Source organism: Rhinichthys klamathensis, unplaced genomic scaffold (assembly GCF_029890125.1).
Source record: "Rhinichthys klamathensis goyatoka isolate OS25496 unplaced genomic scaffold, OSU_Roscu_1.1 h1tg000123l_1, whole genome shotgun sequence".
In the NCBI taxonomy this organism is placed as follows: Eukaryota; Metazoa; Chordata; class Actinopteri; order Cypriniformes; family Leuciscidae; genus Rhinichthys; species Rhinichthys klamathensis.
In genome coordinates, this window is record NW_026606660.1 from 894,569 (window position 1) to 966,657 (window position 72,089).

Below are 72,089 nucleotides of genomic sequence, written 5' to 3' on the forward strand. Positions count from 1 at the left end.
ATGTAGGGCAAGGTTGGACAAGTAGTGCGGGAAATAATTATTTGATCTCCTGATTTGGGAAGTTCGCCCACTTACAAAGAAATGGTCTATAATTTTATTTTAACGGATAGAGACAGATTATCAACCAAAAAATTCAGAAAAAAAACACATTATATATAGGTTATAAATTAATTTGCATTTCAGTGAGTTAAATAAGTATTTGATCCCCAAGCAAAACATAATTTAGTACTTGGTGGAGAAACCCTTGTTGGCAAGCACAGAGGTACGACGTTTCTTGCAGTTGGTCACCAGGTTTGCACACATCTCAGGAGGGATTTTGGTCCACTCCTCTTTACAGTAACTCTAAGTCCTTAAAGGGATTCTTCACCTCTGGAAAGATGGATGTGTATTTAAAATGGGTCATTTATGTAGATGAAATGTGAAATTATTTTTGAATTTGGACCTTTCTAGACTGAGAAAAGCCAGAAAATGTATTTTTGGCTTATGTGGATGAAAGACAACAACTCCCAGAATGCACTTGCTTCGCTGCCCTAGGAGGCCACGCCTACCGGTAACAGAGCGCAGTAGTTAAACAACAAGTCTAGGCTACTAGTCTCCGTGATGAGACTGCCCGGGATTTCGAGATCGGCCAAAATGTCCGGGATTCGGCTTTTGCGTTCTACAGTCGTCATTCATCATGTTTACTGTGGCGAGCAGGACGAGTGAAGGCCGCGGGAGAACGCGCGAGACCGGTGGCGTGATTACCGATGCGCGACACCTGTGAGACGCACCAGTCTCGTATCTCTCACGGAGGAGCGGGAATTTTCTTAGCAATGTTAAAACGCACATCAACCGATTTAGCGTTCATGTAAACACTACATTCAGATTCACCAATCGGAATTAATTCAGTTAGATTGAAACAAAAGGTGTGCATGTAAACAATGAATGTCGACTGCAGAAGGCAAAAGCTGAATCCAGGACATTTTGTACGATCTCGACAGCCGGACATGTCCAGGAAAAAGAGGATGGTAACCCCTACCACTCAGCTTTCTCCTACTAAGTTACTCAGCTTTCTCCACAGAACAGGAGCCTGCTAGCTTAGCTTCCAAAAAAAGATGGCTGACACTATGTGTACATTCTGTGAGTGAGATCCATAGACTGTAAGTGAGATCCCACCCTCTATGGGCGGGTTGAGAACATGCGGGACAGCCCCTACTACTGGCTGTAGTCTTTAGCCTCTGGCCAAAAAATCCTCCCTATGACGCAAAATGACGATTTTTGCGTCATCGGAGGATTTTTTCCAGACAAAATATACATAAATCTCTCGTCTCAGGGGGATATGAGGGTGGAAACCACGGTAATTTGAAAATACTAAAGGTTTCCTACTAATGCAAAGCTTAATGCTAAATCCTGAAGTATCCCTTTAAGGTTTCTTGGCTGTCCGTTCATACTGACATAGCCATGACGTAACCATGGCGACAGACGTGGACAACTGCGTAGTGCGTAACGTTTAGCGGCACGCTGTTCTTGTTTCTTTCAAACATAGACCATGGCAAGCAGACTTTGGGACAAACAAGGAGAACTAAAATGAGGATCAATATCAGCGTGGCGTTTTTGAGATGCTGAGAGCTCCACGTCCGCGACTAACTTGGACTTGACAGAGCTTCACGAGTCACGACTTGACAGCTTTATTAGTAGGGGTGGGAAAAAAAATCGATATTGCAATATATTGTTGTGCTCTCTGTCGCAATAAATAATCGATACACTAACGCCCAATATCGATATTTTATTACAACACAAAATGATTAATTTACCCGTTGTCAGTGTCACTGTCACTACCCAATATCTACCATTCTGTTTGCGGGGGGCGCTGTTCGAGTAAATAGGGGTAAAGTGGCGCAAACAGCGGCCGGTGAAGCACACAAGTTAACTAACAACAACAGAGAGAAGCGAGAAGAATGGCGGAAAACAATAAAAAACGAATCAAAGACCCACCCGCTAGTTTCCACTCTAAAGTGTGGAGACACTTCGGGTTTTACGAGCAGAGAGAGCGCAACGGCCGCGCGCGCGCACTTTCACGTCTTCAAACAACACGAGCGCTGTCTTGCTCTCTCCCTCGCGCATATTAATCAAAATCAATTGACACGATAGTAAAAGGTCGGAAGACCGCAGTTTCACGTGGAGCATTTGGAGATTTTTAGAGATTAGAGACTCGCCTAAACTCAATGAACAACATCTCAACACTAAATTATATAGGCCTGTCTCATATAGACACCTGTCTCGAATACAAGCCGGTGCAGTTCGACGATTTGGGAAAATAAAAACCCGGGAAGTTTTACGGTATATTAATTCTCAATATGTACACATGCATTGTTAATCTTTCTTTTCAGTCACATATATCGTGATATATCGTTGATGAAATTTCTTCCAATATATTGAATATCGTAGATATCGCGAATCGTGATATTATCATATCGTGGACCACATATCGCCACAGAATTGAATCGTGAGGTACCTGTATCGTCCCACCCCTATTTATTAGACAGGTGAGCAAATGTACATAAAACAAATCAATGTTATATAACGTTAGCTCAACATGATGAAATGTTAGAATATGGTCAGTATGTTATTCTAATGTTGATCTAGCTTACTGCTAGTTTCGCATAGCAAACAAACTAACACGTAGTATAACATTATAACTTTCAACACACATTTAAATGCCGTTTAGTGTGATAGTGTAACGTTAGACCAAGTGAAGCAGCGCTGCGTTACCTCACAAGTTTAATTCGTCTAATAAACTGACCTGTGTGAGTAATCCAGCACTTGCGGGTAGTTCGGTAGAATTAAATGTCCTTATTCCTTTATATCCGCGGGACTCGCGTGTGATATCTGTCTCTTTAGCAATCGCGACCTGCTTCACACCACTGTAATGTTAAAAAACATGAATGTTTGCACTCATCCATAAACATTATTAGATCCATCAGCTTGACAGCAAGTCCCATCATTCAGCACATCACTGCGTCATCAACCTACGCCTTTGTTATTGTTGGAAACTGCGCCCTCTTGTGGTGAAAAAAATCTACATATTGTGCCTTTAATGTGCTTCTTCTTGAGCCACTACTTTGTTGCCAGGGCGGTGTGTTTTGGTTCATTGTCATGCTAGAAGACCCATCCTTCTTCTTGAGCCTCTACTTTGTTGCCTGGGCGGTGTGTTTTGGTTCATTGTCATGCTAGAAGACCCATCCACGACCCATCTTCAGTGTTCTGGCTGAGGGGAGAAGGTTTTCGTCCTTCGGCCCCTCTATACAGTGAACCCGTCCGGCACCCTTAGTAGAGAAACAGCCCCAGAGCGTAATGTTTCTGTAACCCTCTTCGCGTAAGTGTAACTGATAACTAATTTAATAAGCTATTAATTAGAGCTGGCTAATATCAGAAACTCTAGGTACGACTACAGAGCCTGAAGTAGTAAAAGGTCAGCAGAGAACAGACAACACAAACCAGGTAAAGCTGCAGAAATGTATTATACAAAATTAAAGACAGTTATTTACATTCCCTGCCTACCTAAGCCAGCGTCCTGAGTGCACCGGTGCACAATAAAACCCCAAAATAAACAACCTCAAACAAAAGAAAGAGTCCATGAAAGTTCTTGGTGTGTTTGTGTTTCTTGGAGTATGTATGTTCTTTTCACTACCCGGGTAGGTTTAGGTGTGTTCTTATCTGTCTTTTACATGAAGCCACAGGATGATGTTGGTTGCAAAGATGCCACGGCTGGCCACACCAGGCTCTTGGTCCATTCACTGACTTCTGCGGTTGGCTCGCCACTGACCCCAGGGTCAGATTCAGATGATCTATCCCTCTCTAAAAACCAATCGGAGGTATCTTTAGGAGCTCGCAGTCTCGTGCGGCTTAACTCTCTCTCTCACAGCTTTCAACCAGTCCCTGATGCTTTCTGGCAACGTCTCCACTGGAGGAAAGGTTTTTTTTTTTTTTTTTTTTTTTATTCCCTGGGTTGTACGCACCACCAGTGTTCGAATTATACCGTGAGCTTGGGGGGGTACAGCTATTTCGACTGGTGACGTCACTCTCCATTTGGGGGCTCAAATTTTTTATTTCTCCGATATGTGCATTTCAAGTCGTTTGAAGGCCAAAAAAAAAAAAAAGGATAAGAAATAGCTTTAAAACCATGTTAGCGGGCAGTAGATTATCTGTCAATACCTGTTTTCTCCATCACCCTTTCTTTTTCTCTCAGTCTCCTCATCTTGGCCTGTCTTTTCCCCTCCTAAGGCTGAGATTTTTTAATTTACTGAAGGCTACAAATTGTATTATATTAATTCTCAATATGTACAAATTCATTATTAATCTTGTGCCTAACATGGTGAAAACGGATTTGTGAATGTGTCTTGTCCCCTCACAATGACGGTAAACTAATTATTAGGCTGCATTACACGAGTCACGTTATAGGCCTATTTTCAGTTCAAAATGGCGAAATTAGACAAAAGTTTATTAGTTTGCCTGATTATTTTTGTCATTCGTTTAATATTTATGACCTAAAACGGTCAAATATGAAATGTTTAGTTTAGGTACTTACATCTTAACTTGACAGTAAACTGAAGCATTAAGTCGCTCTGCTAAAATTCGCGCTCAGCAGCTTCTGTGAACATAAAGCCGGCCTACTTTGATTTGATTGGTCATCTCAAATATTCTGACATTGACGAGCAGTGACAGACCAACGAGACTCAGATGAACACACACATACACACACACACACACTGTCCTCTGTTTGACGTGCGCTGCTCTGCGTCGCTGCGGATTGAAGATGAAGAGCGCGCTGAAATAACACGACTGAAGTGAACACGAATCTGTGTAGCCTACACAATTACTACTTATTTTCATTTTTCAGTACCCCCCAAACTATTATTTTCATCCCTTTTGGGAGGGTCCAAGTCTCATCTAGGGGGGTCGGACCCCCCCAATACCCCCCGTAATTCAAACTATGCGCACCACCCTCTGGCGGAGTAGAGGGTTGCACTCCAGTAACCTTGTATGGGTTACTTTTCCACCTCCGTGCTTGATGGTAGGGATGGTGTCCTTGGGGTCATAGTCAGCATTTCACTTCCTCCAAACCTTTTTTTTTTTTTTGGAGAATGACTTTTGGTCTCATCTGACCACAGCACTTTCTCCCAAGCCTTCTCTGAATCATTGGATGTTCATTGGCAAACTCCAGACGTGCCTGTACCTGTACCTGTACATTTGCCTTCTTGAGCAGGAGGACCTTCCGGGCGCTGCAGGATTTCAATCCATTGCGGCGTAGTGTGTTACCAATGGTTTGCTTGGTGACTGTGGTCCCAACCTTGCCTTGAGATCATTAACAAGCTCCTCCCATGTAGTTCTGGGCTGATCCCTCACCTTTCTCATGATCATCCGTACCCCATGAGGTGAGATCTTGCATGGAGCTACAGACCGAGGGCGATTGATGGTTATTTTGTATTTCTTCCATTTCCGAATAATCACACCAATAAGTCTCCTTCTCACAAAGCTTCTTGCTGATGGTCTTGTAGCCCATTCCAGCCTTGTGCACGTCTACGATCCTCCCTGATGTCCTTTGACAGCTCTTTGGTCTTGCTGTGGTGGAGAAGTTGGATTGGAAGATACAGATTCTGTGGACAGGTTTCTTTTATACACATAACGAGCTGATATTAGGAGTACTTTCTTAAAGTGACAGGACTAATCTGTGTTCCACATGGGCACATAACCAATCTGTGGGAGGCAGAATTATTGCTGGTTGGTAGGGGATCAAATACTTATTTCACTCGATCAAATGCTAATCAATTTACAACCTTGAAATAATGTTTTTCTGTTTTTTTTTTTTTGGTTTATATTTGGTTTTATTCATAAACTTCGAGTTGCAAAGCGACAGCCAAGAAACCTTAAAGGGATACTCCACTTTTTTTGGAAATAGGCTCATTTTACAACTCCCCCAGAGTTAAACTGTTGAGTTTTACCGTTTTTGAATCCATTCAGCCGATCTCCGGTTCTGGCGGTACCACCCGTGCTCTAAGACCGACGGAAAATGTAAAGTTGCGATATTCTAGGCTGATATGGCTAGGAACTATACTCTCATTCCTGCGTAATAATCAAGAAACGTCACTGCCGTACCATGAGAGCAGCAGGCGTAATGATATGACGCAGCGCCTGAAAATAGTTCCGTTGTGTTGACGGAAGGTGGCCTATTTTCAGGCGCTGCGTCATATCATTACGCCTGCTGCTCTCATGGTACGGCAGTGAAGTTTTTTGATTATTACGCAGGAATGAGAGTATAGTTCCTAGCCATATCAGCCTAGAATATCGCAACTTTACATTTTCCGTCGGTCTTAGTGCACGATGTAACTACAGAAGAGTCAAGTTTTAAATAGGAAAAATATCGAAATTCTTTGGTCATTTTTCTTTTAGAAATGCTAATGGTCTTGTCCACTTCAATGATGTATGCTAAGCTATGCTAAAAGTGGTACCGCCAGAACCGGAGATCGGCTGAATGGATTCAAAAACGGTAAAACTCAACAGTTTAACTCTGGGGGAGTTGTAAAATGAGCCTATTTCCAAAAAAAGTGGAGTATCCCTTTAAAGGTTTAGAGAGGATCTGTGAAGAGGAGTGGACCAAAATCCCTCCTGAGATGTGTGCAAACCTGGTGACCAACTGCAAGAAAAGTCGTACCTCTGTGCTTGCCAACAAGGGTTTCTCCACCAAGTACTTAATTATGTTTTGCTTGGGGATCAAATACTTATTTCACTCACTGAAATGCAAATTAATTTATAACCTATATATAATGTGTTTTTTTCTGAATTGTTTGGATGATATTCTGTCTCTATCCGTTAAAATAAACCTACCATAAAAAATATAAACCCTTAATTTCTTTGTAATTGGGCAAATTTACAAAATCAGGAGATCAAATAATTATTTTCCCCACTGTAATATACTTTTTTTAATTCTCCGGCCATGGCAAGTCTAGCGGTCACAGCGAAACCAAAAAAAACAAACAAAAAAAAACCTTTTATTGATTCTTTTTTTTACTGTATTTGATGTATTTGTTATTTTTATGATTTCAATTAAAAATATATATTAAAATTTGAGGTTATCCTGTTGGACAAGTAAGGCCACCCATTGAAATTAAAAAACAAAATGGTGAAATTTACAATTAAATTTTCCTGTCAACTAAGTTACCATGTAGAGACAGTTCTTGGGTAACAGGTGTCATGACCGTGTGACTGTGTCTCTGATGATAATGAATTTTTGCCGTAGGTTTTATTTATTTTTTTATCATAATTTAACATCAGTGAGACACAACAGTTGACAATGTTTCCAGTCAACTATGTTACTATGTTACAGGCTTGCCTTCTGCGTAAGAATCTCTTAATATCTATCATTAACATTTAACATAATACCAAAATAATCTTAATGGCAGATTTTAATGTTGGTGGATTATTTTGTTCTAAAAAAGGGCTGTTTGCCATAACAGGTACATTTATTTCAAAGTAGAGCACCGAATAATTAGTAGTGGCTAATTTTGGATGTATTTTTTTATTATTATTAAATGTTAATGTTAACAATAAAATGCTACATTTTTTAAAAGAAAAAAATGCCTATTATCTGCGATCGGTGAACGCTAGGAACTATTGTCGCCGGATGTGTTTCCACACGGACTTCATCATCCATTCTCCTAACTTCCTGTTGTGGATCCACGTGGGTTTTGTGCTGATGTTCATGCCAGCTAACAGTAGTTCTTCAGATTTACATGACTGTATGTGATATGTTTGAAATCTCTGTCTGAGCGCTTTCGAGATGCAGGTGTCTAGTGTGAATAACGTGAAGATATATAATCTGAGTCACGGGAAATCTCTTCCGGAGGTAAAACTCTTCTTCTGTTTGTGTTAGTCTTCTGAAGCGTGCTGGGTAAATAACTAACAGTGACAGTAAACATTGTAGTGTAAAACCTCATCATTTACCTCTAAATCAGACATCAAAAGTCTAACCTGTATAGCTTAGTAGTTTTACTCATTTTACCTGTCAATTACAGTTAGTTTTTTGACTCCTCTTCAACAAATGTGTTTCAGTAATTATGAACAAAATAAAAATTATTTTAAAATAAGATATATGTAAAATAATTATTTGTATGTACACAGCTAGTCTGAGCTTACTTTCCAGACCATTAATTAATTAGTATAAATACTAATGTTAATGCTTTGGACTTATATACTGCTACTGAATGTAATATTTTACATTATGTGTGTCAGTGTTGTCACTAACAGTTTTTTTTATGATGTGATGATGATGATGCTAATATACATGTTATTATGTTTAAATTCAATTAGTTTTTAACAATTATGAATGCACCTCATGGAATGTTTACTTGTAGAACTTGAACACATCTGTGCTTTTGTTTTTTTTATCATTTTAAATTTAATGTAAATCTCTCTCTCTCTCTCTCTCTCTCTCTATATATATATATATATATATATATGTATATGTATATGTGTGTGTGTACATAGATTATCGGTCAAAAGTTTGTTACTATTACAAAAAATATTACTATTTTTAATGTTTTTCAAAGAAGTCTCTTCTGCTCATCAAGGCTGAATTTATTTGAACAAAAATACAGAAAAACAGTAATATTGTGAAATATTATTACAATTTAAAATAATGTATTTTTATTTGTATATATTTTAAAATGTAATTTATTCCAGGGATCAAAGCTGAATTTTCAGCATCATTTCTCCAGTCTTCACTGTCACGTGATTTTTCAGAAATGTATTATCAATGTTGGAAACATTTGTGCTGCTTTATATTTATTATAACCTTTGATACTTTTTCCAGGATGAATAAAAAGTTAAAGAGAACTGCATTTATTCAAATTAAAAAAATATTTTCAAACAATGTACACTACCGTTAAAAGGTTTTGAGTCAGTAATTGTTTTCTTTCTTTTTTTGTTTGTAAGAAATGAATACTTTTATTCAGCAATGATGTGTAAAATTGATACAAAGTGATAGTAAAGATTTTATTGTTATAAAAGACTTCTATTTTGATTAAATTAACTTTTTATTAATCAATTATTCCTGAAAAAAAGCATCACAGGTTATAAAAAAAAGTAAGCAGCAAAAACTGTTTTCAACATTGATTATAATCAGAAATGTTTTTTGAGCATCAAATCATATATATATATATATATATATTTATATGTATGTGTATATATATATTTAATCATACAATCTTGAATGATTAATCAATTATCAAAAGAATCATTAGTTGCAGCCCTAATTGCACATGTGTATTTCAGTGGCTGTCTGATCGAAAGAAGAGAGTTTTACAGAATAAGGATGTTGGTGAGCTACTTCAACATTTTATGTTAAATAATGCTATTAATAATCTTTTTTTGTGTGTGTGAAATGTGTTCAAACTGGTTTAAATGTGATTATAATTTATGGCACCCTTTAATTTAGTGAAATGCGCATCATTTTTTTGTTGGCGTATATTTTTAAATCATATTCTGCACAAGTGCCTGTAATATAAATGATGTGGATTAGTAACTTTTATTTGTAATGTGAAACTTGTGTGTGTGTGTGTTCCCCTGTGATTCAGTAATACCTTGACAATATCACCTTTATCAATAATAATCAATTTACATATTTCTATGGCCTATATAGTATGCTCATTTTCTTTTAATTTCAGCTAAAAGCAGACTTCTTAAATCATAATTTGATGTATTAGTTATACCTCTGTCCCCTTCTTTAGCACAGCTTTCCACACTTTCTCCTGTAGAGTATTAAAACAAAGACGTGGTTATTAATGTGTTTCTCCGTGTCTGTAATAGACATCCAGAGGAGGATCGAGCTCATTCAGGATTTTGAGATGCCCACGGTCTGCACCTCCATCAAAGTGTCCCGAGATGGCCAGTTCGTTTTAGCTGCAGGTCTGTATCTTTACCACTTTTACCTGTGCTTTTGATTTTCTATGCTGAATGAAAGTGAACATTGAAATCTTTTTGAATGCTTTCAGGCACGTACAAACCTAGAGTCCGATGCTATGACACTTACCAGTTGTCTCTGAAGTTTGAGAGGTGCCTGGACTCTGATGGTAAGTGTTATAATAACTGTATAAGAGCTTCATGTTATATGTGCTAGTTGTAGTGGTCTAGGGTTTCGGGTGCTGCTGCTCTGTAATAAAAGCCCAATGGACTGAATATTTAATGAGAATGTCCACACAAAAAACAACCTGAGCTCTCATTAATGTGCCGCTGATTACGAATAACACAATAGATGATGGGTAAAGCTGTTGCTTGATGATGACATTGGTTTTATTCCCCTCACAGTGGTGGCGTTTGACATCTTATCAGACGACTACTCTAAGGTAAAACCCAAACGCCCTTTATATGCCTGTGTGTGTCTTTCTGTTTGTCTTGTCTTTGTCTGTTGTTATTTTATTATTGTATGCGACTTGTCCAGAGATCTGCAGAATCCTTTAGAAGTTAAAATCCCCCTGTAGCCAATCATTTTATCCTTTAAAACTCACATTTGATCCACAAAATGACACATTAAAACGTTTTTTTCCTTGAATTTGTTTTCTTGATGCCTTAAAGGTTCTCTAAGCGATGTCGGGTGACGTCACTTCTTGTTGACGTTTAAAGTATTGTCAAACAAAACGGAGGCTAGCTAGACCCTCCCTCCTCCTCATCCGCACACTAATCCCCCAAACCCCTCCCCCAAGTCCTTCTTGTCGGTGATTGGCTGGAACTGTTTGTCATGTTTCGTGGAGCGGGTTAGCCCAGTTTGTTTTTGTTGCTGTTTGTGGAGCCTGGGCTGTCTGCAGAGATCGCGTTTCTTTACAGTGTGTTCAGGGGACAGGCAGCCAGCGGATAGTGAGGAGATGTTTGCTGTATGTGACAAAAAATGTTTTGGCCTAAAAAACGCGTGACATCGCTTAGAGCACCTTTAAAATATCTTGAATGTAACTCGACACCCTTGTCTTATTTAGTATACGAGGTTCTATGAATATGTAAATGAGCCCCGCCTCCACTCACTCACTCAGCTCAGAGATCCACTGGTTGACGATCACACGTTGATCTGATTGGTTACAAGGTCGTTTGTGACGTCAGAAACACCAGCGATTTCAAACCGTGTTTTTGAGACTGTCTTTGGTTCACTGCAGTTTTAAGCAGAAAATACTCAGCAATGCTGTCGACTTATGAATTTACACACGGTTTGTCTTAAAGCATATTTAAAACACCACATAGACATATAAACAACATTGAAAAGCTTGATTTTCACCACAGGGGGACTTTAAATGGTTTTAAAGTCTATGAAAGGAACAGGGAAGAATCGACGAGTGCAACGCCCGTTTCATGCCGACTTTAAAATGGATTTTTAAAAGACCCTGTCATCATGATGTTGGAGAGTTTATGTTGTGATATGACAAACGTTGACTTAAATAGAAAAACAAAAGTGATGTGATTTCAGTCTGTTTTGTGTGTCCCAGCTGGTGTTTCTGCACATGGACCGCAGTGTGTCGTTCCACTCTCAGCACGGGCACTACTATAAGACCCGCATCCCCAAGTTTGGCCGAGACTTCTCCTACCACTACCCTTCCTGCGATCTCTACTTTGTTGGTGCCAGGTAAAAACAGAGACTGTTCACACCAAGAGCAAATATACTGTTGTCATTATACTGAATATATTCCTTTTATGGTTGTCTGGGATTTATGATTGGTCAAGCGTGGCATTCTGCAGGCTTGTATTTTTATAATCATCCTTAAACTGCTTTTTTATTTTATTATTCTTTTCTTTGTCTGCTGTTAGAAAGGGATCAGTGATTATTGGTAATACTCTTGCTAACATTTCTTTTGCTAACATTATTAATGTACAAACTAACATGAACTGTAACATGAGTAATACATTTCTTACTGTATTTATTACTCTTTGTTAATGTTAGTTAATTAAGTCCATCTGTTCATTGTTTGTTCATGTTACTAACTAAGTAACTAATTACTTAACTAATGTTAACACATCTTTTGATTTTAGGTAAATGCTGAAATTAACATTAACTAAGATTAATAAATGCTGAAGAAGTATTTTTCATTGTTAGATCATGTTATCTAAAATTATTTACAAATTAAGCCTTATTGTAAAGTGTTACCTATTTCTTTATTTATTAAGACCACTTTTATTAAGCAATTTGCTTTTGATTATATTGATCAAAAGTGACAGTAAAGACATTTACAATGTTACAAACGATTTCGATTTCAAATGAATGCTGTTCTTTTGATGCTGTATATTACTGTTTTATTGTATTTTTGATCAAATAAATGCAGACGAGACTTCTCTTAAAAACATCAAATATCTTACTGATCCCAAGCTTTTGACCAGTTGTGTAATATTTCATATCCATTTATTTGCGTATCTATGTCATAAGCGATCAGTAAAGCATAAGCTATGATGCTATCAGTACATAAATGCATTAAAGCAAGTGAAATATTTATAATCAGATGATGGATAAAAAATGTGGGCTGATTTTCTAGAACGACTGACGTCTGTCCATCTGACATGAACACAAGTGAACACTTTTTCAATTCTCTCTCGATGTCAATGGACCTTTTATCTTCGATTCGCTTTGATTTTTTTCATTGCAATTTTTGTTATTAAACGACCTTTAGAACCATTACAAATTATAGACATACACGGGACTGTGCAAATCCCCATTTGACTCTTAACGTTGTGTCCTCTCTTTTGTTTTTCTAATGCATGTGTAGCTCAGAGATCTACAGGCTGAATCTTGAACAGGGCAGATTCCTGAACTCCTTAAAGACAGACGCTGCGTAAGTATCTCTCCGCCAGAGGGCGCCGTTCTACAACCCTGAACACCAACACTTCAGGGTGCATTTTGAATCAATCGATTAAGGAACAGGGGTGTAACAATATATCCCAATAAAAAAATGCATCAATATGTATCGTGGATAGTGACTATACGTATTGTGTATAGTTCACCCAAAATGAAAACTTCTGTGTGAGAAAAAATAAAAGTTTTCAGAGTTTTAGTGTCACTACTACATTAAACTACTTTATATAATGTTGAGTATAACGTAAAATAATGCAATGGGAGAATATTTGTGGGTCCTGATGATGCCAAATGTCTGATGTTTCCAGTAAAAAGTGGCCTACGTTATTTTAAACACATCTAGTCAGTGACTGAATGCATATATGTTAGTTTAAAATAATTCTGTATTTTCTGCTTCAGAATCATGAATATTGTTATTCTGATGTCTCTATTGTCCTGTGCTTTGGGTTTCCAGCACCAAGTCCAAGCCTATTCATTTACATTTTGTAATATCAAATTTAGCATTTTAATCAACAGTACATTTTTTTGTTTACCTTTTATCATATGTCTTGGAGTATCACAATAATATCATATCGTTAGTTCAGTATCGTGATATGTATCAAATCTTGTCATGAGGGTATCGTTACACCCCTAATAAGAAATGTATATTTTTTAGTAATGATCACTATTTCTTAACGTTTTTAATGTGTAGTCTAGCTGTGGGACATACACATTTAAAGGAACACTCCGACTTTTTGGGACTTTAGCCTATTCACCTTATCCCCCAGAGTTAGATAAGTCCATACATACCTTTTTCATCTCCGTGCGTGCTATAAGTCTGTTTGACGCACCCACCGCTAGCCTAGCTTAGCACAAAGACTGGATCTAAATGGTTGCAGCTAGCATACTAATCCAAATAAGTGACAAAATAACGCAAACATTTTCCTATTTACATGTTGTGATTTGTATAGTCACAGAGTGTACAAAAAACAAAGTCACATGAGACACAGACATATTTTAACCGTATATATACTGGGAACTATATTCTCTGAAGGCGAAGCACTGTTACTTGGGCGGAGTGATAACCGCAGCACCTGAGACTCGCTCTCTGCTCCTCACCACGGCGCGTCTCAGGTGCTGCGGTTATCACTCCGCCCAAGTAGCAGTGCTTCGCCTTCAGAGAATATAGTTCCCAGTATTTATACGGTTAACCCTCTGGGGTCCAAGGTGTTTTTGAGGTCCTTGAGATGTTTTGACATACTCTGACATTTGTGCTTTTTTCAGTTGCTTATAAACATATTACTGGCACAGGTGAAATTACACTCTATTTAGCACACACAGGGCTACCATAATGTGTTATCAACATGTATGTACATTTTTGAGAGAATATTGTTTATGCGTAGTTATTGAAAAAACTAAAACTTAAAGTTTCTGAAATAAGGCCACAAAACACATACTAAATATCTGTCCACAAGACTTTTGACTAATGGATGTTGTCGCCTAGAGTTTTTTCTTCAAAATGATCTGAAAATCATCCTGTCTTATCATTCACATAAAACAATAGATTGGTTTAAATTTAAAAATGACACTTTTTGTTTGGAAAGGCAATATGCGCAGGGGTGTGACCTGCTGTGATTCACACCTGAGAAGACAATGGGCCCGCATAATGAGCGCATAATCGGGCTGCATACTAATGAGCCTTTCATTCAGGTGTGTCACTGAGCCACAAGAATGCAATGACAATATATATATATATATATATAGATGCCTATATAATACAAAATTGGTTCACAGTTCCAATTATTTATTTATTTTTCAAATTGTGCTTGCAAATTGTATAATATCAAATGTAAAAATTTCTAGTAATTGTGCAGTTAATTATCATACTGTTTTTACAGAAAGTTTGGGAATGTATCCCAAATGTGTCACTAATAAAACACAATACAAATAATTTAAAGAGGAGGCTTATATTGAGCTTTTAAGATTTACCTAAGATTTATTTATATGTAGCCTACATATATTTTTGCTATTTTAATAAAAAGGTTACAATTACAACAACAATTAAAATTTTAACTATATTTCAAATGTAATCTTTCTTTGTATTATATACTAAAGTATACATTTTATCATACATATTTCACAGTTGCGGATTAATTAGTTTGAATATAGCTTACAATCGAACAAACACTATAATAACATCTTAGCAAACAAGCTTATTTGATGTGGCAGTATTTTACAGTAAAAACGACATCTTGTCTTTCATATGTAACATATCGTTTTTATGATTAGGACATATAAATGTTAATTTGCAGTTTAATACGTTGCTTATACAAAAATATTTTATTTCAACATATTTCAGTAGATTTTTACTCATCTCAGTATTGGGATATAGTTAGGTAAAAGCTGTTCATTCATTCACACACAAAAACGCGATTCAAACAGTCTTTTTGTTTACAGACACTATTCCATATCTCGATTAGAACAAAGCACTTGAAAATAAAGAATGTACCTATTTCCTCGGCTGGATCCATTGCTCCTCCAAATGAAACTACCTGTAGCCTACTTCTGAGGTAATTTTTTCCAGGATTATTATTAAGATAGTACTATTATTCCTCACAGCGTCGTAAATCTGAGTCTCTTTCGGTGGGTTATTATCCAGCTGATGTGGGCGTGGATCGCCTCAGAGCATTTGTGTTTGAATAGAGCGCGCGCTCCGTGGGCGTGGTCAAATTAACTTTAATGAGCTGAGACGAGAACGACTATCATCTCTCTCTTTTCGTACAGATTACATAAAATGAGAACAATTTTTTTTTATATAAATTACTTCATTTAAAAGAAGATAATTCAGGCTTCATGCCTGTGTGCCTGTATACCTGTTTGACTGAGTATTTGCAGAGTTACAGATGATTTTTCGGACGCGTTTCAGAATGGACTTCACTGACAGAGAGAACGCAGAACCCGCATCATGTTTATTTTTCTTTATTAGGCGAAAAGCACAACACTTTGTTTTTATTATGAGGTTCCACAAAACAAATACAAACTTAACAGGATCGAATGATGTACAACACTTATATGTAAGATCAAAATTAACAGAGTAATTTGAGTCTCTTTTGCACTGATAAGGAAAAAAGTGAGCTGGTATCGCCGGCGAGACCGCCGACCCCAGAGAGTTAAAATATGTCTGTGTCTCATGTGACTTTGTTTTTTGTACACTCTGTGACTATACAAATCACAACATGTAAATAGGAAAATGTTTGCGTTATTTTGTCACTTATTTGGATTAGTATGCTAGCTGCAACCATTTACATCCAGTCTTTGTGCTAAGCTAGGCTAGCGGTGGGTGCGTCAAACAGACTTATAGCACGCACGGAGATGAAAAAGGTATGTATGGACTTATCTAACTCTGGGGGATAAGGTGAATAGGCTAAAGTCCCAAAAAGTCGGAGTGTTCCTTTAAAATGACACATATATTCTCTCAATTAAAGAGCGACTGCAACAATAACATATAAGAAAGGAATAGAAAATGCTGTTTATTATAGTTTGAGATGTTTTCACTGTCATGATAAACTTCTCGTATTTTCGCAGGGAAATCAACGTGTGCGACATCAACCCCGTTCATAACTTGTTTGCTGCGGGAACATTAGAGGTATGTGTTGATGCCAGTAGACCGACTGATGTTTGTGCTGCTGTGTATCAATGAGCGTGTGTGTTTGTGAAGGGCAGAGTGGACTGCTGGGATCCTCGTGTCCGGGGCCGAGTGGGCGTTCTGGACTGCGCTCTCAGCAGCATCACTGACGCCACTGAGTACGTTTCATTCATCTCAGTTATTCATGAACAGAAATAGTTCAGTGTTCAGCCAAGAATGAACCATTTGTCATTGTTTATTCTCCATCTCGTCTATCTATACTCGTGTGATTGTGTTATTCTGGCGACTCATAAGATGTGTTGTGCGATGAAAATGTCGGTGGCCACGACTGTTAAACAAGATTTTCTGTGAATAAGGTTCAGTCTGTTTATCATATGGCTTCAGAAGACCTGAGATATCACATTAAATATACTAAGTTTGGACAAATTACAGGGTTTATTTATGTTTCTGAAAGATGTCTCTCCTGCTCACCGAGGCTGCATTTATTTGATCAAAACAGAAAATCAGTAATATTTTGAAATACTATTGCAATTTAAAGAACTGATTTCTATATATGTAAAAATGTAATTTATTCCTGTGATCAAAGCTGAATTTTCAGCATCATTACTCCATTCTTCAGTGTCACATGATCCTTCAGAAATCTGTCTATTTATTTTGACGCCCATAGACGCCTGCTTTCAAACGCTCTCGAGTGTATCTGTAAGCGCTCGTGAAGAGCGTCATTGATGTATATTTACAACATGTTTTTGAAGCACTGATCATTGTAGCCAATCACAGACATATTTGATGAGCTCATGAACACAATGGCCAATCAGAGGTGTTTACGATTCCGCCCAACAGCGCTAAAACCGTGACATTTTTTAAATTTCTTTACTGAAGTCGGTACTTTTGACAACACTATAATAACCGTCTGATGTCCTGTGTTTGAAGGGTGGAAGGTCTGCCGTCCGTCAGCGCTCTGAAGTTCAACGGCTCTCTGGGAATGGCGGTGGGCACCAGCACCGGACAGGTCACTACCCTCACATTTAAAGTGTAAAGTCTTGGTAAAATAGAGACACCTCAGCTCAAAGGAGAGAGCAAACGTAAACTCAGATTCATGGCCAGCAGTGCTTGTTTTGACTTGGAGTTGTGATGCCTCCTCAGATTCTGGTCTATGATCTTCGTTCTTCACATCCTCTGCTAGTTAAAGATCATTACTATGGTCTTCCCATCAAATCCCTTCACTTCCACGAGCCGCTGGACCTGGTGCTGTCCGCCGACTCCAAAATCATCAAGATGTGGCACAAAGACAATGTAAGACCGGCTTCGCTGGTGTATTTCTTTATTCTAGACATTCAGCATGGATCCTTTATTGGAAAAACATCAAAAGCATAACTACTTTTTGTTTTTTTGTCTTGATTTCAGGGAAGAGTATTTTCCTCCATCGAACCGCAGGCCAACGTCAATGATGTGTGTCTCTACCCCGGCTCAGGTTAGTTCACACAAATAGAACTGAAGTTTAACCACAACAAGATACTAGTTAATTTCTATCTGACCCCATGAAACCTAAATTAGAATTGTGTGGCGTTTCGCCCTTGTGTGTGAGCTTTAAGGTCATTTATACACCGCTGGACATGCCAACATAAACTTTGTAGAAGAAATATATATTTAAAAGTTACAGTTTTTCTTTTACTGGAAAGCAGAGCAAAATGATTGATATCAACTTGCTCACAGGGGTGTGTACAAGCATTTCTTTTTTTGTCCAATCAGATGCTCTCTAGAACTAGAATGAGAACGTCTCTGTTTGTGTTAAACAAAAGATATTTAAAACCCCATGAAGAGTTTTTAATGTATCTCACCCCTTTTAAAAGGCAATCTGCCAGTCATTATCACTACAGGACCAAAAGAGGATCTTGTATTATCCTGAAGGATTTATTTAGCAGTAATGCCAACATGCCAGATTAATAAATAGATGTGAAGTACTGATTTGGGTTTTCAGTTTTAATAAATATTTTTTGAATGTTAGAAGAAAGACCGTGATACATAAAACTAGCACACCTACACTAATGTTCAAGAGTTTTTTTTTTTTAACTAAATTAATACTTTTATTCATCTAGGACGCATTAAATGATCAAAAGTTACAGTAAAGACATTAATAATGTTACAAATGATTTCGATTTCAAATAAATGCTGCAAACGCTAGATACCACGGTTTCCAGAAATAAATATGAAGCAGCAAAATGCTGCAAACGCTAGATACCACGGTTTCCAGAAATAAATATGAAGCAGCACAACTGTTTTTAACATTGATGATGATGATGATAATAATACATGTTTAATAATAAATAATGATACTGAAAATTCAGCTTTGATCACAGGGATAAATTAAATTTTTAAATATATTCAAATTATATTCATATTTTAAATTGTTATAATAGTATTCATCAATATTTTTTGTATTTTTGATCAAATAAATGCAGCCTTAGTGAGCAGAAGAGACTTCTTTCAAAAACTTTTTGTATTGCCATTTTATATATGACAAAATAATAATTATATATATACTCACCTAAAGGTTTATTAGGAACACCTGTTCAATTTCTCATTAATGCAATTATCTAATCAACCAATCACATGGCAGTTGCTTCAATGCATTTAGGGGTGTGGTCCTGGTCAAGACAATCTCCTGAACTCCAAACTGAATGTCAGAATGGGAAAGAAAGGTGATTTAAGCCATTTTGAGCGTGGCATGGTTGTTGGTGCCAGACGGGCCGGTCTGAGTATTTCACAATCTGCTCAGTTACTGGGATTTTCATGCACAACTATTTCTAGGGTTTACAAAGAATGGTGTGAAAAGGGAAAAACATCCGGTATGCGGCAGTCCTGTGGAAAAATGTTGCCTGGTCTGATGAGTCTCGATTTCTGTTGAGACATTCAGATGGTAGAGTCAGAATTTGGCGTAAACAGAATGAGAACATGGATCCATCATGCCTTGTTACCACTGTGCAGGCTGGTGGTGGTGGTGTAATGGTGTGGGGGATGTTTTCTTGGCACACTTTAGGCCCCTTAGTGCCACTTGAGCATCGTTTAAATGCCACGGCCTACCTGAGCATTGTTTCTGACCATGTCCATCCCTTTATGGCCAACATGTACCCATCCTCTGATGGCTACTTCCAGCAGGATAATGCACCATGTCACAAAGTTCGAATCATTTCAAATGGGCTCTATGCACGGCGGTATTTCCGGTGAAGGTCTAAGGATGCTGGATTACTTCCGCCTATTAGTGTTGTCACGGTACCAAAATTTCAGTATTCGGTACCAATACCAGTGAAAATCCACGGTTCTCGGTACCAATTTCGGTACCAAAGCTTAATTTAGATAACATTTACATATATTAAAGTGTATATCACAGTTACAAAGATGGAAACTGTAGTATTAAAAACACTTTACAATAAGATTCTATTTGTTAGATAACATTAGATAAAATGACCTAACAATAAACCATAGTTATATACTGTAGCAATTATTCTCCTTGGGGTTAATTTAAATATATACTAATACATTTTTTAACATTATTTAATGCACAATGAATGAAGTGAACAAACATGAACAATCAAGTGTTTGTATTAAATAACATTCACAAACATTAATTAATGTTGTAAAAATATATTGTTCACTCAATGTGTTGATGTTAACACATTAAGTAATGTTAATGAATGGTATCTTATTGTAGTGTTACCAAACTATACAGGAGATAAAACATGTTTTATTTGACTTAACTGTAGCCTACTTTTATTTAATCCAAAACTGCCAAAAATGTCACTCTTGCCTGTCTTCAAAACTTGAGAACCATGTAGCTGATTTCTAATGCAAGGGCTAGAAATCAATAAATGATTTGCTGATACTTCCTCGTCATCACGGGGAGCGCAGTTTGCACCGCTTTCTCCTTCTCTCCACAAGCGATCGCTCTCGCGTGTCTCCGCTATGCAACCATAAACAGTGACGCGCCTGGAAAAACAAGCTCGCACGTCGCTTCTATTATGAGCGCGCTTCCCGCGCGCCTACATTTGAAATTTGCACGCGCAAAAAAACGTGCTATGTGAACGTGTGAACGGCCCTTTATGGCAACGTGACATTAGCCTAATTCAACATATTTCCATATGTGGCTCTTTCCTCCTTTCTTGTCAACAAGTGGATTCAGAGCCAACGCATTAGCAGCGCCGCCGGTCGCCATGTCTCAGTGTTTTTATGAAGAGGACGCAACTCTGCACCTTTCGGACAGCGCATCAAGAACCGGATTAACCCGGTACTCGGTACCTAGAAAAGCTGGTACCGTAACCGTTAATTTTTTTTAGTACCGACTTGGTACCGAAGTATCGACTTTTTTGACAACACTACCGCCTATAGTAGAGTCCAATGCTATACCGAGAATTTATATTGGTTTTTATACTCTGTTGCTATACTAAAGAAACGTTAGTCACAAAAACAGACAAAACAGACACCCCTCATTTTGTTTATGCTTCTTTGTTATTATATTAAATAAACATAACTATATATAAAATTACATCTAAACGTATTAAAGTTTCGTTTCAAAGACGAGAGGACAGTAAATTGTGAAGACTCTGCCATAATCCCGTTTTCCTCGGTTTTCCTCCGCTTTAAATCTCCCCAACCGGAAACGCAAGAGCATCCTTGCGTCAAACGCGGAAGTTATGCGTGCATATAGCCCATTGGTTTCTTGAACATGACAATGAGTTCACTGTACTAAAATGGCCCCCACAGTCACCAGATCTCAACCCAATAGAGTATCTTTGGGATGTGGTGGAACGGGAGCTTCGTGCCCTGGATGTGCATCCCACAAATCTCCATCAACTGCAAGATGCTATCCTATCAATATGGGCCAACATTTCTAAAGAATGCTTTCAGCACCTTGTTGAATCAATGCCACCAGAGGTGGATAGAGTAATAAAATATTCTACTCAAGTAAAAGTACTACTACTTCAATTAAATTGTACTTAAGTACAAGTAAAAGTACTGGCCTAAAAATCTACTCAAGTAAAAGTAAAAAGTAGCTCATTTAAAATTTACTCAGAGTAAAAGTTACTGAGTAACTTTTTTAACAGCGGGGGTGGTCTGGGGGAATCCCCCGTGTAGGGTTGTAATGGTATGAGATTTTCACAGTATGATAATGTCTCAGAAAATATCACGGTTTACAGTATTAATCAATTAATAAATAAATAAACTGTATTATTAAATTATGGGTATTATTATTATTATTATTCTTTCAGTTAAATGACAGTTAAATTAAAGGGTCACTTCAGGATTTAGCATTAAGCTTTGTATCAGTAGAAAACCTGTAGTATTTTCGAATTACCGTGCTCATTTCTTCTACATAAATGACCCAGACCCATTTTAAATACACATTCATCTTCCCAGAGGTGAAGTGCCCCTTTAATGAAAACAGGATTTTTTTTTTGGTTGAACAAATGCTTTTATTATAACAAACTTGAAACCATTTGTTTGTTTTGTTTATTAAAATTTCAATAAAACATGTCTAATCAATTAAATTTGATCATTGATAATGAATTAGATTAACAACTTATTTTTAACATTAATAATTTAAGAAAATGTTTAAGAAAAATTGCCCTATGAAATGTATTTTATTCAGAAAATTAATGTTTCTTTTTATTATTTAATCCAAATATATTATCAAAAACGGTTGTAATCAAATGTAAATTTAAAATGGTGTCCTTTTATTTTTGGGGGAAGCGCTGCAAAGACAGATTTACTAAATTAAACCATGGACAAAAAATATATTCCTTTAAATAATGTTTAAATAAAATGTATTATTATTGATGTTATTATTATTATTTAGAGAAGTAGGCTACGTTCTATTGTATGCCTATAATAGTAATATATTTCTGTCCTAATTTCTCCTAGTAAAACCAAACTTTTATTTTGACGGGTTGTAGTGAAGACCAAAAGTGTAAAAAAGTGTTTCAAAGTGTATTTGACAATGGTTTATCTCAAATAAAATTATGAAAATGCTCATTAGGCGTTCTCTTAGCAGCTCTGGAAATGTTCATGTATTCATATCCTCAAATTGTTTGTGAGACTCTGAATGTCACGCGTACTTTAGTATGTAGTAGACAAAGCTGCGCAGCTCAGCAGAACAAATAGGGTTATATTTACATGCAGTATTTTTGTGCTAAGCTTAAATATTCACAGACCATGTCGCGATTGGATTTATTGCACAGTTCTACTTTCCATGTATTCATCCATCCGTTATTTTGCGTGTTTTACGTGACATCGATCTGCGTTATGTAAATTTCATTTTCATGACTGGATTCCGGGGTTCCCTCTGCATCACGTAAATCGGGACATACCTTTATCTGCAGGAGGGATGGTGTCCTATATCCTCCTTTTGCAGCCACTTTGCGTCCACATTTTTTGCAAATTGGATATCTATCCTCGAGGACAACCACGCTTTTTTTCTACAAAGTATTTTCAAACTGGCCATAATTCGCTTGGCGCTTCGGTTTCAGCTTCAGCTGGTTCTGCGTCACCTTTTTTGCGCGTTTGTTCTCCCGCCCTTCAATCAATGCAGTAGTTTCCGGAGTGTGTTTTTTTTCTTTTATTATTTTTTACTCAGTAACGGATATGATTTCAAATGTAGCGAAGTACAATACTTCAAAGAAAACATACTTAAGTAAAAGTAAAAGTACAGATTTTAAAAACTACTTAAAAAAGTAGAAGTACACAAAAAAACTACTCAATTACGTTACGCGAGTAAATTTAATTCGTTACTTTCCACCTCTGAATGCCACGTAGAATTAAGGCAGTTCTGAAGGCGAAAGGGGGTCAAACACAGTATTAGTATGGTGTTCCTAATAATCCTTTAGGTGAGTGTACATATACATATATGGCAAACTTTTTTTATATATGACTAAAATATAAAAGTACATGCATATAAAGTATAACACAATATACAATTAAACATCTTACAACAATACAATAACTCCTATCTAAAATCTATAATAATTGTAATAATAGTGATTTCTTTTTTACTGTTTTACGGTCCAATTAATTTGATCAAAAATATGGTGCGCATTAGAGACATGCTGACCAAAATCTTACTGATCTCGAACCTGAACGGTTGCTTTATTGTGAGTGGATTATATTTACACAGTTTGAATGATAAGGCCTGCATACACACATCTGATGGACACACACACGTCTGTAACCATCATCTGACACGTGCTGTTGAAGGTGACTCGCGTATATAGGGGTTTTGTGTGTTGTTTCTGTTTTCTAATTGCTTCTATATGACTCAATTTACAGGTATGCTTTTCACTGCCAATGAAGATCCCAAAATGAACACCTTTTACATTCCTGTAAGTACCAGATGGTGTGATATGAAGAATGACATGATAATGAGCAGATGCTTTGAGCACATTTTATTCTTTGTACTTTGATTAGTCACGGCACTTCCCGTGAACACCTTCTACCAATTACACCTTTTCATGTCTTTCTAAGTAAAAACAACCCTCCCTGTGGCTTTATAGTGTTTATAGTTTATAGCAGCGGCAGTTAAGGGCAACCGAAACCCTTCTGAGAAACTGCCTTCTGATCCAGACCTGCACATTATATAGCTCTGTGTGTTTGGCAATAAGAGAGCAGTTATTCTGTCTGTGTCAGGAATTCTGAGAGGGAGGACCCAGATGCAGAATAACCAACGGTTGTTATTTATTGACAACAAGTAACAGCACAAGATAGGTGAGGTGGGAATACATTACAGACCAAACAATAAGGCAAGGATACACAACTGGAGAACAGGTTGGTTGGGGATGAGACGGCAGAGATGGACACAAGGCAGCGGCTCAGGGAACACCAGACTAGCTAGACCAGGAGAGTCAACGCAACACACAAGACAAGATTTAATAGGCCAAGACAACAAGATATAAAAGCAAATTAAACCGAGTAAAGAGTAGAGAAAATCAAATAAATAAACTAAATACTGTAATAACAGGATCTGGCAAATAAATAAGTAAACAAACAAAAGAAGTCTAGAAATAAATAACTGGAAACTTGAAAAAAAGAAATAAAACAAGATTGCAACCTTACAGGGAACAAGAGAGAAAAGAAATAAAATATTAGTTAAGGCAAGGCAAGTTTATTTATATAGCACAAATCCTATATATATAGTTAAAGTTCCCCTTGTGGTGAGTTTATATGTCTATGTGGTGTTTTTTAATATGCTTTATGACAAAGCATGTGTAAATTCATAAGTTGACAGCATTGCTGAGTATTTTCTCTTAAAACTGCAGTGAACCAAAGACAGTCTCTAAGACACGGTTTGAAATCGCTGGTGTTTCTGACGTCACAAACTAACTGAGATCAATCAGATCGACGTGTGATCGTCAACCAGTGGATCTCTGAGCTGTGTGAGTGAGTGGAGGCGGGGCTAATTTGCATATTCATAGAACGGTGTATACTAAATGAGGCAAGGGTGTCGAGGTACATTCAAGATATTTTAAGGCGTGAAGAATTTTTTTCAAGGAAAAATTTGTAAATTTGTCATTTTGGTGATCAGAGTTGAGTTTTAAGGGATAAAATGATTGACTACAGGGGGCTTGAACAATCAAATCAAAAACAAGAGAGAAAACAAAAACGAAGCTTGGGAGAACTAGAGCAAAATTAATACTGGAACTTGACTAGAATAAAAATCAGGAACAAAGAAAAAACTGAAAAAATCTCAATTAAATGAGTACAAAACAACTGACAAACAAAACTAAATCTAGCATTGACTTACAAGATCTGTGAGAAACGCACGCACACAACAATTGCAAAGACAAGAGGGAAAGGAGTACAATATAAAGACAGCAGAGCACATGAGGATCAGGTGAACACAATCAAAAGCAAATGAGGACTAGAAAAGGACTAAACCAAGGGGTGTGGTGACGGGAAACAAGGAGGCGGGACTAGAAGAGCACATGACCAAGACACAAGGCAAACAAAGATACATTAAACCGAGACAAGACAGGAAAGACTGTCAGGGCAGGACCTGAGTTGAGTACACACAATACAGAAATAAGAACTACAAACTCGAGATCTCAATAAAATCATTTCAGTTTATAAGCCCTTCATAACCCTAACCCTACACTGACATTTCTGTCAAACAGAACATGGTTCAGAACTTCTAACAGTGAATCTTGTATCAATGTCTGGATCACATTTCACACTAAACTCAAAAGAAAACTATACAATTAAATAACATTTTGCATAAAGAAAATGAAGCCTGTTTATGTTATTTTCATCACATTTCCTCCAAACACACAATTAGGGTTGGTGTATAATCATATTTTTGGCGATATTGATATTTAACAACAATATTAATTTCATACCATTAATGGGGAATTGCAACGTAAACTCCTCAGAGTAAGCTACTACTTTTACACATGAAAACCTTTTTATTTTTTGCCTGATTCTGTTTTCTCCATTGTATTTTGTTTTTCGGGATTATGTTTCGGGATTTAATAAAAATTGTATCTCAAAAATGGTGTCTAAAAAATTAATTCATAAAACTTAAAAAAACAAAAATGAAATGAATCATTTAAAATGTAATCAAATAAAAATAAGTGTCTAATGATGTAAATGTTCCGTAAATTATGTAAATGTTCCGATCCAATCTGACTTGTAACGCTGCCCGAATCATATAAAATATTCTTCATTCAAGCAACTTCTTTTAATTTTGCTGTGAATTCTGACCAATTATTTACAACCGTTTTCGTTAGATTGATCCTTAATTGTTAAAGATCATCTTCATGATATCTCTAAACCGCCATGTTTTGGGAAGCGCTTTATGATCTACCTGAGAAGGATCCTTATTTGCCATTGACTCGCGGTTTCTCTGTTGTGTGTCGCTGTGTTTCAGGCTCTCGGTCCGGCTCCACGCTGGTGCTCCTTCCTGGATAACCTCACCGAGGAGCTTGAGGAGAACCCGGAGAGCACCATCTATGACGACTACAAGTTTGTCACCCGCAAAGACCTGGAGAACCTGGGTAAGTGGCAGAATCTGTCCTAAGATCACCAATAAGATACTTGCATTAAAGCGTCATGAAACCCTAAAACACATTTTTTTGGGATGTTAACAAATATGTGCAGGTTGCACATCAATGAAAACCACAATAACACTCAATATGTTTATTATTAAGGGAAAAGTGATATTTTTTTAGCTATTTTGTTCTCCCGCTTTAAAAAGCGAAGTTGAACCAAAGTGAGGTATGTACGGTAATTTGGAGTGGTGATTGGCAGCTGTGGCTGGAGAGAGTATGTTTCTACGTCATCAGTTTCTCCATGCTATACATGAGAATAAAGACATATTTCACATACTCTTCTACTCCAAACATGAACCAGCACCGTATGCGCACATATTTTAACAAATGAAATGTATGTGCAAATAAGGACACTGATACAGCAGTACGTCTGATCATGAACCCGATGACACGATGTATTCTGATACACAAAGCATTAAAGTAGACCAAAAATTTAAAGAAGAATGGGCAAAAAAGTAACTATGCCTTTATTCTTTATTTCCCCAGCTCTGTTTTTCTAGTGTTTTGCACTATTTAATGGAAGTGAGTATGATGAAATCTTTGCATTCTGGTTAGAATGCGTCAGAGACATATTTGCTGCTGTGGGTCTGGATCTATTCATGTGTTTTGTGATTCACTGATGTGTGTTTCGTCAGTAGTGTAATCGCTGAGCATCAGCCTCTTTGCTGATATCAGTGAATTTTATCTATAGAATAGCTCATCCCTGCTCAATACAGACAAAGCTCAGCTGAATTCTTGAAATGCTTTGTGTCTCTTCTTTGAACCTTGTCATTTTAAATCAATGAAAACAATGAAAATGCCATATAAGCAGGACAAATGTTGTTGGTTCAGGGTGCTCAAACTTCAAGAGTGTGTCTGAGTGTTTAGGTGGTGATCATGGAGGTTATACTGCATGGAAACTATCATGCTTACAGACTGCAGTGCCTTCAAAATGTATTCACACACTTTTTCCCTCCTCTTCTGTCACCTGATGACTTTGGGTTCCTTGCCACTGTCGCCTTTGGCTTTGCTGAGTTGGGGTTTAAAAGATACTTAATATTCAGTAATATTATCAATTTTACTGCACTGACATTATCAAATGAGAACAAAATTTGAACCGAATTGAGATAACGTTAACTTTGCTACGTTTACACTTGTTGAACTGAATTTAATCAATGAGCTGAATAATGTCACTTGTCTTCTGTAGAGCTGCTTTACAGATGAAATGGAATTTGTTTCATAATTGATGAACTTTAACATTAACACATTGATAAGTTTTCGAAAATTAACAGATTTTCGAAACAATCTGTATTGTTCAAAGCACTAGGCCTATGTAACTTGTCTGAATGTCATTGCATTAAAGTATTAAACCAATTTTGCTCACGTTTTTCTCATAACTAATAAATAATTTTTACTAAATGACTTTAACTGATGTCAAGGTGATGTTTAGTGGACGTAAGTCAGTTCTGCTGAACTTTACACAGAAAGCAGAGGAACCACAACTGGAGTTCATCACATTAACTATTAATGTTCCACTAACCACAAACAAACGCAAAGTGGCACAATAATAGTCTTCTTTGATTCCAGTTCACATTGATACACGGAAGCGACAAAAAATGCTGTATAATGAATTTTTAAGGCCAGACAGGTCAATTTGTAAAGAAACACTACACGCCTGCGCACATATATATTCAAACACACACACCTATAAACTGAACACGTAATATGCCGTCAGCGTTTTCAAAGATTCGCGTTTTTGAAGTTTACGCGGAGATGATAACTTTTTCAAAATTTCAAACCTTTAATCTCCTATTATCACTGTAAAGCTGCTTTGAAACAATCTATATTGTTAAAAGCGCTATATAAATAAAGGTGACTTGCCTTCATTTTTAACTTATAAGTTTATATTACTTTGATATTAGTACTTTAAATCTGTGCTTTAAACGTGTCCATACCAAGAAAACAAATTGTCGATTGGGACCAACTAAATTGGTTATGTTATTTGTGCAAAATTTTCACCATAGTGTTCTTTGTAATTGGATGAGTTCCTGTAATTTAGCTTGTTTTCCCCCACTAAGGTCTGACGCATCTGATTGGTTCGGCTCTTCTCCGGGCCTACATGCACGGCTTCTTCATGGACATCAGGCTCTACCACAAGGTGCAGATTTGTGTCAGGGCATTTGTGCATGTTCTCTAAAAGACATCTTTTAAATGGTTAAATGATGATACATGTTTGATTGCTGTGCTTTTCTGTAGGTAAAGACCATGGCGAACCCGTTCGCCTATGAAGAGTACCGTAAGGACCGAATCCGACAGAAGATCGATGAGTCGAGAGCTCAGAGAGTCCAGCTCAAGGTAACGCTGTCTGCATGTTTGACTGTGTGCTTCTCTCAGCTACGAGTAAACGTGGCAGATGAAGAATGACAGAAGGATTGGCTTAAAGAAAGCTTGTTACAGAAAAGTTAACGCTTTATTTTAGTGTCCTTGTTACAGTGTAATTGTACATTTAAGTACTAAGTAATATTAATTAACTACATGTACTTACTATAGGGTTAGGGTAGGATTAGGGTTTGGTTGAGGGTTAGTTGCATGTAATTATGCATAATTTACTTTTATTAATATGGTAAGTACATATTAACAAGGACAATGTAAAATAAAGTGTTACCAGAAAATCACTGAATACAGTTTTCAGAAATGTTTTAGTTAGCTGTGGTAATGAAATCCCTTTAATTTTTTTGGCTACTTTTTGTTTATTCATCCAAAATTAGCCAAATTCTGTGACATACTTATGACTGGATTCCTCATCGCTGAAATTATAGAGCTGTAGGTTGAGTGAATGTAATCTTTCTAATTCCTCAGAGTCTGTTATGGTCAATGCTTTGACTGTTTCTCTCTCTCTTATCTCTAAGCAGAAGCTGCCTAAGGTCAATAAGGAACTGGCCTTGAAACTCATGGAGGAAAGTGAGCTTCCAAGCAAGAAGAGGAAGAAAAAAGCCAATGTGGGCAATGTTTCTTTCACACTGATTTACTATAGAAATATTTCAGACATTGGAGTGATCTTTTAAATCTTTTTAAAACATTTGCTATCATCTTTTTGTCTTTCCCAGGCCGTAGACAATCTCCTGATGGACGACCGTTTCAAGGTGATGTTTGAGAACCCGGATTACCAGGTGGATGAGCGGAGCGAGGAGTTCCGTCTGCTGAACCCCATCGTGTCTAAAGTGGGAGAAAAGCGGAGGAAGAAACTCAGCCAGCTTGTTCAGCAAGAGGAGCAGGTACACAACATCTTCACTTTAATCCAGCACTTTCTACAGCTCTGCTCCAAAACCTAATGACTATTTTAATGTGTCCCAAAATCTGTTTGAAGAGATAGGCGTCATAATAACATATAAGATCATTTTGGCCAAATTCTTAGGCAGTATCGCATGCATCCAGCTTAGAGAAGACAATTACAGTGGGGAAAAAATACATGTTTAAATAAAAGATGACAATTAGAAACTAGTGCTGTCAATTGACAAATTTTCTTATTAATCGCGTATTTTTCTGTAATTAATCGCGATTAACTGCACCTAACATTAACGTTTTAAATATATTATTGTAAAAATTTCACATTGAATCTCCAAATTAATGTAGAAACAACATAAGGACAGTATATTTTAAATACTTGTTTAATGGCATCTTTTGGTATCAATGGTATCGCCGATACCAACACTGCTACGTCTCTATGAATATTTTTTTCTCAATTTTAGCCATTCAGCATTACAGTATAATTAAAAGCTATCAATTTAAAAAATAAAAAATGTAGGCTTTACAAAATACAACAACTTTTAATTTGTGAACTTCAAACATTCTTCACATAAACCCATTATAATAAATGTCACATTTATCTGCCCTTCAATATATCATGGCTCAGATTTTTCTGTTTTCACACACAAATCTTCTCATGCTTAAAGGAGGTTAGTTTAAAAGAGGTAACTCTGGACTGGATGACAGGCCTCATCCTTTCTAGCTCCACGAAGGAAAGGTACAATTAGTGGGTGTCTCCCCAAGGTGCCCACCCCTAGAGGCGTGTGGAAGGCAGCTATGGCCGCCACATAGACCTTAAGCGTGGACGGGGAGAGCCCGTCAGAGAAGCGACTCTGGAGGAACTCCAGTACTGAAGCCACCGGGCAGTTAACTGGGTCCAACTGAAGTTATTTGCACCATAAAGTGAATACATTCCATTAAAAATGCATACAGTTTCCTCGTGGAGGGGGCTCTAGAGTTTAAAATGGTCTCAACAACCTCAGTTGAGAGACCAGCATTTACGAGTTGGTCCCCCTCAGCGGCCAGACCCACAGCTTCCATAACTCCGGCCGAGGGTGAAATATTGTGCCCTCGGTCTGAGAAAGAAGGTCCCTCCTGATCGGGATTTGCCATGGAGGGCCTGCTAGAAGAACCATGATGTCCGAAAACCATACTCGGGCCGGCCAGTACGGGGCTACTAGGAGTAAGCTGATCCCGTACCGCCGGACCCTCTCTAGAACCCCTGGGAGCAGAACGATCGGGGGAAAAGTGTACAGACGTAGCCTCGGCCACGTCTGCACCATGGCATCCAGTCCCAGGGGAGCTGGATGCGATAGGGAGAACCAGAGTGGACAGTGAGTGGCAAACAGATCCACTTCGGCCTGTCCAAACTCTTTCCATATTAGCTCCACCGACTCTGGGTAAGGTCTCCAATCCCCGGGCCTCAGCCCCTGCCTCGACAGGATGTCCGCTCCCACATTGTTGTTTCCAGGGATAAACATCGCTCTGACTAAGAGAAGTTTGCCCTGGGACCACAGGAGGACCTGGTGCGCCAGTCTGCATAGAGGGCGTGATCTCAGGCCCCCCTGTCGATTTATATAGGAGACCACTGACGTATTGTCTGTCTGTACAAGAACATGATGGCCTCTGAGGTCCGGAAGGAAGTGTCTGAGAGCCAGAATCACCGCCAACATCTCTAGGCAGTTGATGTGCCAAGAGAGATGAGGGTCCTTCCAGAGACCCCTGGTGTAGCGGCCTTCCATAACCGCACCCCAGCCTGTGAGGGAAGCATCCGTGGTCACAATTCTTCTCTGACACGGTGCCCCCAACACAGGACCCAGGGACAGGAACCAAGGTTTCTTCCACATTATCAAGGAACGAAGGCATCTGCGCATTACCTTGATAGTGCGAAAGGGGTTCCCCCTCGGGGAAAACCCTTTGGTCCTGAGCCACCACTGTAAGGCCCTCATGTGCAGCAGGCCAAAAGAAATTACATTGGACGCTGCCGCCAGGAGACCCAGCACTCTACGAAAGTGTTTGACAGTGGTGGTGTGGCCCAGCCTGAAACTCGTTACTGTGGTCAAGATGGTATTTATACGAGCAGGAGACAACTGTGCCTGCATCGTAACTGAGTCCCAAACTACCCGCAGGAAAATAGTTCTCTGCAGAGGAGTTAATGAACTCTTCTTGACGTTGAGTCTCAGTCCCAAGCACCTTAGATGGTGCAGAACAACATCTCGATGTTGAACTGCCATGACCTTCGACTCTGCTAGAATTAGCCAGTTGTTGATGTAATTGAGGATGCGAATGCCTTGAAGTCTGAGAGGAGCAAGAGCAGCATCCATACATTTCGTGAAGGTGCGAGGTGATAGTGCTAGGCCGAATGGAAGAACTCTGGGTGCTTCTCAATTCTTATTTTTGCATCCTCGTTTCCTTTCCTCGCTTCCTTTCCTCACGTCTCAGCTCCACCCCCTGCAGGATACGAGGGAAGGCTGCAAGGAAAGAAAAGGAGGACAGAGGAATCGAATGAAATACTTGACCACTCGAGCGTCACTTCACTGCGTCATCAGCAGCGCTCAAAGGATCTGCCCTTAAGTTGTTGAAGTTTGGTTATTTAAGAAATTAGTAATAAATAATAATAAAGCAAGATACCCTGTTGAAATATGTTAGATGTGTGGTTTATATAAACTGCAAAGGTCAAGTATAAATTGAAATGATTGTGACCGACGTGAAGGGGGAGGAGAATGTGTACGTGCGTCACGTTTAGTCGATAAAACACTTCCGCAAAGCATGCAACTGTCCATCCCCGCTCATAGCTCCTCTGGATGCCTCCTCACTCCTCGACCCTCGCCTCCTCGTGGTGCAATTAGAGAATTGAGATGTCCTTCAAGATGGCTGAGCTCCAGTGGCCTGCAGTCAGCATAAACCAGCTCTCAGTCTGTGTCCCAGCCCAGCAGTTTGCATTCAGCACATTCCCGTTACCAGTCTGTAGACTAGCTCAGTGGCCTGCAGTCAGCATAAACCAGCTCTCAGTCTGTGTCCCAGCCCAGCAGTTTGCATTCAGCACATTCCCGTTACCAGTCTGTAGACCAGCTCAGTGGCCTGCACTCAGCACAAACTCATTATCAGTTACCAGTCTAAAGTTAAAAAAAAAAAAAAAGATGGCTGAGCTCGATCGGTCTCTGGGTCATAGGATGGAGGATCGAGGAGAGATATTGAGAAGCACCCTCTGTATTGGTAAGCCTTTCCCCCGAAAGCAAACCTTAGAAACTTCCTGTGTTGAGGAAGGATGGAGAGATATGGAAGTAAGCATCCCTTAGATCTATCGTGACATGACTCCATCTATCCTGATTTGACTCACAGGTTCAAAATGTTGACCATACCTATCATCGTATCTCCTCAGAGATCGGTTCAATACCCTGAGATCTAATATGGGACGTAAACCCCCATCTATCTTGGGAACTATGAAGTACCGGCTGTAGAACCCGGTTTCTCGCTCTTGAGGAGGAACATGCTCTATGGCCTCCTTCGCTAAGAGGGAATGGACTTCCTGTTCCATGACCTGACCCTGCTCGGAGCAAACCGATGCGTCTCGAGGCGCCTTCGGCGGTGGGAAGCAAACATGGATTTCCTGAGGGCTCCGTAAAGGAGCGAGTTGTTGATACTCGATCACGGGGGGGAACGCCCTGAGAGGCCTGTGCAACACATCAGGACCTCTTCGTCGAAGCCTTCCTCGCCTGGATGACAGTCCTCAGATCTGTCCTCGGCTGAGAAGACTTCAGCTGAGAGTGTTGCCTCTGGCTCCAGGCCTTTTCCGGGGGAGCACGAGAAGCAACACTCTCCCTCTGCTGTTGCAGGTGTGAGGAGCTGGCGACTGCCTGGTTGGACTACCCCCTGGCAGCAGACCCACGAGACTTGGGACGACGGCGGGGGATGAGTTGTTTTAATGCGGCTGATTGTCGTTTCGTCTCCTGAACCCTCTCGATGACAGTGGTGACTGCGTCGCCGAAGAGGCCAGACGACGAAATCGCCTTGTCCCCGACACCCGACAAATTCAGCCACAAATGCCTCTCCGTTGCTACCAAAGCTGCCATAGAACGGCCGATTGCACGGGCCGTCTCCTTGGTAGCACGGAGAGACAAGTCAACCGCTCAACGCATTTCCTGAATATCGTCGAGGGCGACCTCCCCGCTGTCGTCCACCACTTTTAACAGGTCGGCCTGGTATGCCTGCAGGAGCCCCATTGTGTACAGGCATGCACCAGCCCGACCTGCTGCCATATATGCTTTCCCAACCAAGGCCGATGTTGTACGGCAGGGCTTGGAGGGAAGCGCCGGAGCTCTCAGGGACGATGCAGCCTCGGGCGAGAGATGAGATGCAAATGTCTCTTCAACCCGTGGCATCATCCCATAGCCCATCTCTCGACCCCATAATAGATGAATAAACGTGTACATTGAGGCTGGAAAGTCGAGAGGAGAAGGGCTTATCCCACGATCTCGACACCTCGGTGGCTGTTACCGGGCTTGCAGGAAGCGCTCATCGAGTTTGCTTTTTACTGTCGCTTCCTGCTTTTCTGGTGGCCAATTGATATTTAACTTGGCCACAGCCCTAGTCACAACCTCCAGCAGCTCCTCAGATGCAGGAGAATGGAGTGGTAGATCCTCACATTTCCCTGCATCGATGCTCAAAACATCCGCCGCCTCAGAGGCAGACAGTTCGAGCATCTGGTCTTCTTCACGGGCGGAAGAAGCCGCAGTGCGGGTTCCCGAACCGTGAGCGGGACCTTGGGAACTGGTCGCTGAATGTTGGGAAAGGGCCGAAGCCGTCTCAACATCCCCAACCAGATCCCTTTGCGATCACCAAGAATGCAGGCGCCGCGCTGCCTCGACAGACGCGGGACTCGATCCCTGGGGATCGCGTGCCTGGCCTGCTTTATCGAACAGGCACAGGCGGGAACGGAGCATTCTCATGGGCATGATATCACAATTAGCACAGACAGTGGCCTGGAGCACTGCCTGTGCATGCTCCATTCCCAGACAAACAACACAGAGTGAGTTTGTGTCACCCTCGCTCAAAAAGCGTGGACAAGGGGATGCACACTGTCTGAATTGCTTCTCTGCCATATTCTAAATATATATATAGGGTAACGTACAAACAACACCAAATAAGACAGTCACATAGAACGCTTGCTGAAGAACAGAAAGCTGACGCTGTTATGTTCCGGTGTCTTTTTATAGCTTCCGCTTCACCGTCACATGCGACGTCACGGGTGATGTCATCACGCAACACCAATCAAGATTGGACTAGTTCCATACAGGGTTCAGACACGTCACGCTGAAGGCGTTCCCCAAAGTGTCGATTCTCGACGCAGCGCGAGTTCCCTCGAAAGGGAACACTGACGTTTCTTATTTTTCAAGTAAAACATGCATATTTGTATCAGGCTGAACTAAACTTTCCTCATTGGGACTGTTTCATAGACACAAAAAGGCTTATGACCTCTGATTGATCACTGATTTATGCACTTAAAGGGATAGTTCACTCAAAAATTAAAATTGTGTCAACATTTACTATTACCCTCAAGTTGATCCAAACCTGTATGAGTTTCTTTCTTCTGCTGAACACAAAAGAAAATATGTTGAAGAATGTCGGTAACCAAACAGTTGAAGCTAGCCGTTGACTTCCATTGTAGGAAAAAACAATACCATGGAAGTTAATGGGAACTATCAACTGTTTGGCTACTGACATTTATCGTTATCATCATGGAGAAAAGGTCGTCAACCAAACTTCATCATAATTTTGTTAACCAAATAAACAATTTCAATTAACAGAAATGTTTTTAATGTATTAATTTTTGTATTAGTTAGTCATAATAACCCTGAAAAACACAACAGCGTTTCTAAAGCTAAAAATTAAAAAGGAAACACAAAATATTAAAAATAATTCAAATTATGAATAAAAACTACAGTAGTATCTCAGTGATACTAAAATAACACTGGTGTTGACGAAAATGCAGGTCACAAGGAACAGAGCTAACATCTTCTGATTTGTGGGAGATAATAATCATAAATTAATCTCAAACTCGTGGTCCCACGAGCAGGATGGCGAGGAGGAGGAGGTGGAAGGCCGTGGCTCAGAGGAAGAGGAGAGCTCTGATGATGACGATAAGAGCTGGGTGGAGGAGGTGAGGGTTCAGCGGCGTCTCTTACGGGCCGAGGAGCGAGAGCGCAGCTTCGTCCAGAGGAAAGAGAGGAGGCAACAGGACCGAGACACCAACTTACAGAGTTCAGATCCAGTCGGGAACCTCCAGGGGGAGCATCAGAACCAGAGCCAGCCTCGGTTCTACCAGATCAAAGCAGGAGAGGAGTTTCGCAGCTTCAGCGACGTTTCCCACAAGCAGAAGATGCAGAAGTAAGTTACCTGTTCTCATAGATGCATTTTAAAACCATTTTTAGCACCACATTTTGGAGAATTAAGTCCACCTTGAGCTTAAAGAAGACCTATTATGCTTTTTTCACATGTTCATCTTTCTTTAGTAGGGCTGGGTATTGACACAAATTTCACAATTCGATTCAATATCGATTCACAAGCTTGCAATTCGATTCCGATTTCGATTCGATGCAATATTGATTATTTTGGATATCAGGTACAATACATGGCAAATTTTCTCAACGAAAACAAATCTCTTAACTAATGCTGTAAACTATGGGAGTCAGTTGTACCCTACTAGGCTTCATTAGCCTACTAAAATATTGTTAATTATATACTGATTTGTATACAAACACTTAAATTACACTTTTATTTATTTTTATAATAATAAAGTTATATGAAATACAAACATTTAAATGGTGGCTGTCATAAAAACTTGCCAGATTTATTCAAACATGCTTTAAATATTGAAGAACAAAAAATTATAATAAATATGGTGCATTTATTTAGCTAAATGCTCCTCAGTTAAATTTTCTAGCTGACTAACGAGTTTATGGTCACTGGATATGGTTTTTCTGAGGTAAATGTGACGTTACATGACATTGTTTACAAGTTGTTTTACTGACGTCTTTCCACGGTTGAAACACTGGTTGAGCGATTCCATGTGACATGATACGGATTTCGATAAGTTGTACTCTATCTTTTAACACACTTTCAGATGCTCGTTCATGTTTATTTCGCGCTGTAACTGGTATTAATAAGGTGGAAGAGAAGATCATGTGCGCTCCGCGCTGCTGCTTCTCTTGAGCTGAGCGATCTCACGCCACAGCGCCAAAACAACAGGTTACTGACTAACCCTGGTTCTCTGATAACCTGAAGTGAGGTATCTCACTATGGGAACGCCTCTGGGCGTGACCGATCGCGGTAGCACCAATTACACCACGTCTGCCAACTATGGCAGACCAATCGCTGCAGCGATCAGGGAGTCCCGGCTCCCTGTATATAAACGCAGCTGCCTGCCGTTTCCTCATTCTCCGCATGTCTCTTCTCCGTGCGAGTAGGCAAGGAGGGCAATGTTGTGAGATACCTCACTTCATGTTATCAGAGAACCGGGGTTACGTCAGTAACCTGTCGTTCTTTTTCTAACATTCGTTCGGTATCTCACTATGGGATATAGACAACTCCCGTATTGCCGATATGCTGACGAATTAGACTGAAGAAGTGGGGATATAAATATACTGAATCATTGTCACAGACGGTAAAAACAGGATAATATGGGGAAAGGCGCCCCCTTTATCTTAACCATCTCATACCCCCTGACTACTCACTCCCAGAACTGAGTGGGCCAGAGAGGGCTCCGTAACATCCAGTCTATAAAAACGGATAAATGTGTGTGGAGAGGACCAGCTGGCCGCCGCACAAATTTCTTGAATAGAAATCGCCTTAAATAGAGCCCAGGATGTAGACATTCCCCTAGTAGAATGCGCTCTTATTCCTACTGGGGACTCCATATTCATGCTTTTGTAACATAACAAAATAGCCTCTACCACCCAGTGGGAAAGGCGTTGACGGGAGATAGGTTTTCCCTTGTAAGAGTCAGCCCATGAGACAAATAGCTGGTTGCTCTTACACACTGTGTGGGTTCTCTGTACATAATTATACAGCGTGCAAACCGGACATAAACAGTGTAACCTTTCCTCTTCTGGAGAAGAAAAAGGAGATGGATGAAGAGCTGGCAAGTCCACTGCTCTTACTGTATCCGCGTGATCATAGACTTTGCGCACGAACGCCGGGTTAGTTCTAAAATTAGCTCTCTGACCACCCGGAGCGAACTTCATACATGAAGGGTGAACTAATAAAGCCTGTAGTTCACTTACCCTTTTTGCTGTTGTAAGAGCAAGTAACAGAGCCGTCTTTAAAGCGAGCAGCTTTAAGGCAATGCTCTCAATTGGCTCGAACGGGGCTTTTGAGAGCGCGTTCAGGACCACAGACAAATCCCATGGTGGGACCAGCGGCTTTGATACTGGGTGTAGCCTATGTGCACCTCTCATAAAACAACAGACTAGAGGGTGTTGGCCAATGGTACCCGAATCAATACCCACATGACATGCCGATATAGCGGGCAGATACACCTTAACCATGGAAAAAGCTCTGCCTTTAATAATAATCACTTAATAATCAATAATTTATTGCCATGTCAACTAAGTTGATAGGAATTTGTCTTGGTACAACTCTCAGACATAAATAACCAAAAAACAGACATCATAGTACACCAACAATGAACCCAACAATCCCCAGCAACCATAGGACTTTAGCATAGCATTTATCCAGGAAGTCTTGAAGAAAACACAGCACATCCGAAACAGAGCACAAGAATGGAACAATGTTCTTATCTGCGCACCATTCCTCAAAAACTCTCCATTTAAGGTTATATAAAGAACGAGTCGAGGATGCCCTCGCGTTCTGAATCGTCTCAATAACTTTAGGAGGTAGTCCGGCTGCACTCAGATTCAACCTCTCATGGGCCAGGCCCAGAGAGCTAACTTCTGAGGGGAGGTATGGAATGTTTCCCACCCGTGCCTGTGAGAGGAGATCCCTGCGCACTGGTAACGGCCAAGGCTGGTCGAAGAGCAGTTGCGCAATCTCCGCAACCCAGTCTCCCCGGCCAGTACGGCGCGATCAGAATCATCACATGTCTGCGCTCCCGAACCCTCCGTAATGTCGGCTCGATCAAGCTCAACGGAGGAAACGCATACAGTAACACGTCTGGCCACTCGTGGGCTAGAGCATCCAAACCCAATGGTGCGTCGTCGCCGACCAGAGGAAAGAACAGGGGATATTGTGTGTCTTCGCGCGATGCGTAGAGATCTACGGCAGCCTGGCCGAATCTCTGCCACACCATGAGGATCACCTGGGGGTGGAGTCTCCACTCCCCATACAGAGGATTCCCTCTGGACAATAGATCCGCTCCCCTGTTCATTATCCCCGGGACATGCGTCGCGCGTAATGACAGGAATGTCCTGCTGCTCCACATAACCAGTTTCTTCGCTACCATGTGAAGCGTCTGAGAACGTACTCCTCCCTGCCGATTTATGTAGGCTATCACCGTTGTATTGTCTGTCCTGACCAATACGCGATGATCTTTTAGAAAATGCAGGAAATGCCTCAGAGCTAGAAACACTGTCAGAAGCTCTAGAAAATGTATGTGCTTCTCTCTCTGTGGGGGAGACCAAACTCCTCTCACTGTCCTGCCCTCGAGCACAGCCTGGGAGAGATGCATCTGTCGTCACCACTTTTCTCAGTACGATCGCACCCAGAAGGCATCCTGTCCTGAGAAAAGACGGGACACTCTAATGACAGAGAGCACTCGTGCATTCTGGTTAGACACGCACTCTGCGGCTGAGGCGGCTCTTGGGGCGAATGCCCTTTGATGCTGTCCAGTTCTGAAAATCCCTCATTCGCAACAGTCCCAGGGGAACCACGGACACAGTTGAGGCCATCAGTCCTAGTAGCCGAAGACACATTCTGAAAGAGATTGATTTCCCTCGTTGAAAAAGGGAGAGGCAGCTGTGAAAAGTTTTGATGCGAACCTCTGATAGGAAAGCTCGAAACATCACAGAATTCAAGTGAGACCCAAGTATACTATTTCCCGAGACGGAGATAGACAACTCTTCGTTTGGTTAATCTTAAAACCTAATCTCTCCAGATGCGTCACTAGTGTGTGTGTATCGCTCTCTGCCTGCCGTCGGCATGGCGCGCAGATATGCAGATCGTCCAGATATGAAATCCTGACCCCTAATCTCCTCAACGGAGTCAGGGCTCCTTCTACACACTTGCTGAATACCCGAGGGGCTAAAGCTAGGCCAAATGGTATTCTCGTATACTCGTATGCTGTGCCCTGATAGGCGAACCTCAGATATTTTCTGTGCGCAGGAAAAATATCTATGTGAAAATAGGCGTCCTGGAGATCCCGTCCTGGAGGTGAACCAGTCTCCTTGCCGAATATTTTGACACAATGTTCTGATAGACAGCATTTTGAATTTCTTGGTATCTGTTGAGGACCCATAAATCCAGAATGGGACGGAGACCTCCCCCTCTCTTGGGAATCACAAAATAACAGGAGTAGAAACCCTTGTGGCTCTCTTCCGTTGGAATCACTCTTATCACTCCCTTTCTCATTAAAGAGGCTATTTCTTCCTCTAAAACCAGAGCTGCTTTCCCTTTGGCCACTGAAATTATCACTCCGTTGAACAGAGGTTTTACAGCGAACTGAATCCTGTATCCCCTCTCTATGGTGGTTAATACCCAGGGATGAACTCCGCATGCGCGCCAGTTCACTGTCTGAGCAGCGAGTGGGCCCTTCCCGTCTTCGCTCACTAGAGGTGCTGCAGCACACTATAGCGGCAAAGGGGGGGAAGACCGCTCCAGTGACGGAGTTATATTGGTCTTTATTTGTGATTGTTTTACTCTTTTGTGATCTTTTTTTCACATTCTGCGCCCTCGGTCTTTGACCTGGATGCGTCAGAGGGAACTTTATTTTTGAAAAGTTGCTTGTGAACGTTAGACCTTCTTCCCTCATAACAGACCTCGAAGGTGGAAGGGGAGACGATCTCTTGGGGGGCACTAGAAGAACGGTGGCCACATTCCCGCACACATTGGACTCTGAACTGTCCACACAAACACATTTCACCTCTGAATTCCTTTTCCCCGCGGGAGGGAGAGAGGAATCGTTCTGAAGGGATGGGACAGAGAAACCCTGGGTGCTGTCTCCCAACCCTTCCTGATGCCGAACTGACGTATCAGGTTGACCGCCTCTTCTTATTCCCCTGGGGGGCGGGCGTTCGGCGTTTCGCTGCTGCGGCTGCGAAAGACTGTTGAGGTCTAACGAAACCGGGCTTAGGCTGTAGGGCCGCGTTGCCTGGCTGTTGTGGTGGAGCAGAGCGGGAAGGCTGATAATCTGAATGCTCTCCTCTGCCTGACGGTCTGAAATTCGGCCGGTTCAGGTGATAAGGCAGAGCCGCCGGCTTTCTGGGGAGACAGACCTGGAAAGCTTCTCCCTCCTTCTTCCCTGTCACACTGCTGCCGCATCGCTGTTACCGTTGCGCCGAACATGGCTTTTGGATCTATAGGGGCATCCAGAAACTCTGCTTTCTCTTTTTCAGAGAGCCCTGACAGACCCAGCCACAGCGATCTCTCACCCACCACTGCTAAGCCCATACGCCGTCCGCAACTTGGAACTGCTCCACGGGATGTGCGCAGGTTCAAATCTGCGATGATACATATCTCCTCCCAGAGCACTGGGTTGGGAGATCCGGAGTCCAGTTGACGACCCATCTCAACTGGAGGGACATCTCAACAGGAGTGACGTCGCGTTCAAAGCACGGACGGACAGTGCAATTGATTTTTAGATCTTCTGAAAAACAGAGGCGGCGAAGCGCTCTGTTTTCCCTGGCAGCGCCCGGGTGCAAGTGATTTGCAACCGACGTTTCCACCGGGGGAGGATCTGCCATCCCTAGATCGTCCATTCCCTGAACATCAAGCCTTGAGAAGCCCTTGACGGGCACTCGATCTGAAAAAGGCTTGTCCCAAAACTTTTTCATCTCCGTCACACAGGCCGGGATGGCCGGAATGAACTGCCTTGCTGGCGGGAGACGTGACGGAAGTCTCTTTCCATCGTACAGGTCTCTTTCAGCCCCTTGACCTGCCGGTTGGGATGGCCAATCGATCGACAATCTAGCCGTGGCCCTGCGACAGACCTCGATTAGATCTGAATCCGTCTGTACAGGGGAGGGTGAACTCTCATCCTGTGCACTCGGCGGCCTGGACTGGTTCGGGGGAAGAATGGCATCTTCATCGTCGTCGTCCTTGAGAATGTTCGACAATACCTCATCATCGTCATCTTCCTCCACAAGCACACGGATGTGGAGGACGACCTTTTCCTCCGGGGCTCTCCGGTTCTATCGCGGTGTCCATGATGGAGCTTGCACTCTCTTCGTACGGTGAGTTCTCACCCATTGTGACAACTGGTACGGAGCTGTGCTGCGATTAGAGAGCTATCATTTTCCTTATCCTTTTGGTGCGTGGTAAGCGCCCAGAAAAACTTGGAAAATGATTAGAGAAACTTAAAAGCAAGAAAACTCGTCTTGACATGTTAGTTATCGTACTCTTAAGTGACGAAGTCACTCAACGACCTAAGGAAAATATTGCGTTTTGGACATAACCTATCTTCTCCGTCTGAAAACTGTTAAGCAAATAGTTCCCAAAGTCTGCTGAGGACAGCTTCCAAAATCTTCCACGGGGAAGAGAGCGAGAATGACGAAACAGCAGGTAGCTGCGTTTATATACAGGGTGCCGGAACTCCCTGATCGCTGCAGCGATTGGTCTGCCATAGTTGGCAGACGTGGTCTAATTGGTACTTCTGCGATCGGTCATGCCCAGAGGCGTTCCCATAGTGAGATACCGAATGAATGTTAGAAAGAGAACGGAATGTTTTTGAATTTCGTAAGAAAATGGACGTAATTAGAAATCTGAGACTTTGTTTCATATCAATAGTAACAAAGCACAAAGATTATTGCGATTTATTGGATGGGATGAGCGCTACAATGTTCCATTCATTCATCAACTGAAAACAGGATAGCCTAATCGATTCTTGTGATTTAAGAATCGATATCGGTTCGTAAAAATGAGAATCGATTGAAATCGAGAAATCAATATTTTTTTACCCAACCCTATTCTTTAGTGTGTAATGTTGTTGTTTGAGCATGAAAAATCTCTGCATAGTATCAAAGCACGAAGTCCCTTCAGCGGAAGTTATTCTCTATATCAGTGTCAGTGTTTCTGAACTCCTGTTCCGGGAACGAACACGTCACAATATTCCTCATTTAAATAATTCATACGCAGAATAAAGGGCGGGGCCTGGTTGAGTTAGTTAGTAGTGTGTTAGTTAGTCACACTTGAAGCACTTGACCAATCACAACACACTGATCCAGCCGACCAATCAGAGCACACTGTGCTTTTAAGAAGGAGGGGCTTCATAGAGACAGGAACTAAACGGAGCGTAACTGACGACTGGGAAGACTTTAAAAAAGGGCATAATAGGTTGTCTTTAAAGATGGATTGCTTAAAGGGAAGGGAAAGGAAAGTGTTGTCAAAAATATCGGTTTGATGCATATCGATTCTGAATATTTGAAACGCTTTTATTTATTAGGGGTGTAACAATATGCTAATGTCACGATTTGGTTCGATTCACAATTCTTCTAACAAAGCCAAAATAGGTTTAATAATAAAAAAGGACCATTTTAACTCTAAGACATAGGATAAATGTGTACATGCTGTAATAAAACTATTAAAACAACTATACTAGCACTCCTGTCCTACCCTCGTCTGACACTCAGTGGGTGGTTTATTGACAGGTAACACATGTTGACTCAGGGCCACATATAAATGAGCGTGCCAAATATAGAGAGCATGTCCTTCTGAACCTCCTAATGGCTTTTATAGTGCTAGACAATTGTCTGATGCTCCCAGACTTGGTTTTACATGATTAACCATTTGCACTTAACCTAGAACAGTTTTGACATACTAAAGTCAACATGAGATAAAAATCAAAATTCTATCTATTTACATTATACATATTCATAGTCTTATTGTGAATGATTCTTAAATGCACATTATTATAAAGAAAATAACTAGATGACGTAACCTAGGCCACTTAGGCTCATGCTAACGTTATTACTTTCACACTTTCTTCAGTTATTGAAAAACTGTTTATTTAATTACCTTGAACACATGAAAATCATTAAAACCTTTGGTTCAAAATATATTTGGATATTGTACCAAAAATCAACATTAAAAATATACATTAAAATAAAAAATATAAACATTAAATTAGGGCTGTCACAATTCCTTGATTCAATTTGAGTACTCGATTTAAAACAATCCTCATTTGCAATTAACCCATGTCGAGTAACCAGAAAAACACCGGAAGTGGCTCAGTACACTTCCTGAATGTAGTCGAACAAAACTTAAGTCAACAGAAGCATTTAGAACTAATAAACACTAGTAAATACTTAAAGCGCATGAAACTGTCAAGTAGTGTTACAATAACACTCACACATACACACACTCGCACTTAGGTCTTTGCTCAATTTTATTACTACCAAAAATATCCGATCACTCTTTTAATCGTCTAAAAAATTGACTGATTACTCGATTACCAAAAATGATCGTTAGTGACTGACAGCCCTACATTAAATATAAGATATAAGATCAAATTGGTGCAGAATCAACTTTGGTGAGTTTTTGTGCCGTTGTCTTTTGCTCATCGCTGTTAGATGAAAGTTGAACACTGTTTTCCGCCACACAGGACATCTCTGGAGGAGCGATTGCAGCGGGAGGAGAGATCAGGGATGCTAAACCTCAGAGACGCAGCAGTTGGAAGCAAACAGCTCACTTTCACTCTCAAGAAGGTGAGCATGAAGATGGCAACCCATCCCAGCTGCCACCTGTGCAGACTAACGCTTTATAACACTTGTTTGAACTCTACTGATGTGTCATCCAGATCAGATGAGTTGCAGAGCACTGAGTGTGTGTTAATATGGGTGAATTTTCTTTAATGAACAGTTGTGATGTTGTAATCCTAGAAATTTCTGAACGAGTAAATACAGATGACAGATTTATTCAAACAATTACATAAGCCATTACTTAAAGGTTTGCTGAAAACCTTTTCATTTAACCCGGACCTAGTCATGTGTTTGTTTCTCGCTCTTCCTACCTCTTTGGTTAAATGAAGATGAAGATGAAGGTGTTGTAAAATTGTGTCAGACACATTCCCAGCTCAGATTTCTGCTGACTCACACCGTAGACTGAAGAATGGCTTCAGTATGCCCTGAAAATATCACCATTGTTTTCTGTCCTTTGACCGCTCGCACGCCCATTTAATTCCCATACTGCTCCTGTCGGTCGTACACATCATTCAGTCAAGTCCTTTTGCTGCTTTGTTGGATGTTCATGGAAATATTTTAGTAACCAGATAGTCTGAGGTCATCTGATCCTTCCAAAATCTAAACACACATGAATGTTCTTTGCATTAACCCTCTGGGGACCAGAGTGTTTTTGGGGCCCTTGGGATGTTTTGACATGCACTGACATTTGTGCTTTTTTCAGTTATTTATAAACATGTTAATGGCAAAGGTGTAAATTCACTCTATATAGCACAAACTTGGCTACCATGAGATCTGAGCAACATGTATGTACATGTTTGTATTTTTAATAGAATAATGTTTATGCGTAGTTATTGAAAAAAATAAAAATGAAAGTTGCTGAAATAAGACCACAAAACACATATTGATTATTTCTTCACAAAACTTTTGAAAATTGTATCACATAGCCTAGAATATTTGCTCCAAAACTATGTCAGAATCATCCTGACTACTCATTCAGATAAGTCAATAAAGTCTTTTACATTTTTAATGACGTGTTTTGTTTGAGAAAGCTTTATGCAGGAGGCTTGATCTCTCATTAATATGTGTGGCATTCCACACCTGAGAAAGACAAAGACCCTCCCCATAATGGCCCTATTAGGTGCTATCAGGCCATATCATTACAGGAGCCTTGCACAAAGAATGAGGAGATTTAAAAAAGAATGGCTTTTAGATTGTTTGGATTTATATAAGGAAAATACAGGGTGCATACATCTGGACACTTCTATCACACACCCTTCACCATATAGACATGGTTTTATTTCAGTTCAAAGTTAGAGTTGGAAACATCTTGAAAAGAACATTGTCTTTCTCCATAAATGTCTTAGTTTGATCATACATATTTCAAAGTTGAGGATTCATTATTTTGATATAGCTTGAACAAACACTATAACATCCTAGTTGATTAGTTTATTGACAAAACATACTATATATTTAACATATGAGCAGAAACTCCAAAAAAAAACTTATTTGATGTCTATTTTAGAGTAAAAACTTTATCCAAAACGAGTCAACGAAATGTTGTCTGTTATTTAGTCTGTAACAGTGCGTATCTGTGCGTTCATTCATTCATTCATACACACACAAACATGATTCACATTTAACAGTATGCTATTTTTCCGTTTACAGACACTACGTTATTCTATATCGCGATTAGAACAAAGCACTTGCAAAAAACACTTACTTCTCAGCTGAATCTGTTCATCCTCGAAGTGAAAATAAACCCAGTGGTAAATGTCCCAGGATTGTTCCTCATATAGCCGCGCAAGACGACAGTAGATTAATCTGACTAAAAAATAATGTGTGTTTTCAGAGTTTATGGGCGTTAACGCGTCTCAATGTGTTGCTTCACATATTTGCGTTTGAATAGCGCGTGCTCTCCGTGGGCGTGTCACATTGCCAGAGATAATCAGCTGAGAGAACGATAATGAGACGGGCTGACACGTCTCTCTTTTTATATAGATGACATAAACGGAGAATAATAATTTTAGTTTTGAATCGGATCATTTAAAAGTACAAACTCAAATGATTTAAAAGATATATTGCTTATGGCTGGGTGAATAGTATTAGCTGAGTTGTGTTGAAGATTAGAGACGTGCTCCAGAAAAAAAGTTCACGGTGACCGAGAGGCAGAACGCACACCCTGTTTATTTTCTTTATTTTACAAAAGCACAATATTTTATTTCGATTGTATGTGGGCACATAAAAAAGTAGACATTTAACAGATTATTTTCTCATATTTCTTAACTCTATATGAACAGAAATGATGGCAGTACTTTAAGTCTATTTTTCTGCTATGTGAAAAAAAACGAGCAAAACGCGCCGGCGCGTTTCTGGTCCCCAGAGGGTTAAAGGAATGGTTTAGGGATGCACGATGTATCGGCCATCATATCGGTATAGGCCGATATATGTTCAAATAAGGAAATTTGGCCGATATATTAAAGCCGATAAATAATGGATTACTTACTTCAGCTGAGACACTTCAGATGTGCACTGTTCATCATGATGGTTTTGAATTGCTTGAAATATGATTGGAATCACTTAAAAAAAAGGAAAATACAATTAAGTGCAACATGTGCAGTGCAAGTCTGTTATATATAGGCTACATAAAATTATAATGAGAACATCATTATAATTGTGTGCTTGGGATATGGCTCTCAAATATTATATAAAGATTTGAATTTATCGGCCAATATATTGGTTATCGGCTTTCAGATAGCCTCTCTTTAGCCTCTCCCTATGGTGGATCCCTATTCTACTCTACAGATAAAGCTTTGTGGAAATTAGGGTTCACGTACCAACCCCGAAGTGATCAAATAAAATAAAATTCTGTATCAAAGTTTATAGGCTAGACAAGTAGTTTGTTTAGGCACATATATTCAAACGCACATAACTATAGGATAAATTCTTAATGCGCATGTGAACGGCGTCAGCGTTTATCACAGGTTCGCGTTTAAAGTCTGCTTAGAGAGAACGGTGTCATCTTAGCGGCCCCTAATTTAAAAACAAATGATCATTTCGACGGAAGTGAATCAATCAGAACTAACTTTAGCTGGAAAATAACATTATTCAAGAACCGCTATAAAACCAAACCAATCTCTGTTACCTTAAATTATATGTTTATCTCTGTAAAGCTGCTTTGAAACTATCTACATTGTTAAAAGCGCTATATAAATGAGGATGACTTGACTAGATATAAGGAATTATCGGTTATTGGTATCGGCCAAATTTTCATATCGGTGCATCCCTAGAATGAATAAATTGATTATTTTTTAACTGTTTACTCACATGCTAATAGATTTTCCAATTTAACCAAAAATATCTTCACACAGATCTTTTCCATAGAACGACAACAAACTGTCAAGCACCATTAAAAATAAAGTAGTCTATTTGACTCATGCACTATAATCCAGCTCTTCTAAAGTCATGTAATCGTTTCTGTAATTGTTCAGTGATTATCTACACTTTCTGCTCTAGCTCTCAAATTAATATTGCAGTTATCGTTCAAAGTTTGAGAAATTAAAGAAATTAATACTTTTATTCATAAAGGATGCATTAAATTGATCGAAAGTGACAGTAAAAATATTACTTGCCTTTCTACCCAGACCTCTCTATTCTTCAGATAATCTTGAGAAAAAAATTATCATGGTTTCTGCAAAAACTGTTCTACGTTGATAATAATTATAAATGTTTCTTGAGCATCAAATCAGCATATTAGACTGATTTCTGAAGGTTAATGTGACACTGAAGACTGGAGTAATGATGCTGAAAATTCAGCTTTGATTACAGGAATAAATTACAGTTTATAATAGGGGTGCAACGGATCAAAAAACTCACGGTTCGGATTGTTTCTCGGATCAGAGTCACAGATCGGATCATTTTTCGGATCAGCAAAAAAGACAAGACAAATAAACATAAGTTTTGTCTTTTTGTTTATTAACACTTATTATTAAATAAAAATATATAAAATCAACTTAAAGTGCACGAGGCATAATATCTTATTTTTAGAGATATTAGGGGGGTTGACTTACCGAAACAGGCCAATCAGGATGCTCTCTGTCTTACATGCGCACACACGCAAGGTCTCTCGCTCTCTCCCTCTCTGCCGTTCGCGCGCTAGCGCGCAGTATGTTTTGTCTCGCATGCACGCTCTAGATTCCGGGAGATTTGAACTAATTTGCGGACATCAGGGAGCCGCTATCAATATGCAGGATTTTTAAAAGTTAATTTTTTTAGGCCAATTCAGCGCAACTCCGGACGTATGGCCACCCTACACACACCGTCACGGTTTTATCCACTAACCTCTTTCCTTCATCATTATATTTGACAGGGAAGCCAAAATGCTCCCATACAGGGGATTTAAATGACGCGGGGCGTTCTAGCTCCTCCGTTCCTCCGCTCGCCATGACCACGCTGGGGAGATGTGTGTGGACTGAACATGCATACAAATTTTTTTTTTTCATAAATCAATCCGCAGATCACGTGTGTGCCGAACCGAAGATATTGATCCGAACGGATCACGTATCGATGATCCGTTGCACCACTAGTTTATAATGTATTTTAGAAAACAGTAATGTTAAAATGTAATAATACTCCACAATACCTGTTTTACTGTATTTTTGATCAAGTAAATACAGCCTTGGTAAGCACGCAGAAGAGACTTCTCAGAAACTTCATCAAATCTTTCAATCTTTTGCATGATAGCCTATAAAACTATAAAAACTGTTCTTGACCGTCTACAACCAAAGGAGAGATAAAACACTAGACTGTTGCGATATTAGATTTGTTTGGACCTCTATGACAAGTTTAAGCAGTAGTTGTTTTTCTATCCATAAAAAAAAAAAAAAAAAAATCTTGAACAGATAACTAAATACTAAACACTAAATACAACTTACAAAATTAGAAAAGAGTCAGAATATTCTGATTGACAGCAGTTCTTATTTAAAGACTGTATTTCACTATAAATGCCATGCTGGGACATTTCTTTGAACTGTCTCTTTCCATGAACTGTCAGAACAAACCAATGAATGACTAAAGTAAGCTGATGAATCACTAAACTGAATCAAGCTTCCCGGTGCCTCTTAGGAGCACGAAAAAATATCTTATTACAGCCCGAGTTTTGTCAAGCTAACCTGATCTTTTTCTGAAAAGGTTGCCTGTTAGTTGAAAAGAGACTATATTTATAATAGCTGAGGTATTGTGCTACTGAACAGTTGGAGATACGTTTATTGTGTCGCTGCTTTTAGTTCATCACAAGTCAACCCAACACTGCTAAGATTCATCAGAGTAGTAACCTTTTGGAACCAATTATAAAAAATCCCTTTGACGAGTTGTGGACCATTTTGGGTTCGCCACTAACTCCATCTTATACTTGCACAGACGGAGAAGCAGCGATTTCAACAGCAGGCTGAACGTGACCATCATGAGGAGAGGAGGAAGATCAGACGGGCGGCTGGACACTTACATTCTCAAAGGGGAGGAAGAGGAAGAGGCGGTTCGAGAGGAAGAGGCGGTGGGAGAGGAAGAGGCGGCGGGAGAGGAAGAGGAAGGAGACCCTTTTAAACTCAGGACTGATCGTGGTCACTAGGCGTTGACACAGGACTTTAATACGGCCTTAAAATGTGTCTGATCAGACATCTGCAGGAATCACTTTTGTCTTCAAGTACAGATGCCGTCACTGATTCACATTAAGAGACTGTATATCCGTGTGTGTGAATCCGATCTCTTTTTTTTTCACGTCTCTCAGTACAGTAAACAGAACCTTGTGTTTATTGAAGAACTATAAAACATTTTTATCAACATCTGCTCTGTCCTTGTGGTAGATTTTTCCCTAAACCTAACTACATACTCTAATATTTATACTCTAGCGCAGGGGTCTCTAACCTTTTTTCATTTGAGAGCTACTTTTTAAAAATGAAAGTAGCCGAGAGCTACTCATGTAATACAATACTTAAATCTCTGAAATAATGTCTCATAACTCTCATATTAACAACTATCTAAACTGTTTTAGACCTAAAAGGGTTTTTGTATGCCTATGTCACCCTTAAATGTCAGAGAAAAGAACAGAATCAGAGATAATTTGCATATTATATTGTAAAAACACATAATTATAGATATGAAATGGCATGATAATTTAATTTCATTATTAGTGACCAAAATGATCACGGTTATCACAGAATCCTGTTCAAAAAGTGCTAATACTACACAATGAAATCAATTCACTAAGTTGTATGTCGAAAACCAGCAAATAACAAATAAATCAGCATCAATATGCACTTTTTGTTTACATAAACATTAAAAATGATGGCTAGATTTTAAAGGAGTGTCTTGCAACATGTTATCTAGCCTACTGTACAAGTATGTACAAGTTCAAATAAAGTTTTGACTAAAAATGTTTGATAAAAATATAAACCTCACATATTTCAGCCTTTAAATCATTTTTATAAAAAGAATAAATTACTGACGTTTACAATGCACATTAGCTTTTATTATTAAGAGTAAAATTCGATCTGATTTTCCCGTGGCGTCTGTCGTTGCTATGCAACCATGCACTGCGCTCTTACCATGCTCTGCGATCCTATACCCTAGCGGGTCTGCACATCGAGGTCGGCTAAGTCTAATCCTATACCCTAGACTGTCTACACATCGACGTCGGCTAAGTCTAATCCTATACCCTAGCACGTCTATACATCGAGGTCGGCTAAGTCTAATCCTATACCCTAGCAGGTCTACACATCGAGGTCGGCTAAGTCTAATCCTATACCCTAGCAGGTCTACACATCGAGGTCGGCTACGTCTAATCCTATACCCTAGACTGTCTACACATCGACGTCGGCTAAGTCTAATCCTATACCCTAGCGCGTCTATACATCGACGTCGGCTAAGTCTAATCCTATACCCTAGACTGTCTACACATCGAGGTCGGCTAAGTCTAATCCTATACCCTAGCGCGTCTATACATCGAGGTCGGCTAAGTCTAATCCTATACCCTAGACTGTCTACACATCGAGGTCGGCTAAGTCTAATCCTTTACCCTAGACTGTCTACACATCGACGTCGGCTAAGTCTAATCCTATACCCTAGCGCGTCTACACATCGACGTCGGCTAAGTATAATCCTATTCCCTAGCGGGTCTGCACATCGAGGTCGGCTAAGTCTAATCCTATACCCTAGCGCGTCTACACATCAACGTCAGCTAAGTCTAATCCTTTACCCTAGCGCGTCTACACATCGACGTCAGCTAAGTCTAATCCTATACCCTAGCGCGTCTACACATCGACGTCGGCTAAGTATAATCCTATTCCCTAGCGGGTCTGCACATCGAGGTCGGCTAAGTCTAATCCTATACCCTAGACTGTCTACACATCGACGTCGGCTAAGTCTAATCCTATACCCTAGCACGTCTATACATCGACGTCGGCTAAGTCTAATCCTATACCCTAGCAGGTCTACACATCGAGGTCGGCTAAGTCTAATCCTATACCCTAGCAGGTCTACACATCGAGGTCGGCTACGTCTAATCCTATACCCTAGACTGTCTACACATCGACGTCGGCTAAGTCTAATCCTATACCCTAGCGCATCTATACATCGACGTCGGCTACGTCTAATCCTATACCCTAGACTGTCTACACATCGAGGTCGGCTAAATCTAATCCTATACCCTAGCGGGTCTACACATCGAGGTCGGCTAAGTTTAATCCTATACCCTAGACTGTCTACACATCGACGTCGGCTAAGTCTAATCCTATACCCTAGCGCGTCTATACATCGAGGTCGGCTAAGTCTAATCCTATACCCTAGACTGTCTACACATCGAGGTCGGCTAAGTCTAATCCTATACCCTAGCGGGTCTACACATCGAGGTCGGCTAAGTCTAATCCTATACCCTAGACTGTCTACACATCGACGTCGGCTAAGTCTAATCCTATACCCTAGCGCGTCTACAGTGTTGGGCAGTAATGCGTTACTAGTAACGCATTACTGTAACGCAGTTACTTTTGACAGTAACTAATACTGTAACGCATTACTTTTTAAATAAATTAACTCCGTTACCGTTACCATATGGCGCGTTGTCCGTTACTTTTTTAAATGAATTAGTTGCTGGAGCGGCTGAGAAGTGTGCGCTGTCATTACACAGTACGAGAGCACTGAAGAGACTGCTAGCATTATACAGAGCGAGAGGACACCTGAGGACACATAACAAACTCACTGGCTGAGTTGTTTACGTACACGTGAGGCAGCGCGAGCACGGAGATTACAAGCTTCACGGAGAGCGCTGAGCACTTGATGCGCATTTAAAACACAGACAGCGAAACGGTATGGATACAGAACACTTAAGTACACATTGCCATATCATTATAAAGTAATACATTTTTTGAGTAGATGCTGCATCAGCAGAGAAAGAACAGAAGCTTGGCGTCGAGTCTCAGAGGAATAACATTAGGCTAGTAACGGCTAACTTACCTCAAGCGATTAAAGCAATGTGACAAAAACACACGCAGACCTGACCCACATGTTTTATGTCGCAATTGTTACCATCTATTTGCATTAGTTTATATCCAGCTGATCACTTTTATGCATTCATTAGCCGGCGAAGTTGTATTTTTAAAACTAGTGACGTGATTGATTGCTTACATTGATATGTTCATGCAGCCGACATCAAGTCTAATCAACTTAAGTGTTCTAAAATTTAAGCAAATAAAGTGAAAGACTGTACATGTAATATAGGTCTACATTTATGTAATTTTAATGCTCTGGCCTTTGCAGATATTTAAATATGGCCATCTTCTTTAAGCTTGAATCATATAAATGGTAACACTTTACAATAAGATTACAATTTTAGCATTAAATATGGTTAATAAATGTTGTAGAAGTATCATTCATTGTTAGATGTATTTGTATCTCCTTAGTTAATGTAGGCCTATACTATGAACTAACAAGAATGATCAAGGTACAATTGTATTTCTCAAATATTAATTCATGCAGTAAAAACCACAGTGGTAAAAACGTACTGTCAGCTGCATGAACATATCAATGTTGAGAAAGCAAACAAGTCACTAGCTTTAAAAATGCTTGTTTTGTTATTTATTTCAGAAATCCTTGATATATTCAGTTTGTGCTGGTCTGACTTGAATAAAATAGTGTTTAAAAATTACTTTCTGTTTAAGTCAGTTTTGTGTTTGTATAGACCATAACGCATAAAAGGGCATTAATGGGAACATTTAAGAACTTTCTTTAAAAAAGTAACTAAAAAGTTACTTTTAACAGTAACGCATTACTTTTTGGTGTAAGTAATCAACAAAGTAATTGAGTTACTTTTTGAATGAAGTAACTAGTAACTGTAACTAGTTACTATTTCTTAGTAACTAGCACAACACTGCGCGTCTATACGTCGAGGTCGGCTAAGTCTAATCCTATACCCTAGCGCGTCTATACATCGACGTCGGCTAAGTCTAATCCTATACCCTAGACTGTCTACACATTGCCGTCGGCTAAGTCTAATCCTATACCCTAGACTGTCTACACATGGACGTCGGCTAAGTCTAATCCTATACCCTAGCGGGTCTACACATCGAGGTCGGCTAAGTCTAATCCTATACCCTAGCGGGTCTACACATCGAGGTCGGCTAAGTCTAATCCTATACCCTAGACCAGGGGTGCCCAACCCTGCTCCTGCCGATCGACTGTCCTGCAGTTTATCTCCAACCCTAATTAAACACACCTGCCTTTAATTTTCAAGTGAGCCTTAAGATCTTAATTGGTTGCTTCAGATCCTGAAGACGTTAATTGGTTGCTTCAGGTGTGTTTGATTAGGGTTGGAGATGAACTGTGCAGGACAGTCGATCGGCAGGAGCAGGGTTGGGCACACCTGCCCTAGACTGTCTACACATCGAGGCCGGCTAAGTCTAATCCTATACTCTAGCGCGTCTATACATCGAGGTCGGCTAAGTCTAATCCTATACCCCTAGACTGTCTACACATCGAGGCCGGCTAAGTCTAATCCTATACCCTAGACTGTCTACACATCGACGTCGGCTAAGTCTAATCCTATACCCTAGCGGGTCTACACATCGAGGTCGGCTAAGTCTAATCCTATACCCTAGACTGTCTACACATCGACGTCGGCTAAGTCTAATCCTATACCCTAGCGCGTCTATACGTCGAGGTCGGCTAAGTCTAATTCTATACCCTAGCGCGTCTATACATCGACGTCGGCTAAGTCTAATCCTATATACCCTAGACTGTCTACACATCGAGGTCGGCTAAGTCTAATCCTATACCCTAGACTGTCTACACATCGACGTCGGCTAAGTCTAATCCTATACCCTAGACTGTCTACACATCGACGTCGGCTAAGTCTAATCCTATACCCTAGCGGGTCTACACGTTGAGGTCGGCTAAGTCTAATCCTATACCCTAGCGCGTCTATACATCAAGGTCGGCTAAGTCTAATCCTATACCCTAGCGCGTCTACACATCGACGTCAGTTTAGTCTAATCCTATACCCTAGCGCGTCTACACATCGATGTCAGCTAAGTCTAATCCTATACCCTAGCGCGTCTACACATCGACGTCGGCTAAGTCTAATCCTATACCCTAGCGCGTCTACACATCGACGTCAGCTTAGTCTAATCCTATACCCTAGCGCGTCTACACATCGATGTCAGCTAAGTCTAATCCTATACCCTAGCGCGTCTACACATCGACGTCGGCTAAGTCTAATCCTATACCCTAGACTGTCTACACATCGAGGCCGGCTAAATCTAATCCTATACCCTAGACTGTCTACACATCGACGTCGGCTAAGTCTAATCCTATACCCTAGCGGGTCTACACATCGAGGTCGGCTAAGGCAAGGCAAGTTTATTTATATAGCACATTTCATACACAATGGCAATTCAAAGTGCTTTACATAGAAGAAATTAAAATAATCAAAACAAATAAGAATAATTAAAACAGTTTAGAATAAAAAAATCAAATGAAGTAGTACTGGTCCACCCCTATCTGAGATGGAAGAGATTGAGCCGGTTTACGGTGCCACTGGACCTCTAGCCCAGGGACGTACTCTGCTGGGGTGGTGCTACACCAGTAATGCCCAGCGTGGCCCCCACAGAGCACGCTTCGTGTGCGCTGTCTGCTGCCGTTACCCTTAACGACGCTCTCAGAGACTTATACAGCACTATAACTTACTCCTTCACTCGCCTCATCGGAGTGAAGACTCTCCCGCTCTCCTTCAAAATCTCTTCCAGAGATTATAAAAATAAGTAAATAAATAAATTAGAAATTAGAAAACAAATAAAGACAAAACCAGAACAGTAAAAACATTCGGACGGACAGTGGCACAGTGCTCATTCAGTAAATGCATAGCTAAACAGATGTGTTTTGAGTCTGCATTTGAAAGTGACCACTGTAGGAGCACATCTGATCTCTTCTGAAAGCTGGTTCCAGCTGCGGCTGGCATAATAGCTAAAAGCAGACTCTCCATGCTTAGAGTGAACCCTTGGTATTTCTAGCTGATGTGATCCTAATGATCTGAGTGATCTGTTAGGTTTATATTCAGTGAGCATATCTGCAATATTGAGGTCCTAGCCCATTGAATGATTTATATACCAGTAATAATACTTTAAAATCAATCCTAAATGTAACTGGGAGCCAGTGTAAAGACCTGAGGACTGGTGTGATAAGTTCATATTTTCTGGTTCTGCTCAGAATCCTGGCAGCAGCGTTCTGTATGAGCTGCAACTGTCTTATGGTCTTTTTAGGAAGGCCAGTGAGGAGTCCATTACAATAATCCACCCTGCTGGTGATGAAAGCATGCACAAGTTTCTCAAGTCTTGATTGGAAACAAAGCATCTAATTCTTGCAATATTTTTCAGATGATAGTATGCTGATTAAGTTGTTGCCTGACATGACTACTGAAACTAAGGTCTGACTCTAGAGACACACCAAGATTCCTGACTTGATTTTTAGTTGTTAGACCCCTAGCGTCAAGGTATGCATTCACCTTGAGAACTTCATCTTTGTTTCCAAACGCAACAACTTCAGTTTTGTCTTTGTTTAACTGAAGAAAGTTTTGGCACATCCAACTGTTGACTTCATCAATGCATTGGCACAGGGAATCAATGGGGCTGTAGTCGTTAGGTGATAGGGCTAAGTAGAGCTGTGTGTTGTCTGCATAGCTGTGGTAAGCAATTTTGTTCTTTCTCATTATTTGGCTCATTGGGAGCATATACAGGTTGAATAGGAGTGGTGCAAGAATTGAGCCTTGAGGGACTTGAGGGATGTCCACTCAGACTTATGGTCTCCTATACTCACATAATAACCTCTCCCTTCTAAGTATGACCTGCACCATTTTAGGACTATCCCAGAAAGCCCCACCCAGTTTTCCAGCCTGTCAAGAAGTATGTCGTGATCAACAGTGTCAAATGCAGCACTGAGGTCGAGTAGTACCAGCACTGATAATTTGCCTGTATCAGTATTTAAGCGAATATCGTTTATTATCTTTATGAGCGCTGTCTCTGTGCTGTGATGCGATCGGAAACCAGATTGAAAATTGTCAAAGTATCCATTTGAGCTTAAGAATTTGTTCAGCTGATTGAAGACAACTTTTTCAATAATCTTGCCTATGAAAGGAAGATTTGAGATCGGTCTATAGTTGCTCAAGATGGTCTTATCCAGATTGCTCTTTTTCAGGAGGGGCTTGACAACTGCAGTTTTGAGGGAGTTTGGAAAACTCCCAGAGAGAAGTGAGGCATTTACCACTTCTAGGAGATCTGCTTCTAAGCTGTTTAACACACTTTTGAAAAAAGATGTGGGAAGTGCGTCAAGGGCGCAGGTTGATGTTTTAAGGTGCTGTACGGTTTCTTCCAAAATTGTGCCTTCAATTTCTTCGAAAAAAGACAAAGTAACTACTTTCTCAGGTTGTGGTCTGATCTGTCTGACCCCAGCGCAACTCAAGGATGAGGTGATCACCTTTCTGATATTATTGATTTTCTCAGAGAAGAAAGAAGCAAACTCACTGCACTTGCTGTCTGAGAGCATTTCACTGGGAATCTGGCTTGGGGGGTTTGTCAGTCTCTCTATAGTAGCAAAAAGAGTGCGTGTGTTGTTTAAGTTGCTGTTTATAATATTCGAGAAGAAAGTCTGTCTAGTTTTGCCTAGTTCAATATTAAAAGCATGGATGTTGTCTTTGTAGATGTTGTAATGGACTAAAAGTTTTGTCTTCCGCCACATGCGCTCTGCTCTTCTGCATTGTCTTTTCATATTTTGCACAGCTGTTGAGTTTCTCCAAGGTGCTTTTTGTCTACCACTATTCTTCCTGACTTTCACAGGAGCAATATCATCAATTGCACTTTTAACTTTTGAGTTAAAAGAATCAAGGAGAAAATCAACAGAGTCAGCAGATATGCTTGGTTTTAAAGATATGGCCTTCATAAATAGCACACGAGTGTTCTCATTTAAGCATCTCTTCTTGACAGACACAGATCTAGCTCCAATGGCAGGAGAGATCAATATATCAAAGAAAATACAGAAATGATCAGACAGTGCTACATCCTTAATAACAATCGATGAGATGTTTAAACCCTTACTGATAAGTCAATCTAGAGTGTGTCCATGATTGTGTGTGGGACCATGTACATGCTGAGTCAGATCAAACGTTTTTAAAACAGTTTTGATTTCTTTTGCCATATTGTTTTCTGCATTATCTATGTGAATGTTAAAATCTCCAGCAATGGCAAAACAGTCAAACTCTGAGGAAATTGTTGATAGCAGTTCTGTAAAGTCCTCAGCAAAGGCTGGAGAGTATTTTGGAGGCCTGTAAATAATGATAAGTAAAATCCGTGGAGCACCTTTTAACACAATACCCAGATATTCGAAAGACGGGTAATTCCCAAATGATATGTGCTTACATTGATAGACATCTTTAAAAAGAGCAGCTAAGCCCCCGCCTCTCTTAGCCGCTCTGCAGACACTCATAAAAGTAAAGTTAGGAGGGGATGTTTCATTGAGGACTGTTCCACTGCAGCTGTCTTCTAACCAAGTTTCATTTAGAAACATGAAGTCCAGGTTGTATGTGGTTATTAAATCGTTGACTAGAAGTGATTTATTTTTAAGTGAGCGGATGTTTAAAAGTGCTAACTTAACAGTCTTACTTTTTGTCCCCACAGCAATCTTAGTTTGGTGCGTAATAGGCACCAGATTAGATGGGTTTGCTGTATGGCTTTTGAAGGCCTTAGATTTTCTATCATGTAATTGAACGGCAATAGAGAAAGATTCAGGCACACTGGGTTCCATAGACTTCCATTGAAACATATCAAAGGGATATCTCAGGATATAAGTGTCATAGAAACATGAGGGTGGGCTCGTTTCACTCGGGCCAGCAAACAGCCAATCCTGAATCACCTCAACACTTACTGGCCACGCCCTAGCAACCATTGTCGAGCACCTTAGCAACCAAAATCCAAACAGGGATATCTTCCATTCTGAATGTCACAGACGCATGGCAGTTGGTTTATATCATTTATACTGACAAGCAGCCTTTGGAGTTTCATGATTGGCAGCTGCCAAGCCACTCCCTAGCAACCAAACAGAGTACCCTAGCAACCATTTTGCAAGACCTATATGTCTGCATCAAAACATCGTATAGAGATGGGGGTTGGTTAATACATTCACATTGACTTTGGAGCTTCATGATTGGCAGCTGCCAAGCCACTCCCTAGCAACCAAACAGAGTACCCTAGCAACCGTTTTGCAAGACCTATATCTCTGTATCAGAACATCGTATAGAGATGGGGGTTGGCTCTTTTGACTCATGCTAGCAAACAGGACTTGCTACATCCTACACATGCTAGCAGTAAATAGCTACATGCTAATATTGATTAGCTAAGTGCTAAATCATGCCAATAAAATGCTACAATCTCAACAGTAACCATCTTTGACAACTACCAACCACCTAGTAACACCATAGCAACCACCCAGATTACCCTAGCAACACCCTAGCAACTGCCTAGCAACGCCCTAGCAACCACCCAGAAAACCCTAGCAACCGCCTAGCAACCACCCAGGACACCCTAGCAACCACCCAGATTACCCTAGCAACCGCCTAGCAACGCCCTAGTAACCGCCTAACAACCACCCCGAATACCATAGCAACCGACTAGGGACACCCTAGCAACCACCTAGAACACCCAAGCAACCGCCTAGCAACCACCCAGAACACCATAGCAACCACCCACAATACCCTAGCAACCAACCAGAACACCCTAGCAACCACCTAGCAACGCCCTAGCAACCACCCAGAACACCCTAGCAACCGCCTAGCAACCACCCAGAATACCCTAGCAACCGCCTAGCAACACCATAGCAACCACCCAGAACACCCTAGCAACCGCCTAGCAACGCCCTAGCAACCACCCATAATACCCTAGCAACCACCTAGTAACACCGTAGCAACCATGTTAGCATCATGCTAGCAACATGCTAATCATGCTAGCATGATGCTAGCAACATGCTAATCATGCTAGCATCATGCTAGCAACATGCTAATCATGCTAACGTCTTGCTAGCATCATGCTAGCATCATGCTAGCAACATGCTACTCATGTTAGCAACATGTTAATAATGCTAGCATAATGTTAACAACATGCTAATCATGCTATCATCTTGGTAAAAACTAGCTAACCGCACGCTAGCAACCGAGCGGCGAGTTTTGCCACTGCAAGCACCACTTCACATTTTCTTCTGGAAATGTACATTCTAGTTAGTGGTGCTTGCAAAGCAACACTATTGTTCTTCTCCATACTTATTATTAGTGGTGCTTGCCTATGGCAAAGCAACACTAGTGTTATTGTGCATACTTATTATTCTTATTAGTGGTGCTTGCTGAAAGCAAGGCAACACTATTACTATTGCTTTTTTTGAGTCCGCCAAAAAGTTTGACGCGCTACTCCTCCCGCAGCTTTTGTCACAGACCCACGAATGAGGCATGAAAACGTGCGGCCTATTGAGGAGAGGTGTGCTATGACTTTTATAAGCGATCGGGGATACGGTGTTCGCCCCAGGGGCGAAAAAGCGGACGAAAAATCCCATAGACTTAACATTGCGACAAACTTTGACGAGTCGTAGCTCGGAACGAGGATTTCACAGAAGCCTGCGATTTACCACATTTGAAGAGGCTGACAGGCTCTGTAAGAAAATACCTCTCAATGGGGTAAAAGTTGCACCCCTGGGGGGCAGGAGCTGCCCAAAGTTGCCCCATTGACCCCCATTGGTTTATTATTCTTATTAGTGGTGCTTGCCTATGGCAAAGCAACACTAGTGTTATTGTGCATACTTATTATTCTTATTAGTGGTGCTTGCCAAAGGCAAAGCAACACTAGTGTTATTGTGCATACTTATTAGTGGTGCTTGCTGAAAGCAAGGCAACACTATTACTATTGCTTTTTTTGAGTCCGCCAAAAAGTTTGACGCGCTACTCCTCCCGCAGCTTTTGTCACAGACCCACGAATGAGGCATCAAAACGTGCGGCCTATTGAGGAGAGGTGTGCTATGACTTTTATAAGAGATCGGGGGTACGGTGTTCGCCCCGGGGGCGAACAAACTTCCAAAAAATCCCATAGACTTAACATTGCGACAAACTTTGACGACTCATAGCTCCGAACAAGGATTTCACAGAAGCCTGCGATTTACCACATTTGAAGAGGCTGACAGGCTCTGTAAGAAAATACCTCACAATGGGGTAAAAGTTGCACCCCTGGGGGGCAGGAGCTGCCCAAAGTTGCCCCATTGACCGTAATGATGGTTTATTATTAGTGGTGCTTGCCAAAGGCAAAGCAACACTAGTGTTATTGTGCATACTTATTAGTGGTGCTTGCCAAAGGCAAAGCAACACTAGTGTTATTGTGCATACTTATTATTAGTGGTGCTTGCAAAGCAACACTATTGTTATTGTCCATACTTATTAGTGGTGCTTGCCTATGGCAAAGCAACACTAGTGTTATTGTGCATACTTATTATTCTTATCAGTGGTGCTTGCCTATGGCAAAGCAACACTAGTGTTATTGTGCATACTTATTATTAGTGGTGCTTGCCTATGGCAAAGCAACACTATTGTTATCTCACATACTTATTAGTGGTGCTTGCCTATGGCGAAGCAACACTATTGTTATCTCACATACTTATTATTAGTGGTGCTTGCCTATGGCGAAGCAACACTATTGTTATCTCACATACTTATTAGTGGTGCTTGCCTATGGCGAAGCAACACTATTGTTATCTCACATACTTATTAGTGGTGCTTGCCTATGGCGAAGCAACACTATTGTTATCTCACATACTTATTAGTGGTGCTTGCCTATGGCAAAGCAACACTAGTGTTATTGTGCATACTTATTATTCTTATTCTTATTATTCTTCTGGCCACTTTTTGACGCGCTACTCCTCCCGCAGTTTTTGTCACAGACCCATGAATGAGGTGTCAAAACGTGCGGCCTGTTCGGGAATGGTGTGCTATGACTTTTATAAGGGATCGGGGGTACGATGTTCGCCCCAGGGGCGAAAAACCGGCCGAAAAATCCCATAGACTTAACATTGCGTCAAACTTTGACGAGTCGTAGCTCGGAACGAGGATGTCGCAGAAACGTGTAATTTACCACATTTGAAGAGGCTGACAGGCTCTGTAAGAATATACCACACAATGGGGTAAAAGTTGCACCCCTGTGGGGCAGGAGCTGCCCAAAGTTGCCCCATTGACTTACTATGGTGTAGGACGGCCCATGAAATGGGCCGTCCTACACCATAGAAACCGCTTTTATATTGAACATAACTCTGGATCACAGTGTCGTAGAGACAAGGGGGCGGGCTCATTTTACTCAGACGGCCAATCAGTCTCTCAGGATCATTGTGAAGCTATCAAGCCACGCCCTAGCAACCATTTAGAGCTCCTTAGCAACAAGTTCCATAGACTTCCATTGAAAGAGATCAAAGGGATATCTCAGGATATAAGTGTCATAGAAACATGAGGGTGGGCTCGTTTGACTCGGGCCAGCAAACAGCCAATCCTGAATCACCTCAACACTTACTGCCCACGCCCTAGCAACCATTGTCGAGCACCTTAGCAACCAAAATCCAAAAAGGGATATCTTCCATTCTGAATGTCACAAAGGCGTGGGAGTTGGTTTATATCATTCATACTGACAAGCAGCCTTTGGAGTTTCATGATAGGCAGCTGCCAAGCCACTCCCTAGCAACCAAACAGAGTACCCTAGCAACCATTTTGCAAGACCTATATCTCTGCATCAAAACATCGTATAGAGATGGGGGTTGGTTTATACATTCACATTGACTTTGGAGCTTCATGATTGGCAGCTGCCAAGCCACTCCCTAGCAACCAAACAGAGTACCCTAGCAACCATTTTGCAAGACCAATATCTCTGCATCAGAACATCGTATAGAGATGGGGGTTGGGTCTTTTGACTCATGCTGGCACACAGGACTTTCAACATGCTAAACTTGCTAGCTGTGAATAGCTACATGCTAATATTGATTAGCTAAGTGCTAAATCATGCCATGAACATTATAAAAACTCTATAGTAACCAAATGTGAACACTACCAACCACCTAGTAACACCATAGCAACCATCCAGAATACCATAGCAACCACCTAAAACACCCTAGCAACCACCCAAAACACCCTAGCAACCGCCTAGCAACACCATAGCAACCACCCAGAATACCCTAGCAACCGCCTAGCAACACCCTAGCAACCACCCAGAACACCCTAGCAACCGCCTAGCAACACCCTGGCAACCACCCAGAATACCCTAGCAACCACCTAGCAACACCCTAGCAACCACCCAGAATACCCTAGCAACCACCTAGCAACACCCTAGCAACCACTCAGAACACCCTAGCAACCACCCAGAACACCCTAGCAACCGCCTAGCAACCACCCAAAACACCTTAGCAACCACCCAGAATACCCTAGCAACCGCATAGCAACAACATAGCAACCACCCAGAACCGCCTAGCAACACCCTAGCAACCACCCAGAACACCCTAGCAACCGCCTAGCAACACCCTAGCAACCAACCAGAACACCCTAGCAACCCCCTAGCAACACCCTAGCAACCACCCAGAACACCCTAGCAACCGCCTAGCAACCACCCAGAATACCCTAGCAACCGCATAGCAACACCATAGCAACCACCCAGAACACCCTAGCAACCGCCTAGCAACCACCCATAATACCCTAGCAACCACCTAGTAACACCTTAGCAACCATGCTAGCAACATGCTAAACATGCTAGCATGATGCTAGCAATATGCTAATCATGCTAGCATCTAGCTAAAACATGTTTGCAACATGCTTATTTTTGCTAGCATCATGCTAGCAACATGCTAATCATGCTAGCATCATGCTAGCAACATGCTAATCATGCTAGCATGTTGGTAGCATGATGCTAACAACATGCTAATCATGCTAGCATGATGCTAGCATGATGCTAACAACATGCTAATCATGCTAGCATGATGCTAGCAACATGCTAATCATGCTAGCATCATGCTAGCAACATGCTAGCAACATGCTAATCATGCTAGCATCATGCTAGCATCATGCTAGCAACATGCTAATCATGCTAGCAACATGCTAATAATGCTAGCATAATGCTAACAACATGCTAATCATGCTAGCATGATACTAGCAACATGCTAATCATGCTAGCATCTTGGTAAAAACTAGCTAACCGCACCCTAGCAACCGAGCGGCGAGTTTTGCCACTGCAAGCACCACTTCACATTTTCTTCTGGAAATGTACATTCTAGTTATTCTTCTTCTTATTATTATTCTTCTGGCCACTTTTTGACGCGCTACTCCTCCCGCAGTTTTTGTCACAGACCCATGAATGAGGTGTCAAAACGTGCGGCCTGTTCGGGAATGGTGTGCTATGACTTTTCTAAGAGATCGGGGGTACGATGGTCGCCCCAGGGGCGAAAAACGGCCCAAAAAAATCCCATAGACTTAACATTGCGAAAAACTTTGACGAGTCGTAGCTCGGAACGAGGATGTCGCAGAAACGTGAAATTTGCCACATTTGAAGAGGCTGACAGGCTCTGTAAGAACATACCACACAATGGGGTAAAAGTTGCACCCCTGAGGGGCAGGAGGGGCCCAAAGTTTCCCCATTGACTTACTATGGTGTAGGACGGCCCATGAAATGGGCCGTCCTACACCATAGAAACCGCTTTTGTATTGAACATAACTCTGGATCACAGTGTCATAGAGACAAGAGGGCGGGCTCATTTTACTCACACAACCAATCAGTCTCTCAGGATCATTGTGAAGCTATCAAGCCACGCCCTAGCAACCATTTAGAGCACCTTAGCAACAAGTTCCATAGACTTCCATTGAAACAGATCAAAGGGATATCTCAGAATATAAGAGTCATAGAAACATGAGGGTGGTCTCGTTTGACTCGGGGCAGCAAACAGCCAATCATGAATCACCTCAACACTTACTGGCCACGCCCTGGCAACCATTGTCGAGCACCTTAGCAACAAAAATCCAAAGAGGAATATCGTCCATTCTGAATGTCACAGAGGCATGGGAGTTGGTTTATATCATTCATACTGACAAGCAGCCTTTGGAGTTTCATGATTGGCAGCTGCCAAGCCACTCCCTAGCAACCAAACAGAGTACCCTAGCAACCATTTTGCAAGACCTACATCTCTGCATCAGAACATCGTATAGAGATGGGTGTTGGTTTATACATTCACATTGACTTTGGAGCTTCATGATTGGCAGCTGCCAAGCCACTCCCTAGCAACCAAACAGTGTACCCTAGCAACCGTTTTGCAAGACCGATATCTCTGCATCAGAACATCGTATAGAGATGGGGGTTGGCTATTTTGACTCATGCTAGCAAACAGGACTTGCTACATGCTACACATGCTAGCAGTGAATAGCTACATGCTAATATTGATTAGCTAAGTGCTAAATCATGCCAATAAAATGCTACAAACTCAACAGTAACCATCTTTGACAACTACCAACCACCTAGTAACACCATAGCAACCACACAGATTACCCTAGCAACCACCCAGAACACCCTAGCAACTGCCTAGCAACGCCCTAGCAACCACCCAGAACACCCTAGCAACCGCCTAGCAACCACCCAGGATACCCTAGCAACTGCCTAGCAACACCCTAGCAACCACCCAGAACACCCTAGCAACTGCCTAGCAACGCCCTAGCAACCACCCAAATTACCCTAGCAACCGCCTAGCAACCACCCAGGATACCCTAGCAACTGCCTAGCAACGCCCTAGCAACCACCCAGAACACCCTAGCAACCGCCTAGCAACCACCCAGAACACCCTAGCAACCATCCAGAATACCTTAGCAACAACCTAGCAACACCCTAGCAACCACCCTGAACACCCTAGGAATGCCCTAGCAACCACACAAATTACCCTAGCAACCGCTTAGCAACCACCCAGGATACCCTAGCAACTGCCTAGCAACGCCCTAGCAACCACCCAGAACACCCTAGCAACCGCCTAGCAACACCCTAGCAACCACCTAGTAATACCTTAGCAACCATGCTAGCAACATGCTAAACATGCTAGCATCATGCTAGCAACATGCTAGCATAATGCTAGCAACATGCTAATCATGCTAGCATGATGCTAGAAACATGCTAATCATGCTAGCAACTAGCTACAAACATGCTAGCAACAGGCTAATCATGCTAGCATCATGCTAGCAACATGCTAATCATGCTAGTAACATGGTAGCAACATGCTAATCATGCTACAAATATGCTAGAAACATGCTAATCATGCTAGCAATATGCTAAGAACATGCTAATCATGCTAGCATCATGCTAGCAACATGCTAATCATGCTAGCATCATGCTAGCAACATGCTAGCAACATGCTAAACATGCTAGCATCATGCTAGCAAGATGCTAGCAACATGCTAGCAACATGCTAAACATGCTAGCATCATGCTAGCAACATGCTAAACATGCTAGCATGATGCTAGCAATATGCTAATCATGCTAGCATGATGCTAGCAATATGCTAAACATGCTAGCATGATGCTAGCAATATGCTAATCATGCTAGCATGATGCTAGCAATATGTTAATCATGCCAGCATGATGCAAATAATGCTAGCATCTAACTAAAACATGTTTGCAACATTCTTATTTTTGCTAGCATCATGCTAGCAACATGCTAGCATAATGGGAGAATCTAACTAAAACATGCTAGTAACATGCTTATAATGCTAGCATGATGCTAGCAACATGCTAATCATGCTAGCATGATGCTAGCAACATGCTAATCATGCTAATCATGCTAGCATCTTGGTAAAAACTAGCTAACCGCACGCTAGCAACCGAGCGGCGAGTTTTGCCACTGCAAGCACCACTTCACATTTTCTTCTGGAAATGTACATTCTAGTTATTAGTGGTGCTTGCCTATGGCGAAGCAACACTATTGTTATCTCACATACTTATTAGTGGTGCTTGCCTATGGCAAAGCAACACTAGTGTTATTGTGCATACTTATTATTAGTGGTGCTTGCCAAAGGCAAAGCAACACTAGTGTTATTGTGCATACTTATTATTCTTATTCTTATTATTCTTCTGGCCACTTTTTGACGCGCTACTCCTCCCGCAGTTTTTGTCACAGACCCATGAATGAGGTGTCAAAACGTGCGGCCTGTTCGGGAATGGTGTGCTATGACTTTTATAAGGGATCGGGGGTACGATGTTCGCCCCAGGGGCGAAAAACCGGCCGAAAAATCCCATAGACTTAACATTGCGTCAAACTTTGACGAGTCGTAGCTCGGAACGAGGATGTCGCAGAAACGTGTAATTTACCACATTTGAAGAGGCTGACAGGCTCTGTAAGAATATACCACACAATGGGGTAAAAGTTGCACCCCTGTGGGGCAGGAGCTGCCCAAAGTTGCCCCATTGACTTACTATGGTGTAGGACGGCCCATGAAATGGGCCGTCCTACACCATAGAAACCGCTTTTATATTGAACATAACTCTGGATCACAGTGTCGTAGAGACAAGGGGGCGGGCTCATTTTACTCAGACGGCCAATCAGTCTCTCAGGATCATTGTGAAGCTATCAAGCCACGCCCTAGCAACCATTTAGAGCTCCTTAGCAACAAGTTCCATAGACTTCCATTGAAAGAGATCAAAGGGATATCTCAGGATATAAGTGTCATAGAAACATGAGGGTGGGCTCGTTTGACTCGGGCCAGCAAACAGCCAATCCTGAATCACCTCAACACTTACTGCCCACGCCCTAGCAACCATTGTCGAGCACCTTAGCAACCAAAATCCAAAAAGGGATATCTTCCATTCTGAATGTCACAAAGGCGTGGGAGTTGGTTTATATCATTCATACTGACAAGCAGCCTTTGGAGTTTCATGATAGGCAGCTGCCAAGCCACTCCCTAGCAACCAAACAGAGTACCCTAGCAACCATTTTGCAAGACCTATATCTCTGCATCAAAACATCGTATAGAGATGGGGGTTGGTTTATACATTCACATTGACTTTGGAGCTTCATGATTGGCAGCTGCCAAGCCACTCCCTAGCAACCAAACAGAGTACCCTAGCAACCATTTTGCAAGACCAATATCTCTGCATCAGAACATCGTATAGAGATGGGGGTTGGGTCTTTTGACTCATGCTGGCACACAGGACTTTCAACATGCTAAACATGCTAGCTGTGAATAGCTACATGCTAATATTGATTAGCTAAGTGCTAAATCATGCCATGAACATTATAAAAACTCTATAGTAACCAAATGTGAACACTACCAACCACCTAGTAACACCATAGCAACCATCCAGAATACCATAGCAACCACCTAAAACACCCTAGCAACCACCCAAAACACCCTAGCAACCGCCTAGCAACACCATAGCAACCACCCAGAATACCCTAGCAACCGCCTAGCAACACCCTAGCAACCACCCAGAACACCCTAGCAACCGCCTAGCAACACCCTGGCAACCACCCAGAATACCCTAGCAACCACCTAGCAACACCCTAGCAACCACCCAGAATACCCTAGCAACCACCTAGCAACACCCTAGCAACCACTCAGAACACCCTAGCAACCACCCAGAACACCCTAGCAACCGCCTAGCAACCACCCAAAACACCTTAGCAACCACCCAGAATACCCTAGCAACCGCATAGCAACAACATAGCAACCACCCAGAACCGCCTAGCAACACCCTAGCAACCACCCAGAACACCCTAGCAACCACCTAGCAACACCCTAGCAACCAACCAGAACACCCTAGCAACCCCCTAGCAACACCCTAGCAACCACCCAGAACACCCTAGCAACCACCTAGCAACCACCCAGAATACCCTAGCAACCGCATAGCAACACCATAGCAACCACCCAGAACACCCTAGCAACCGCCTAGCAACCACCCATAATACCCTAGCAACCACCTAGTAACACCTTAGCAACCATGCTAGCAACATGTTAGCAACATGCTAAACATGCTAGCATGATGCTAGCAATATGCTAATCATGCTAGCATCTAGCTAAAACATGTTTGCAACATGCTTATTTTTGCTAGCATCATGCTAGCAACATGCTAATCATGCTAGCATCATGCTAGCAACATGCTAATCATGCTAGCATGTTGGTAGCATGATGCTAACAACATGCTAATCATGCTAGCATGATGCTAGCATGATGCTAACAACATGCTAATCATGCTAGCATGATGCTAGCAACATGCTAATCATGCTAGCATCATGCTAGCAACATGCTAGCAACATGCTAATCATGCTAGCATCATGCTAGCATCATGCTAGCAACATGCTAATCATGCTAGCAACATGCTAATAATGCTAGCATAATGCTAACAACATGCTAATCATGCTAGCATGATACTAGCAACATGCTAATCATGCTAGCATCTTGGTAAAAACTAGCTAACCGCACCCTAGCAACCGAGCGGCGAGTTTTGCCACTGCAAGCACCACTTCACATTTTCTTCTGGAAATGTACATTCTAGTTATTAGTGGTGCTTGCCTATGGCGAAGCAACACTATTGTTATCTCACATACTTATTAGTGGTGCTTGCCTATGGCAAAGCAACACTAGTGTTATTGTGCATACTTATTATTAGTGGTGCTTGCCAAAGGCAAAGCAACACTAGTGTTATTGTGCATACTTATTATTCTTATTCTTATTATTCTTCTGGCCACTTTTTGACGCGCTACTCCTCCCGCAGTTTTTGTCACAGACCCATGAATGAGGTGTCAAAACGTGCGGCCTGTTCGGGAATGGTGTGCTATGACTTTTATAAGGGATCGGGGGTACGATGTTCGCCCCAGGGGCGAAAAACCGGCCGAAAAATCCCATAGACTTAACATTGCGTCAAACTTTGACGAGTCGTAGCTCGGAACGAGGATGTCGCAGAAACGTGTAATTTACCACATTTGAAGAGGCTGACAGGCTCTGTAAGAATATACCACACAATGGGGTAAAAGTTGCACCCCTGTGGGGCAGGAGCTGCCCAAAGTTGCCCCATTGACTTACTATGGTGTAGGACGGCCCATGAAATGGGCCGTCCTACACCATAGAAACCGCTTTTATATTGAACATAACTCTGGATCACAGTGTCGTAGAGACAAGGGGGCGGGCTCATTTTACTCAGACGGCCAATCAGTCTCTCAGGATCATTGTGAAGCTATCAAGCCACGCCCTAGCAACCATTTAGAGCTCCTTAGCAACAAGTTCCATAGACTTCCATTGAAAGAGATCAAAGGGATATCTCAGGATATAAGTGTCATAGAAACATGAGGGTGGGCTCGTTTGACTCGGGCCAGCAAACAGCCAATCCTGAATCACCTCAACACTTACTGCCCACGCCCTAGCAACCATTGTCGAGCACCTTAGCAACCAAAATCCAAAAAGGGATATCTTCCATTCTGAATGTCACAAAGGCGTGGGAGTTGGTTTATATCATTCATACTGACAAGCAGCCTTTGGAGTTTCATGATAGGCAGCTGCCAAGCCACTCCCTAGCAACCAAACAGAGTACCCTAGCAACCATTTTGCAAGACCTATATCTCTGCATCAAAACATCGTATAGAGATGGGGGTTGGTTTATACATTCACATTGACTTTGGAGCTTCATGATTGGCAGCTGCCAAGCCACTCCCTAGCAACCAAACAGAGTACCCTAGCAACCATTTTGCAAGACCAATATCTCTGCATCAGAACATCGTATAGAGATGGGGGTTGGGTCTTTTGACTCATGCTGGCACACAGGACTTTCAACATGCTAAACATGCTAGCTGTGAATAGCTACATGCTAATATTGATTAGCTAAGTGCTAAATCATGCCATGAACATTATAAAAACTCTATAGTAACCAAATGTGAACACTACCAACCACCTAGTAACACCATAGCAACCATCCAGAATACCATAGCAACCACCTAAAACACCCTAGCAACCACCCAAAACACCCTAGCAACCGCCTAGCAACACCATAGCAACCACCCAGAATACCCTAGCAACCGCCTAGCAACACCCTAGCAACCACCCAGAACACCCTAGCAACCGCCTAGCAACACCCTGGCAACCACCCAGAATACCCTAGCAACCACCTAGCAACACCCTAGCAACCACCCAGAATACCCTAGCAACCACCTAGCAACACCCTAGCAACCACTCAGAACACCCTAGCAACCACCCAGAACACCCTAGCAACCGCCTAGCAACCACCCAAAACACCTTAGCAACCACCCAGAATACCCTAGCAACCGCATAGCAACAACATAGCAACCACCCAGAACCGCCTAGCAACACCCTAGCAACCACCCAGAACACCCTAGCAACCACCTAGCAACACCCTAGCAACCAACCAGAACACCCTAGCAACCCCCTAGCAACACCCTAGCAACCACCCAGAACACCCTAGCAACCGCCTAGCAACCACCCAGAATACCCTAGCAACCGCATAGCAACACCATAGCAACCACCCAGAACACCCTAGCAACCGCCTAGCAACCACCCATAATACCCTAGCAACCACCTAGTAACACCTTAGCAACCATGCTAGCAACATGTTAGCAACATGCTAAACATGCTAGCATGATGCTAGCAATATGCTAATCATGCTAGCATCTAGCTAAAACATGTTTGCAACATGCTTATTTTTGCTAGCATCATGCTAGCAACATGCTAATCATGCTAGCATCATGCTAGCAACATGCTAATCATGCTAGCATGTTGGTAGCATGATGCTAACAACATGCTAATCATGCTAGCAT

At 41.1% G+C, this 72,089-nt stretch overlaps 1 protein-coding gene across 1 annotated transcript; it reads left to right on the top strand.

Moving 5' to 3' along the window:
• The first annotated feature begins 7,695 nt into the window (after positions 1-7,695).
• Positions 7,696-50,546, top strand: nol10 (nucleolar protein 10). Its single transcript, XM_056255851.1, has 21 exons — positions 7,696-7,882; positions 9,310-9,355; positions 9,844-9,942; positions 10,029-10,106; positions 10,342-10,379; positions 11,505-11,641; positions 12,774-12,839; positions 16,424-16,484; positions 16,557-16,642; positions 17,415-17,493; positions 17,628-17,777; positions 17,889-17,955; positions 23,802-23,854; positions 26,395-26,521; positions 28,633-28,712; positions 28,811-28,909; positions 29,467-29,553; positions 29,662-29,829; positions 35,937-36,247; positions 44,631-44,733; positions 50,125-50,546. Exons 1-21 carry the CDS (start codon positions 7,817-7,819, stop codon positions 50,305-50,307), a joined length of 2,184 nt encoding a protein of 727 aa, XP_056111826.1. The 5' UTR covers positions 7,696-7,816; the 3' UTR covers positions 50,308-50,546.
• The last annotated feature ends 21,543 nt before the right edge of the window (positions 50,547-72,089 follow it).

Excerpts from the sequence above, each read along its gene's own strand:
- nol10 (XM_056255851.1), top strand. The coding sequence starts at position 7,817 with ATGCAGGTGTCTAGTGTGAATAACGTGAAGATATATAATCTGAGTCAC. Across the intron at positions 26,522-28,632 it reads CAAAGACCTGGAGAACCTGG|GTCTGACGCATCTGATTGGT; the intron begins GTAAGTGGCAGA and ends TCCCCCACTAAG. Across the intron at positions 28,910-29,466 it reads CTCAGAGAGTCCAGCTCAAG|AAGCTGCCTAAGGTCAATAA; the intron begins GTAACGCTGTCT and ends ATCTCTAAGCAG.